At 32.8% G+C, this 72,089-nt stretch overlaps 5 protein-coding genes across 9 annotated transcripts; 2 read left to right on the forward strand and 3 right to left on the reverse strand.

The window, feature by feature from the left end:
- Nucleotides 1-13,342: 13,342 nt before the first annotated feature.
- On the reverse strand, nt 13,343-16,191 carry LOC125420065 (BTB/POZ domain-containing protein At3g56230). Its single transcript, XM_048466617.2, has 3 exons — nt 15,638-16,191; nt 14,447-14,623; nt 13,343-13,904 (listed from the first exon to the last, which is right to left on the reverse strand). Exons 2-3 carry the CDS (start codon nt 14,615-14,617, stop codon nt 13,443-13,445), a joined length of 633 nt encoding a protein of 210 aa, XP_048322574.1. The 5' UTR covers nt 14,618-14,623; nt 15,638-16,191; the 3' UTR covers nt 13,343-13,442.
- A 5,167-nt stretch (nt 16,192-21,358) lies between these two features.
- LOC107413953 (protein FAR1-RELATED SEQUENCE 5-like) lies at nt 21,359-23,830 on the forward strand. Its single transcript, XM_060819851.1, has 4 exons — nt 21,359-22,646; nt 23,314-23,557; nt 23,645-23,718; nt 23,805-23,830. The coding sequence occupies exons 1-4, from the start codon at nt 21,359-21,361 to the stop codon at nt 23,828-23,830; spliced, it is 1,632 nt and encodes a 543-aa protein (XP_060675834.1).
- Nucleotides 23,831-26,931: 3,101 nt separating this feature from the next.
- On the reverse strand, nt 26,932-28,364 carry LOC132805082 (serine/threonine-protein kinase BSK2-like). The gene is made up of 3 exons (XM_060819852.1): nt 28,102-28,364; nt 27,458-27,591; nt 26,932-27,030 (listed from the first exon to the last, which is right to left on the reverse strand). Exons 1-3 carry the CDS (start codon nt 28,136-28,138, stop codon nt 26,932-26,934), a joined length of 270 nt encoding a protein of 89 aa, XP_060675835.1. The 5' UTR covers nt 28,139-28,364.
- A 13,910-nt stretch (nt 28,365-42,274) lies between these two features.
- On the forward strand, nt 42,275-45,465 carry LOC107413970 (uncharacterized). 4 transcript variants are annotated; one of them, XR_007239455.2, is made up of 5 exons: nt 42,285-42,802; nt 43,329-43,464; nt 44,188-44,251; nt 44,652-44,825; nt 44,904-45,039. XR_007239455.2 is itself a non-coding variant. In XM_048469484.2 (4 exons), exons 1-4 carry the CDS (start codon nt 42,484-42,486, stop codon nt 45,043-45,045), a joined length of 669 nt encoding a protein of 222 aa, XP_048325441.2. In that variant the 5' UTR covers nt 42,275-42,483; the 3' UTR covers nt 45,046-45,465. The 4 variants fall into 4 exon arrangements, 3 of the variants coding, with proteins under 3 accessions (XP_048325441.2, XP_048325440.2, XP_015877529.3); XM_048469484.2 differs by lacking the exon at nt 44,652-44,825 and having other exon boundaries at nt 42,275-42,802; nt 43,335-43,464; nt 44,890-45,465; XM_048469483.2 differs by lacking the exon at nt 44,652-44,825 and having other exon boundaries at nt 42,284-42,802; nt 44,890-45,465.
- Nucleotides 45,466-46,986: 1,521 nt separating this feature from the next.
- LOC107413963 (peroxidase 4) lies at nt 46,987-48,913 on the reverse strand. 2 transcript variants are annotated; one of them, XM_025071330.3, is made up of 4 exons: nt 48,397-48,913; nt 48,135-48,272; nt 47,769-47,934; nt 46,987-47,572 (listed from the first exon to the last, which is right to left on the reverse strand). In XM_025071330.3, exons 1-4 carry the CDS (start codon nt 48,607-48,609, stop codon nt 47,181-47,183), a joined length of 909 nt encoding a protein of 302 aa, XP_024927098.3. In that variant the 5' UTR covers nt 48,610-48,913; the 3' UTR covers nt 46,987-47,180. The 2 variants fall into 2 exon arrangements, with proteins under 2 accessions (XP_024927098.3, XP_015877520.3); XM_016022034.4 differs by having other exon boundaries at nt 48,081-48,272; nt 48,397-48,909.
- Between the last annotated feature and the right edge of the window lie 23,176 nt (nt 48,914-72,089).

The following is a 72,089-nucleotide window of genomic DNA, read 5'->3' on the forward strand; positions in this document are numbered from 1 at the left end:
ATTTTTATATTTTTACCTCTCACTATAAATTTTGGATTGTTAATTTATTGCCTTTTATTTAAATATGTTATGGATTTTGGGACTTAAAATATCGGGTTTTGTGAAACGTTTTAAAAAGGAAACATTTCAAACTGAGTGAATCGTAAGGGTTTTAAGAGAAAATGTTATTTTCAAATACTTAATAATTAATTACTTACTTATTTATTATTGATTAATCAAGTTTATAATATTATTATATTATTATTAGTTATTTTCCTGATTAGTAGATTGGATCACTCACTGAGATGATTAGCATCTTATGTTTTTAAATTCCATTCCTTTAGGCCCAGATTAGTCGACGTTGATCGTCTGGGGGCAAGCTCGACGTCTTGGTTCGTTGCCGAAAGTCTAAGAGGCTTTTCCTTTTCTTTCTATCTTGTATTATTTCTTTTTATCTTGAATTGTATTAAATTTCATATTCAATTGTATTGATAACGCTCTGTATACTATTTGGATGATTATTTATTTGATTCTGCATTGGTTCCCTGTCATTTATTTGAAGTGTTGAAATTTGTGGTAATACTTTGTATTAAGGTGGGAGTAATAAGGTGGTGTATATAGAAATGTATTTTCAGTGTAGGAAAATTATGGTAAGTCCAACTCTTAGGGGAGGTTCTGCCGGATTTTCCATTGGAGAGTCTGGTTGTCAGGACCCGTCTAGAATTCCTTCCCGGAACCCTAGACAGCCCTGATCCCAGGGAAACCCTACCGGACCCTCCAACGGAAAATCCGGCAAAGCCTCCCCTAAGGGATTTACTTACCACAAATTACCTGCACTGAAAACACACATCTATAATCATCCCCTTATTCCTCCCGCAACTACAAATTGTTCCACAAATTTCAGCACTTCTCAAAAGCAACAACAGTCCAGTGCATAAATAAAACAGAAGTATCCCAATAGTATACAGAGCTTTAAGGAGTGCTAAACAACAGAAATACAACAAGGCTGAAAAGAAATAATACACTGAAATGAAAGAGTACAGAAGTACTTCTCGAAACACAACAGCAGCGGAAAACTTGGTTCGCTCCGGAAGAACGTCTACCACCACTTGCATCTAAGGGAACGGAATTTAAGAGTGTGAGATGCTAATCATCTCCGTGAGTAACCCGAACTACTAAACACCTTTTGATAATAAAAATAATAGTAATAGCAATTAAGGAATAGAACAAATACCAACAATTAATAAATAAATAATAATAACTGTTGGAAAATAATAATTTCCCTCAAAACTCTCACCAAACGCTCCGTTTGAAATGTTCCTTTTTTAAAACCTTTTCGCAAAACCCAATGTACATACCTCCCAAAAACCAAGGGATTAAACCATTAATAAGCAATAGTTAAATAAATACATACCCCAAATATATAATTAAAATGTAATAAATTATAGTAAATAATTTTGAACACCTTTGGGGTTTAAAACATTATTTGCAATTTACACCGACGCACCACACCATATACCGGTGATGCCTTCCGATACCCAGCGTCCCAAGCACCGACTGGCGGGGGGGGGGTTAAAGAGAGAAACCTGCAACGGTCACTTCGGCGTCCCGACAGTACCGCTGCTAAAACCATCAACCCGGCCAAGGAGGGGGGCGGATATGCGCAACAATAACCTTGCCTGCCCACGGTCCAATGGCAACTCACGGGTGAAGTAATAACCGCACGCTAAACCACATAATAACCGCGTGCTACCACGTGTCCATACACCATACACCTGAACACCAATACTGTATGAGTGCGTCTAAAAATAACATAAATAACCAACCGTACCGTTTTTCCAAAAACCACCGTGGGAAGTATACCAAATTTTCACAAAACACCATCCCACATATTTTTATTTAATAACCCGGTACAAAACATTGATAACCAATAAACCACAAATTTTCTCGAAGTACGAGATGCAACCATAAAAATACCGCGGGCATAATTTATAAAATATAACCAAATATTTTCGTAAAATATTTAACCCAATTATGCCCCGAAAAATTAATACTGAAAACCACGTAAAATTAATACCGAAACATATCTTGCTCATGCATAACAAATTAAACCACAGATAAAACCATAAATAAACCACACCACATGAGCATAATTTAAATACCAATTTAAATACAAATTAAATATAATTAATTGCCCGAAATAATTTTTGAAGGTGGGTCACTCACCTTGAGCACGCAAATCAACTAAGATCCTCCTCGGGATCAACTCCACTACTCGCGCGTGCACCTAAACAACCACAGTGCACAAACCAAAAATATTAATACTTTATTCGGGTAATTCCCAAATGGATACCCGGGGAGCGAACAGCAAACGACATCTAAGGGTTACGAGTTATATACCGAATCGAAGCTCGCGTGATGCTAATCACAGATCCGGTCTTACTTTCCGGTGATCGGACCCGACGGAGTCGGAATCTCGCCGGAAAGCTTTTCGAATTTTGGCTCCGAAATTCTCCCAAACCGTCGTGAATTGGCGGAAACGGAAGCCGGATTCGGGTTCAGGAGGTCGAACATAGTTGACTGGAGCTGGCCGGAAATTCGGGTACTCGCTGGAACAGTACTTTCCAGCGAGCCGCCGCGGTCACCGGCAACCGTCGCCGGCGGCGGCGCGTGCGGTGGCCGTTGGTCGTGAAATTTTGCAGACTTGTAGATCATGAGGAGAGCAACCCAACGGGACCGGCGGTGAGCAAAACAGAGGTCGGACGGCGGAGAAATCACCGATTGAAGATTTTCGGCCCCTCGCCGGAAAACGCTCCGATCCTGGCGCGTCGATGGTCCGATGGCCGTGACTTTTGGTGGGTCGGCCGGACTTGAGGAGAGGATCAAGGGTGTATGGCGCGTGTGGCCGGAAAATGGCCGGAAGTGGGTCGATTTGCGGTGGCCGGCGGTGGAGGGGAAAAACTCGCCGCCGAACTTCGAAGGTCTGATCCGGGCGCGTCCGGCGGCCGTTCACCGTGAAACTTGGAGGTTTTGCCGGAAATGGGGAGGGCAAGCTTGCTGGCCGGCGCCTGCACAGTAACTCGGCTGGAACAGTGGAAAAACTCCGGTGGTCGACGGTCTCTCTCTCTCTCTTTCTCTCTCTTCCCCGGGAATTTTATCAAATAAAAACCCCTGTGTGACACTGTTCATGCCATGTGGACCAATCAGAAGCTGACACGTGGCATTTCACTGTTCATCGACCCAAAAATATTAAAATAATACGGTATCCGATAAACTTCAAACGTCCATAACTTTTCAACCGGATGTCCGTTTCGAGCGTGCCGCTAGTCTGTGAACTCGTATCGACGAGCACTTCACAACCATGCACGAGTCAAAGGTCATTTCCCCATAAATAAAAAGTCAACTCCGGCACCCTTGGACAATTTGGACCGCAATTTGTTTCGTCCATAACTTTCAAACCGTAGCTCCGTTTTCGACGTGCTACCAGTCTACGAACTCATGGCATCGTGCACTTCGCCATGGTACCCTGGTCAACTCGAAATTCCAACTGGATCAAAAAGTCAACTTTTGACCCCTTGGTCAACGGTCAACCTCGGTCAACGTGCACGGATTCCGGTGCGATTTGGGACGGGGTGTTACATTGGTAGGGTTTCCCTGGGATCAAGATTTATCTGGGGTTCTGGTGAGAGATCTTGGACGGATCCTGATATAAATTTTTTAGAAATTGTAGAAATACCTTTATAATTTTATTATTTGCAGGTTTTTCCTGAACTTTTGGTATTTGTAATTTGACACTAAGCTTTTGGAAATTGTTCTTTGGCCTTAAATTTTTTGACATTTAAATTTTGACCCGAGAGGAGTCAAATCCAATATTTTTTACCATTCCATACACATTGATGGACTGTGTTTTGCCAAATTCAGCTCCATTTTTTTTATTTTATTTAATAAATCTATTGCAAAGCAAGATGTCAATGGACAAATCATATTCGGAAGCTATGATCAAGCTTACTGCTACCAACTATCCATCATGTTGGGCAGGAGACTAACGCATATGCTTGCTGGAAGAAGTTGAAGAACATGTACCAAGCCAACACTACTTAGAATAAAGCCTTGTTGATGAGACATTTGGTGAATTTGAAGTTGAAGAATGGAACTTCTGTAGCCGAGCACACTAGTATGTTTTAGAACTTGGTAAATCAGTTATCTTCCGTGGAGATACAACTAGGGGATGAGGAACAAGCACTTCTACTTCTTAGCTCTCTTCCAGACAATTGAGAGACATTGGTAGTCTCTCTCAGCAATTCGGCTCTTAACGGCAAAATTACCATAGCTATGATAATGGATGCCTTATTTGATGAGGAGGCTACGAGGAAGGATATTGGCAATTATCAATCACATGCCTTTTTCATAGAGAAACGGGGGAGACAGCAAGAAAGTAGTCAAGATAGGGGAAAAGGAAGGAGTCAGAGCAAAAGTAGATCCACAAACGGAAGGAGATCAGCATATAAGTATCATTATTGTAGCTGAGAAGGTCACTTAAAGAAGTATTGTAGGAAGATGTTGGGAAAGTAGGGATAGAAAAACAATCAACCGAAGAAGGATGGTGAAACTTTAGTGACTGTTAGAGGAGAAGTGGCATATTGTTCCACACATGAAGAAATATGCCTTCACATTACAAGCCAAAAAGTCGAATGCGTAGTTGATACTGTAGCATCCTACCACGTTACTCCGCACATAAAGTTTTTCAAACCATACAAAGTAAGAGACCTTGGCACAGTGAAGATGGGAAATAATAGTTTCGCTAAGATTATTGAAACTGATGATGTTCAAATAAAAACTAAAATTGGATATGTGATTACTTTAAAGGATGTCCAACATGTTTCAAAGCTTCAGCTTAATCTGCTTTCAGGAATAGCCTTTGATAAGGAAGGCTTTGGCAACCACTTTTACAACAGTACATGAAAAATGAGAAAAAGTACTATGATTATTGCTCAAGGACATATTTGTGGAATACTCTACAAGATTCATGTAAAGATTTGTGCAGATAGCCTCAATATTATAGAATGAGAGGCATCTCATAATTTGTGGTATTAGAGACTCGATCACATAAATGAGAAAAGATTGTCTATATTAATGAAAAGAAGCTTGTCACTATTTTTAAAGATATTGTGCTAGATCCTTATAATCATTGTTTACATAGTAAGTAACACAGAGTCTCATTTAAATCCTCTTTAATGAGAATATCAGAGCTATTTAGTCTTGTGCACTCTGATGTTTATGGTCCTTCGGAGGTGGAATCTCTTGGTGGCAATATATATTTTCTAACCTTTATAGATGATGCTTTTCAGAAAGTGTGAGTTTATTTACTGAAGATGAAAGATCAAGTTTTAGATCACTTCAAAAAGTTTCATGCCATGGTAGAGTGTGAGATAAGAAAGAAGTTGAAATGTTTTCGCTTAGACAATGGAGGTGAGTATACTTCCAGAGAGTTTGATGCCTATTGTAGAGGACATGGTATTTGACATGAGAAGACGGTCCCTGGCACTCCACAACATAATAGTGTAACTAAGAGAATGAATTGATAATTATGAAGAAGGTCAGAAGCATGATCATTATGCTTAAGCTGCTAAAGCCATTCTAAGGAGAAGCCGTTTGTGCTACCTACTATTTGATTAATAGATCACCATCAGTACCATTGAATTTTGAAATTTTGAAAAAAATATGGTTTGGTAAGAACCCCTTCTACTTTCATTTAAGAGTATTTGGAAATTTAGACTTTGCACATGTATCCAAGGAGTTTAAATAGAAGCTCAATGCAAGGACTACTCCATGCATTTTTATTAGATTTGGAGATGAAGAATTCAGATATAGATTATGGGATTTAAAGGCAAATAAAGTTATTAGAAGCAGGGATTCCTTGAAAACCTGATGATAAAAAACATCGAAAAGCCCATGAAGTCTACTAGTACTAGTGCCCATGATTTTTTCCTGATCCAATACCAACACAACCCATCATAGATGATAACAAAGTGCATAAAGAATTACCAGAAGTAGAATGGAAGAGAGAAAAAGATGTTAAGTAGGGAGAGACTTAAACGCCATAAGCTGTAGGACTATCACAGCGATTAAATGATGGTACATCTCTCCAAAGATCTAAACAATACTGTATTTCATCAAAGAGATATCCAAAATCTCAATATATTCTGCTTTTTGAAAAGGGAGAGGCAGAAAGTTTCCAGAAAGCTAATTCCTATTATGACAAGAAAAATAGTTCCATGCAATGCAAGATGAGATGAAATCTTTGCAAAATAATCATACTTATAAGTTAGTTAAGCTTCCAAAAGGGAAGAAATCACTGAAGAATAAATGGATGATCAAGTTCAAGAAAGATGGCAGTGAACGGGTGGTGAAGCATAAAATCCGATTGGTCATCAAAGGTTTCCTTCAGAAGAAAGGAATTAACTTTGATGAGATTTTATCACCAACGGCGAAGATGACTTCAATACGAGTTATTCTCAGTCTAGTAGCCTAATTAGATCTAGAGTTTGAGCATATGGGTTTGAAAACAATTTTCCTTATGGTGTTCTACATGAGGAGATTTATATGAAGTAGCCAAAATGTTTTGAGGTTTCATAGAAAGAGAATCTTGTTTACAAGCTGAAGAAGAGCTTGTATGGTGTCAAGCAATCACATAGGCAGTGGTACAAGAAATTTGACCCTTTTATGGTAAGTTAAGGATACAAGAAGACTATGCAGACCAGTGTGTTTTTATTTAGAGATTTACAAATGGAAACTTCATTGCACTTTATTATATGTCAATGATATGTTGATTGTGGGACAAGATGCAATGAAAATTAGTTAGCTGAAGAATGAACTTTCTAAGTCATTTGATATGAAAGATTTGGGACCAGCTCAACAAATTTTAAGAATGCAAATAGCTTGAGATAGGAAGAATCACAGGTTATTTCTATCTTAGGAGAAGTATGTCAAACGAGTGATAAAGAGATTCAGCATAGATAAAGCCAAATCAATCAGCATTCTACTAGCAAACCATTTCAAATTGAGTAAGAGATCATGCCCCTCATCCAAAGTAGAGATAAAGGAGATGCATTCAGAGCCTTATTCTTCAGCGGTGGAAAGTATGATGTATGCAATAATATGTACTAGACCAGACATTGTTCATGTAGTTGGTACAGTGAGTAGATTTCTTTTAAATCCTGAAAAGAAATATTGAGGATTCTCAGGTATCTTAAAGGTATATCGAAAGCATGCTTGTGTTACAGGGGAGGTGATATAGTTCTAGAAAGCTATATAGATATAGATATGGTCGAATACCTTGATAGGAAGAAATCTACTTCATATTATCTGTACACTTTTACTGGAAGACCTGTATCATAGCAGTCAAGATTGTAAAGTGTAACTTTATCTACGATAGAAGTAAAGTACACTGCCGCAGTGGAAGCCAATAAGGAAATGTATCGTTTACTTCATGAACTGGGCATCAAGTAAAAGGACTATAAAGTACATTGTGATAACCATAGTGCTAGGGGTTTAAGCAATTACTCAATGTATCATTCCCGAACAAAGCACATTAATATATGCTATCATTGGATATGCGATGTAATAGAGCATAAATTGCTTAGATTGGTGAAAGTTCACATAAAGGTGAATCCAATAGATATGTTTATAAAGGTTGTCACATTAGAGAAGTTGAAGCTGTGTAGAGACATTACTAGAATAAATGGTAGGTAACCATCAAGTTTTTGAAATGCAGCTGAATGAGTAGAACTATGGGGTCCAACCTCCTTCTAAAACCCAACCTATTAAGGTTTCTTTTAAAGTTACTATCACAAAAGATTGTAGTAGCTCTCACTTGCTCGAAATGCAGCTCTTCTAGAATTTTCTTTAGCTAGATAACTTGACAACATGGTTTATTGTAATAACAAACTCAGCATTGTGCTTGATAAAGTGACAATTGGTTGGTTGGTAGATGACCATGAAACAACCCTTATGCCAAGCACAAAAACATAACCTATTATGCTCCTTCTATCATCTTAATTTGTTATATATTCGTTGTTAGTAAACCCATTCAAATATGAATTTTTACTCTTTTGGTAGAACAACCTAATAACAACCCTTATGCCAAGCACAAAAACATAACCTATTATGCTCCTTTTATCATCTTAATTTGTTATATATTCGTTGTTAGTAAACCCATTCAAATATGACTTTTTACTCTTTTGGTAGAACAACCTAATATCTTTAGTTCCTTGCAAATAATGAAGGATTCTCTTGGTAGCTAAAAGATTCAACATTTTTTGTTTCTCCATGATAACAATAAGGCTAAGTTTGTATAGTTGAGTTTCGATAGAATTCATGAACCTCTTGGGTTGCTCATATGAGGATAAGTGTATGTTATTATATCAATCAACATATATCAGATAAACATGTAAGCCATCAGATAAGGTTGATAATATTGTATAAATACTTGTGTCACAAATTCAATATAATAAGACTTCCTCTATTCCTCATTTTGTGTGTTTGTTCTTACATGGTATCAGAGCATTAAAACTCATATGAATATTACAGACCCGATGGCCAGTTTATCCTCCTCTATTATTCTTCATGTTTCTACAATTCCCAAACTTTTTGAAGTTACGTAGCCCACATATAATTTTTTGTTTAAATTGAAAAGAAACAATTATATTATTTTGTAGTCTCAAGTATTGCCAACCAAAATAGGAAGCAATATGGACTGTTTCATTGATGAAAGTCTTGCTCCTCCTCCACCAATACTGATAGCATAGTCGACAGTTAACGAACAAACTATGGATTCGTAAGTTTCAAATTCGGAGTACTAATTGTGAAGGCATCTTGATCAAGCACTTATTGCTTAGATTCGCTTATCAATCTCCTCTAATATATTAACCAATATCACCAAAGCTTCAATAGCAAAAACTTCTCATCAATTTTGGCATTCTCTTGAATGTTTATTTGGAAGCCAATCACGAGCTAAGATTATGAAACTTAAGATCCATTTTCAAACTATCAAGAATGACTCTCTCTCAATGACTTGTTATATCACTAAAATGAAGAGTATTGCTGACTCTTTATGTAACAACCAGTATCAAAATACCCCTGTTGTACAAGTTTGATCGGGTTTGACCAAGTGGACCATGTGTGGGTCCTAGGTTGACTTTTTCTTGACTGATACCTCATTGTGTAGAGCTCGTCAATATGAGTTCATAGACTAGTAGCATGCCAAGTTCTGAGTTATGAATAAAAAGTTATGGTTCTGAGAATTTTTAAATATCAGTTTTATATCAATATCCAAACCAATCATAGATTTTTATCTGTTAGTGATCCAAGGCCCTATATAAATGCCTAACAGTAAACAAATCCCAAAATATCCATTTATCCCTTAAAACCTGAGAAAATTATCTCTAGATCCATGGGTCTGAACTAGGTCATTTCTAACATGTTTAATGCCCAATCGGATGATCATTGTTTTCTCAAATTTCTACCACTATCTACCTATACCTGCTAGTCACCCACCTCTGAATGACCATGCCAGCCAAATTTTCGGCCAAACGGCTGATGCACCAAGATCGGCTTTGAAACCGATGGTTGCAGTTTGGCATTTTTCAACTGTTTGGCCATTTTTCATCTGTTCCAAACCAAGCCACATGCCTTTTCCCCCAATTTTTGGACCCTCTGAACCAATTTTCGTGCTCCATTGTTGAGATTCCTCATCGTTTGGGAGATACATCAAGGGGAATTTTGACCGAGTTTTGTGATAAGTTTTTTGACCACCGAAGTCACTGTTGGATCGAGATGAGCACACCATTTTATTTCTTATCTCTTGGGCTTTCCATTGATATAAATTTTGTGAATTTTTGATATCGCTTGATAATTTTTCTATTTTTGGGTCAATTAGTTAAATACCAAGTAAATTTGGACTGTGTTTGGACGAAATTGGTCAAATTTGTTAAAATTGAGGTTAGATTAGTATACAAATTGGCCTTCAAATGAAACGCTCCAATTTTGGGTACCGTCCTAAGGATACACAATATAATTTGAGCGTTCAGTGTCCAATTTAGGTAATTTTATAGTGGTATAAATTATTTTAAGACATTTGGTACACATCAATGTCTTGGTTTAGTTGTTGGAGCCTGATAAATATTTTATTATATTACAGGCACTTGTGTTGAGTTTGGAGGCAACCCTATGGAGGAACAGGATTGAGCATCGACAGTACAATGAATGGTTATATTTTTAAAATGCTTTGGCCATGTAGTATAATATATATATATATATATATATATATATATGTGGTTTGAGTATTTTAAATATATGTATCGTTTGATTTAAATATTTATTTTATGCATATATGAATATCTGCTTATACATATATGTGTTATCATTTTATGTGATTTTTGATAATATTTTAAATGGTTTCCAGTTCTAATGAGTTCATAATGGACTTGTAGTATTTAAATATATTGGTATTTGAATTGAGGTTTTAAATTATTTTGGAAAATAATTGATTTTTGAAAAAATGGATTGAAAATTATATGCTTTTAAGCATGTTCAAGTATTTTATAATTTTATGTGCTTAAAATTTATTTATGACGATTTATATTTCACTATAATATTTATAGTTTTGACATGAAATGATGATTTAAATGTTTGGGATATTTAAACAAATAGTTGGATTTGAATATGAAATTACGTTTTATGATACAATATTCTTTGAAAAGGTATGATCGTACAAAGATTTTTTTATAGATACTGTACTATTTATTTTTAATTGGTGTACCATGTAATACTAGAGTTTCGGATCGGTATTATATTATAAAGTGCAAGTATGCCATGATGCCTGTAGTATGCTAAGAGTCATTAGGTTGGGTACATCCTAATGATTTATTGTTGCCAAGATACCTTTGATACATTAAGGGTTGTGAGATTGGGTTCATCTCAACAGCTTATTATTGCCACGATTCCTTTTGTACATTAAAGGTCATGAAATGGGTTTATCCCACAGTTTACGGTTTTCATTTCCTTTACTGTCTATTGGATATGGTACATTGTTTATGTTTATGAGTATATTATTGGTTTCTAATATATATGGTTTTATTGCACCTTCATAATTAGTTTGTGATATTATGTTTATATTATTCTATACTCAATATCTATATTATGATTGATTCAATTTATAACATTTTAATGATCATTAATTCATATTATTTGAGCATCAATTTTATGATTTTGATTTGGGGCACAACTTTGGATTTTGGTAAAATGATTTTTAAATAAAGAACTTTTTAAAAGAGTGGAACGAGAGGTGTTGAGAGAAAGTTTTACAGAAATAAAGTATTATTTTCCTGTTATGCTATGCTACTCACTGAGATTTCTCTGTCTTATATTTTATTTATTTTAAATTCGTTCACCTAAGTTTAAGCAGTTAGTTGGCAGTCTACCTCGCGCACCACTTGTTATTTCTTGCTTCCCACTACAGTAGCAGTATTTGTCTTTTTTTATTTATCTTATCGTTCTAGACTTTTTTGTATCAATTGCTCTTCTAAATTTTACTAACACTCTTAGAATGTTCTAATATATATTTTGAGCACAGTATTGACCATATTATTTATAAGTGTAGTTATGGCTTATAGCATAACGAACTGTAGTTATAGACTAGTTGTGGATCTATATGTTGTTGTGGTTTTATCGTTATATTGAGGTATTATTGATATTATTTGTATTAGTTTGTCCACGTTTTAAGTGGTGTTCCATTGGATATCCCCTAGAGATTGTCCAGTGGGACTTCATCAGGTGGGACCACCCGGAAGATTCTGAGAGGGTTCCCGGGGTGGATATTGTCACTTTAATTATGGTAGGCTTTAATTTCTCCGATAAAGACTTTGTTATGCAATTACTTGCAGAATTGCCTTTAGAGTATGCTGCTATAATTGCAAATATATATTCTAATCGCATGCCATATGATATAGAAGAAATATAATCTTTACTCTTAAATCAAGAGGTTCGAATTTTACAAGCTAATCCATTGGATATTTTAACAACCAATGTTGCTGATAAGCAGTCTAAACAGTTCAATGTTGGCCAAACCAGCACTACTGGGCCTAGTAATGATTCCAACAATGCATATGAGTCTAGGAACAATTCCAATAATCAACTAAACAATAGAGGAAATCAATCCACATGTGGATGTGGCAGGAGCCATGGCCGTAGTGCTCAATATACTAGTAATATAATTGTTTGTCAAATTTGCAAAATACTAGGTTATGGAGCAGATAAATATTGCCATCGCTTTCATGATCCTTTTACTGGTTAGACAAAAAAATAATGCCTTTTATGCTTCGCATGATATTGTTATAGCGTCAAAATGGTTCATGGATAGTAGAGCTACAGACCTCATCACTTCTAAACTGCCCAATATCACCAAGAGAAGCGACTACTATTGTGATGACAAATTAATTATCGGTAATGGCCAAGGTTTGGAGATTAAACATGCTTGTTGCTCTTCTTTTTATACTCCCCATGGAGAAGTTAATTTAAATAATATGTTGCATATTCTAAAAATTAAGAGAAATCTCTTGGGTATATCTAAATTAACCTATGATAATAATGCTATTGTGGAGTTTAATTCCTATTTTGTTTTTGTGAAGGACAAGGATACGAAGAAGGTACTACTTCAAGGAAGGGCTAAGGATGGTCCCTATCAAGTGTTGTTACTCAATGTGTCAAGTGTTCCTCATAGGAATGTCAATTTATCTTTTGCCTTGTTGAATAATGGTTATGGACAGCTATATAATTTTAATTTTGTTTTCTTTATTCATTAATTTGGCACTTTAAATTAGGTCATCCCCTTAATGTTATTTAGATTAAAGTGGCTTCAAAATGCCAAAATTCATTCTCTATCAATCCTTTATGTGATAATTTTTGTTGTTGTTTTCAATTAGGAGGAAAAAAAAAAAAAAAAAAGACTTTTGCCCCTCCATCTTTAACGATGAGTTGTGCTACTGTAGAATTAGTTTTTTTTAATATGTGGGGTTCAACTCCAATTGAGTCCTGGAAGGATATAAATACTTTGTTCTATTTGTTGATAATTTTACTAGATTTTCATGGATACATGCCATGAAATCAAAATTTGACATCAAAAGAATTTTTCTCCAATTTAAAACAGTGATCGAAAATTTAATGAATAAAAAAATCAAAGTTTTTCAAATAGATATTGGGGAGGTGAATATCGGCCATTAAAACAAATTTTAAATAATTTTGGCATCATTTTTCAACATCCTTGCCCTCATACCCCTATTTATATGTATGTATGCATGCATCTATGTATATAGATATATATATATATATATATATATATAAAATAAAGAATTATATTTTCAAAAAATTTGTATGAAAATTCGGTGTTGTGGAATTACTTCATTATCCTATTTTTGTGGAACGGAATTTCTCTTGGCATCCATCAATGACGCCCTTGTTATCTGTACACTCAAATGTGGATTCTTAAGCGCAAAAACATCAAAAGCTGTGGAGAAAACAATTTCTTCCAAGTTGTTGACAATAAATTTTAAGGTAGTCTCTTTGAGTGCTTGATTGGAACAAGTCTCTGCAATCTCTAGAACATCAAGAGCGTTGGAGGAACTCAAGGACTTTAGCATATGACGCTCACAGAGCTTCTGCAAGTATGGAATTTGGTACTTATCGGCTGCAAGTGACAAAGGGTAGGCATGTTTATTCATTTTTTCTTCAGCCAAACTTCCATTGTAGAGGAACTCCAGAAGAGACTCCAGCTCTTCGTGGGTCAATTCAGTCAGTGTTATAGAGTCAGCAGCTGGAGCTTTGCATTCATCAGAGTCTAACATATTTCTAAACACTTCTGATCTTATTGCCTGCAATATTGTATAACAAGAGATTTTTTTTTTTTTTTTTTTGGTAAATGTATAACCAGAGATTAGCCATATATAAACACATATATACATACATACATATATATATATATATATATATATATATATATATATATATTATTTATATTTGATCTTCAAAATACTAACTTCCAATATAACATGAGAAACATGACAACATAATAAATATTTTAAATTATCAAATTTTAAATTAAATTTTAAATTTTAAATTATCAATTGAAGTATTACATTTATAATTTGCCATTTTAGTTTATCGCCAATTATAAATCAAGAGATAATTTCTAATAATTCTATGATGTTGTTAAAAATAGTATAGTTGCTCATACTAAAAAAGGTTTTAATGCTCAATCAAATATAATGCAGGATTATATATATATATATATATATATATTTATCTCGTGAATTAAATGTAATTAGGCACCGACATCTATCATTAGTACGAGCGACTACGCCTAACATAGCAAAACTAAACAGTTATATATACACAGAGAGAGAGAGAGAGTGACCATTAAGGCTTTGTGTGCAGGAATGGGAGGTCCATTGTTACCGGGCTTGAGGAGTATATCGGTGTGAATTTGATCCTTAAAAGCAGTAACAAACTCACTCAAGAATATGATCTTCTCATTTAGTTCATCTTCCCTATCTTTCATATCAGACACCCGGCTCGCTACATTCATAAGTGTCTGGAGGAGATCGAACACAAGAAGAATCAATTTTTATCCTTATGATAAATAAGATCATTTTATACAATTTAAAAAAAAAAAAAAATCATCACAAGAAACGGGTCTAAATTAGATTTTCTTTTAGTTCCCAGAAACTAGTAATATTTTATGGGGGTACTTAGTTAATCCCTTTATGAAAACAAGAAACTACTCTGAAAAGATTGCTGTGTTTGTTTACTTTCTTTGGAAAGTCGAAAGTACTATTTGCTGAAAATTTTGAAAAAATAAATTATTATATGCAAAATACCGCTTATTTATTATTAATAAAAACTAAAGGAGCAACAGAAAGCCCATACGTCGAAGATTTGGACCAACTGGCCCAGAAAGAACTTCAAAGCTTGGAGCAATAAATCCATCACGGACTAAGACTTAAATGGGTCGGAGAATATATCCATCGTGTACTTTAGAATGCTGACCTTCCAAAGCAACTCCCATTTATTATTATTATTTCAGAAAAATAAAATTTCTTCATAAACTTTTTTAGTACAATGTTTTTGCATTCCATTAAAAAAAAAAAAAAAAAAAAAACCCCAAAATGTCATTTCTTTGAAATATGATTATTGAAAATTTTGAATTCCGATGACTGTTTAAAAAATTAATAACTTTTACTATTAAATTATCCCCAAAAAACAACTAAAATATTGTTTATCAATAAAAATATATTTTTCTACCAAAATGATCCATTGTAAACATCATAGATATTATATATAGGAGTCCTAATTTTCTAGTGTTAAACATAATCTTCTTTATAAAATTTCAAGATGAAAAACCCATCTATATTAAAAAAAAAAAGAAGAAGGGAAATTTATCAACCAATCTAATTCAATTCATTGAACAAACGTGTATTTGTATGTAATCAAAATTGACCCCGCCGCATATTACTTTTGGGGTATCTATACGACCATGCTATAGCAATAAATGAAGCAAAATTAAAATATTTATAAATAGAAACATAGAAATCAGGGCTTGCCTTACAGGGATTTGAGAGGCAAAGCATAGAATTGGTTGGTTTATCAGAATTAGCCTCGAGCTTGTCTATGGAAGAGATCATGTTTCTGGCACCCTCAAAGCATGTCCCGCAGATTGTATTCCTTGGAGACCTCAGTATATACGGCATCGATGTACATATACAGCAGTCCATCTTTGCCTTTAGCCTTCTCTTTCTCTTCTGAGAGGAACGCCAAACATATATATGTGTATATATATATATATATATATATAAGAAAGAAGACAGAAAGATGGAGGAGAAACCGTTTGTTCTTTTGAGCTCCATTTAAAGGCTTGGTCATTTCTACTTAACTTGTATTAGCTCGATTATTACACCCTATCTATCATTTCCTTAATTAAATATTTTGATAAAGAAACTAGGACCATAATTGCCTTATGTTGGGATGAACAATTATTTAAATAATTTTGAAGCAAAATGTGGACCAAAACCAACCTCTATTTTCTAATAAATTATGGAGTTGCTGCGATGTCTTTCAAGAAAAGACGTAGCTTACCCTTTGCCTAAAGTTGAACAAACCGATTGATAACGAGGAGAATTGGAGGTTGGGATGGTCAATCGAAGACAATTTAGGGGAAGTAGCAAGGTTGGGTTTGGGTGGGTAATAAAGGTGGTTGTATATATAAACAAACAATCGCTTTGGCTTTGGCTTTGGTATAACAGAAGAGAAAGGGAATCAAAGCGTTAGGAGGAAAAGAAAATGACTTTCCAACCTCACAACAGCCAATTTGTGCAAGGCAAAACCCATCACTTTCTTTAATACTAAAAAGCTTTCAACAATATTATACTACAATGAACAATCCATCCAGTCTGGCCGGTTTAAATCTTCATAACGTGTTTCCTTTGAGACGATGATTGGGCTGGCTAATAATATTTTTGGTATCATAACTGGATTAATAGCTTAATTTCTTTAATATACAGTACATATATATATATATGTCTACATAATTTTTCTGTAATAGATATTATTGTCCAGTTTATGATAGCTACCTAATTCCAAATTATATGTCATTCAAGCAATATATCTTATAAAGTGTATGTAATCAGGCATTGAATGCCCATCATAACATGGTGATTTCGCCTGTCATAGTAGAACTCGGATGTCTACGTGATTTTGATTTGCGGATACAAGCTTTAGATAACAGTTTTATCATAATATTGATGATAATTTTTTAAAATTAATTGTTTTTACATATATTCACATGTTAAAATTGTGCAAACGTTCGCATAATAAAAATATTTTATGTATAAAGTATGATGCTTATATCAGAATGATTTGATAGTTTTAATATTAAATTTTTTTATTAATTTTTTAATTACATCAAAAATAACGATTTAAATTTAAAAAATTATTAAATATAAATTTATCGACATATTAAAATTCTATTTAAAAAATAGTAAACTTTCATAATAATTAATAAATATATTTTTAAATTCTAATTTTTTATACAATCTAAAAGTTGAAAAAATAAATATCAATGTTAATCCTGATTTTAACCTAACCACATATATATATATATATATATATATATATATATATATTTATATCCAACAAACTTTGGCGGGCTGTACTTGCCCTGTAAATTTTTCATTTTATGTTCTATCAAAATTGGTAGGAACACTCAGATTCATGAAATTCATCATAGGAAAATTATATATGTATATATGTGTGTGTGTATATATATATATGTCTTCCAATTTACATAAGGTTTGTTCCTACCTTAGTTAGTAATTTCGCTACAAATGCGCAAATAATATGCGTAAGAACGAATTTTTGAAACAAAAAAAAAAAAAAATGCTCGCAATACATATAAAATTCAATTATCGGTAAAAAATAAAAATAAAAAATAACACTTTTTTTTTAACTTAAAAGTATTAAACATGAATAATACGCAAATTCCAAATAAAACATGCAAAAAACAAAAAAAAGAGCCAAAATAAAAATTCTAGAACATAAAAAGTAATTAGTAAAATATTGTTATTATTATTATGTTATTAAAGTACTATATTACATAATTGTTTCGCTGTTTACCTTGTTAATTTCTTTTTTAATAGATTAAATTATTATTATTTTATTAATAATTAAAGTTTTTTATTATGTATATGAAAATAGTTTTTAGATACCATATTTTTAGTCTTGTATTTTTCATTATATTAATAATACATGTATGTAGGGACATAACCAGAATTCAATGTTTGAGTGGACTAGTTTTTTTATTTTTTTAACAAATTTTGACACATTTAAGGTTGTAGGTTTGAATCATCCTCTCTCCTATAGTTTAGAAAATATAATAATTATTACTAAAAATAAACAAACAATCATCATCGATCATAAATAAATTTTTATTACTTGAAAGATGGAATATACTTAGAGAGGGACATAATGAGTCATATCTCTCAACATGCATATAATTACCACAATTTATTAACTTAAAAATGTGCAAAGCCAATATTATAATTACAAAATAACAATGCGATCTAGAAAAATAATAATAAAATTATAAAACTAATCTAAAAATTTAATATATAGTACACCGTAATTATTTCATATAAAACTATATATGAAATAAAATATGATTCTATTATAAATATTTAGTAGTACAAAATCGGCAGCCGAATTAAATTGTTTTCTCAAAAGAAGCCACATTTCATCCCAAATTTTTATTCTTAAAAGAAGGCAAAAAAAAAAAAGTTTTATCAGAGACTAAAATTAGGAAAAAAAAAAAATTGCTCATATCCAAAATTGTATATGTTTTTAAATCATTGTCTTTTTTATTTTTTCTAGTTCTCTTTCTATCTCCTCTTCTTCTTTTTTTCTTCCTTTTTTTTTTTTTCTCATTCTATTGTTTAATTATATACATATATACATAATATAAATAGTAATGCTTTTAAAATAATAATAAAAAAACTAAAAAAAGAAATAAATAAAAAAAAGAGGGATTGGGTGGGCTCCAGCATAGTTTCGTCTCTGCATGTATGTACCGAATTTTATGAACATACCATGTCCATTTATTTTTTTACAAAATTCTACCATTTTTTTTAATTAAAACAAATGGTTTATACATGTATGTACTGTATATGTATTTTTATACTGGTATTTAACTTCTAATTACTTATAATTATTATTATCAATGACATGATAGGCAATCACATGGACGACATTTGGAAATCAATAATGTAGTTTATTTTTAAGCTCTTCCTAATGATGTGGCGTAAACATTAAGCATTGGTTCTTTTGTATATAATTATGAATGATTTGTATTGAGGGTTAACCGTATATAGACAAGAGCTAAGGAAGGTGTAAAATCAAAAGATGGTTGAGAAAAGATCTTGATTTTAATATTTTTGTTCTTATTCAATATGTAATAGAATCTTACATTATTTTAAAAAATAAATTTTTTTTTCACTTGATTTGTACTTATTTTTAAACGAAGTAATATAACATCAATAGTAGATAAAAATGAAGACATAAAAAAACAAAAAAATAAAAAATAAAACAAAGGACAGAAGATCCAAACCCATTTAAAGAATAGTGCTTCCAAACATATTACGGTAAAAAATTGGAACCCAATACCATTTCCTATTGAGCTTCATCAATAAAGAAAATATAGATTTATAGGTTCAACGCTTTAAAAATGTACAAATTAAGGAAGCAATATTCTTATGAGAGGAAAACGTGCTCATATTGAATAGAAACCTACAGAAATTTGCCCCTTCATATGCGTTGAAACACCATAATGTACAATTAATGCAAATTCTTGACAATGTAGAGACATAACAACCTAATACAATTTCATATATATGTAAATATATGTATTCATATATCATGGAACTATATATATACAATAAGAATATTTTAGATCACCAAATTCAATCAATGCCGCTATTGACTTCAAAGACTTGTAAACTCTTAAAACTCCATTTTTATCTTTAAAATACTATTTTTATTTTGTTAGTCTTTGTGTGATAAAAATTGTCCATATATATATATATATATATAGGTAGTATAGACAATCTCAAACCAAAAGTCCTATGTAAAAGCTCCAGAGAAAAAGGTGAAAAAAATATATGAAATCAAAAACAATAAATATATATATATATATATATATACATTTTGATATAGTAAAGGAGTTATATGGAGAGGGATTATAAGGGACAATATCTACCGTCGTTAATTTTACATATTCTATATAATTTAGCGACTATGAATGGCTATCCCTTACAGTTATTTTTTCGTAAATTTCTCACTATATTAAATTAGTATAAATATACATACATACATATACATAGAGGCTAGCATGAGGACCGACCGCATGGGTTATATGCGGACCAAACATGTGATGAAATTTTCTGCCCTTCGAATTGCACTGCTGGCATCTGGCCAAATTTCCTTTGAGCCCTTCCCGCTCACATTCCCGCTCTCACCAGCTCGAAAGGACTTTGCCAAAATTCCCAATCGCACCAGCAGCAACCAGCCAAAATTCTCAATCGCACTAGCAGCAACCAGCATTGCCATCCTTGCAAACCCACCAGATCGCACCACCATTGCCACAACATTGCCATCTTGCAAACGCACCTGCTCGCACCACGATTTCCACCCTTCTTTGTACCCACCAGCTCATAATCTTCTACTCTACATGTCTGTATTCTGGCTCTTCGTATCTGTGAGTGAGTGAGTTTATGTTTTGTAATTTTTTTTTCATTCTGTTTTTTATGTTGGTGATTTTATGTAGTCTTGCATAGTTGAAATTGTTAAATGTGGGATTGTGATTTGGGTTGAGAAATAACTTGAACGAAGGCCAATCTTCATGATGATTTTCAAAAATTTAGAAAATGATACTTTTTGCAGAAAAAGCATGAATGTATGCATGTTGTTTTTCTTTCCTGGTGTATAAATACCACTGTTCACGCATACTGTTCACGCATACTGTTCATTGTGTAATAATCAATTCACTTAGTCTATCATAATACTAACACGAAAGAGATATTTACACCACTTGTTTTTGGAGTATACGAATGGCCAATCCATGCATGCTATACAAGAGAAAATAAGTTTGTTATAATTGGAACACAAAGTAATTCTATTTTGTAATTCCTATATCTACACACACACACACACACACAAAGACATATGTATATATATCCTTGAATAAGAACTTTGAATAATTATAATCCCCTTAATATGCATGAAACATAGAGTTAATAGATTAAATTGATATCATTGCTTTTTATTTTTATTCTTTTAATAGCCTTTGTGTAGATTTGTTAACCTCTCATTGATTAAAGAGTTATGTATCAATATTTTTGTTTCTCTTTATCTAGCAAAGATGTAATTATTTCATTGTTTTGCAACTTATATTTTTCATTTTTATATGTACTATTAACCTTTTTGAACCCCATGATTCAGATTTATTTATTTATTTATTTTTTCTGTTGATGCACGCACATTTGTTTCTTTCATTATAGAGTGTGCTGGATTAGCAACCATAATGCAAACTCGGCAGATTTTGGCTAAAGTGCCTTTATTTTTGCAATATTTTTCTCTTCTATTTAGAAACTAAACTTTCTTAAAATAAAAGATATTACCACCTCTCATGATGGTTTTGCTTTGCCATCTACCAGGTTACAAATTGATCAATAGGAAGCTGGTTTGAGTGTAGAATAGTTGGAAGCAAATTCAGATTGGAAACATGAGTGTAGAACAGTTGGAAGCAAATTCAGATTGTAGACGAGTTGAAGACATATCCTTGCTGTCACATTCAAAATCCGTGGATGACGTTTACATTCCCCAAGTGGCCGAAAACTGCAAACCAAAGGTTGGACAAGAGTTTGAATCGATAGATGGGGCACATGAGTTCTACATTAAATATGCAAAAGAGGCGGGGTTTAATGTTCATAGCAGTTCGACTAAGAGATGTAAAGGTGCGAAAAAAGTTGTCAGGAAAGAATTTGTATGTTTTAAGGAAGGAGTATCTTCTATAAAGGACGATGAGAGAAAAAGGTGTCAAGGGATGACAAGAGAAAATTGTAAAGCTAAACTTGCCGTGGTTAGGTCAAAAACGGGGAAATTTGTCATCACTGTATTTGTTGAAGAACATAGTCATCCATTATCAACCCCTCGAAGAGTGCATTTATTGAGATCACATCGTAGTGTGTCTGAAGCCAAAAAGTCACTAACTTTGCAGTTTTCAGCAGCAAATGTGCCAACTCATCAACAAATAAGCATTCTTGAATTTGAAGCTGGAGGTATAGAGAATATTGGGTGTACAAAGAATGATATATATAACCATGAAGCTAAGGTGCGGAATGAATTAAAAGGACAAGATGCAGAACTTTTAAAGGAATATTTCCTAATCGAGCAAGAAAAGGATCCATGCTTCTTTTTTAAAATAGATGTAGATGATGATGGTAAATTGAAGCGTTGTTTTTGGGCTGATTCGGTGTCTAGAAGAGCTTATGGATGTTTTGGTGATGTAGTTGTAATTGATTCAACTTACAACACTAATCAATATGGTATGATATTTGCACCCATGGTGGGGGTGAACAATCATGGTCAAACGGTGCTTTTTGCATGTGCCTTTTTAAGTGATGAAAAAACGGAATCATTTGTTTGGTTGTTTGAGCTATTAAAGGATAGCATGCCGACGAACAAGCTAAAAATGATCATTACCGATCAAGATCCTACAATGACGAAGGCTATAGTTCAGAGCTTACCGAATACATTTCATAGGTATTGTAGTTGGCACATACTTGAGAAGTTCTCTACGTATTTAAATGCGATCACTTATAGAGATTTTTATAAGGACTTCCAACAATGCATTTGGGAATCAGAATGCCCTGAAGAGTTTGAAAGAAAATGGGTGACTACCATCGAGAAGGCAAGCCTAGATAACAATGATTGGTTAAAATCAATATTTGAGCTACGTACAAGATGGATGCCTGCATATGTTAACCATATATTCTCAGCTGGAATGTCAAGTAGCCAACGTGCGGAAAGCTCCCATGCATTTTTCAAGAAATATGTTTCGAAGAGAAACTTATTGATGGATTTCATACTTCAATTTAATAGGGCGCTTGCACATCAACGTCACGAAGAGTTAGGGGCTAATCACATTGATATTAATGAGAAGCTTGTTTTGAAATTGCCATTGGAAATGGAAAAGCAAATGGTTGAGATTTACACACACAAGATTTTTCTTAAGTTTCAAGATGAGTTGTGGAATAGCTTAGTAATAATGCCATAATTTGTTCGTGAAAATGCTACACACAAAATGTATGTGGTCGAGAGTAGTCCAAAAGCACGTGTTTGTAGAGTGCAGGAAATTGCTTATGATAAAGAATTGGACTTTGCATCTTGTACATGTAAGAAGTTTAAGAGTGAAGGACTTCCCTGTAGACATATCTTGGCATTCTTGAGACTGTTTGGTAACATTCCTTTGCCAAATCAATATATAATGAAAAGGTGGACTAGAGGTGCAAAATGTCAAATAATAACCGATAAGCAAGGTGTTGATAGGTGGACAGCGTAGTTCAATGTTGACTTGGCGAGCTAAACTATTCCAACTTGCTTCGGAAGTCATTGATAAAGCCATAATATATGAAGAGGCAAGTGTAATTGTGAATGATGGTCTTCAAAGTTTGCTAGGCAAGATTGAATCCATAGTTAGCAACACGAAAAGTGGAGGCATTTCTGAAAAAGGTAGCACTGCTCATGACTATGAGGCTTTGAAAGACCCATCTGCTGTGAGGGCAAAGGGATGCGCACAAAGATTAAAAAGGGGAAAGGAGAAGGCAACAAATGCCGCAAAGTATAGAGGTCGACGTTGCAATAGATGTGGAAAAATTGGGCAATCGCACGACAAAAGAAACTGTCCACTCCTCAACAATCCGTAAGAAAATAATACATTTACTATTTATTATTCTTATGCAATTTGTATGATCATACTTTGTACAAACCATGCTGCTCATCTATATAGGTCCTCACAAAATGAGGAAAGTCCTCAGCACGCCTCGGAATATGATTCTAAAGCTGATAGTTTGTCTTCCACAGGTATGAAACTAAGTGGTATCGTATGGTCTTCGATATTTTATTGAACTAACATGCTGCTAATCTAAGGACTTGCTGGACTTTGGCAGGTCTGCATGAGAAAATGAAAGGATGACCTATCTTGCAACAGATTTGGGAGAAGAAGTTGTTTTTTTATTTTGGTGTGCTTGTCTAGGATTTTCTATCTTATAGCAAGCACTATCAGCTGACTATATAAAATAGAGATGTGTTTTGATTATTGGATTGAATGTATACTGGTTTTGCTGTATATTCACGTGCTACTCTTTATGTTTGGAACGTTTAATTTCTGTACATCATGATAAATGAAGAGAAGAGCAGCCATTTTTGCAACAGATTATCTTCTTCCACATATTACTGCCATTTTGCTCTACTTCAATATTCTAATCTGTCATGTTATTGATTTACTTCTAAAATGCCACATTGTACTTCACCACCTTAGTTTATTTGTTAGAAGACTTATTGGCCTATTTATTTCATCTTTCTCATGTTTTTTCTATGCCTATTTATTGGACTTATGCTTATTAGGAATTTTCTGGCCTCTACTTAGGTGTGTTTGTCAATGGATAGATTGGCATCTCAAAAAAAGATCTAAAAAGTCCTAAGCTAGATGAAGCACACAGAAATATCCTATGGGACATTAATAATCGAAACGAAAAAGGAAAGTGCTCTAAGGAATAGGATGCTCAATGCTGTGATAAATTCTGCAGAGAACAAAAAGCTGATATTTTGTTCGTTGGTTTTGTAGAAAACTAGATTATTTTCATGGGATTCTGTCATTGGTTGGTATATTTATTAACTAGGATAAAAAAGCCATAGTACAAACTAGTACACAAAACTTAAGAAAGCAAGCTTCGTGATTACTGTTCACGTGTACTGTTCACGTAAAATGTTTACCTGCGTTTAAACATTCCTCTTTTTCTTACATTTTTTTTTCTTTTTTTGTCATATTGCAATAACTATCGGCTTAGTTACTAAAAGAGAGTTGAGTTATGATTATAGACTTCTTAAATTGCCATGTATTGGAAACATGAAGTCTTGTTTGATTATTTGACTAAATGTATGCTAGTTTGCTTTTAGTCTAGTTTGTCGTTAATTTACCAATGTGGTTTACTTCAGTTAGCAGGAAAGAGAAGCTGGAGATTGATGTTTATACATAGGTATTTTAGCAAAAAAATAAAATAAAAATCTAAAAAAAAAAAGGATGTTTAAACACAGATGAACAGTGCACATGAACAGTCACGTAAACAGTATCTCGGCAGCAACATAGCTCGGTAGCAACACAAGCTGGAGATTGATGTTTATACACAGGTATTTTAGCCCCAAAAAAAATTAAAAAAAAAAAAGCTAAAAAAAAAAAAGATGTTTAAACACAGATGAACAGTGTATGTGAACAGTGCACATGAACAGTCACGTAAACAATATCTCAGCAGTAACATAGCTCGGCAGCAACACAAGCTGGAGATTGATGTTTATACACAGATATTTTAGCCCCAAAAAAAATAAAAATAAATCTAAAAAAAAAAAAAAGATGTTTAAACATAGGTGAACAGTGCACGTAAACAGTAGCTCGGCAGCAACACAAGCTGGAGATTGATGTTTATACACAGGTATTTTAGCCAAAAAAAAAAATCTAACAAAAAAAAAGATGTTTAAACACAGATGAACAGTGCACATAAACAGTACACGTAAACAGTAGCTCGGCAGCAACATAACTCGGCAGCAACACAAGCTGGAGATTGATGTTTATACGCAGATATTTTAGCAAAAATAAAATAAAATAAAAAAAAGATATTTAAACACAGGTGAATAGTGCACGTGAACAGTGCACGTAAACAGTAGCTCGGCAATAGCACTAGCAACAACACAACAAGCTCGGTGACAGCAAAAACAAGCTCAGCAGCAACACAGTAGCTCGGCAACAGCACTAGCAGCAACACAGCAAGCTCGGCAGCAGCAACAACAAGCTCGGCAGCACCAGCAACAGCACCAACAGCAATACAGGAGCACCAGCAACAGCACCAGCAGCAACACAGCAAGCTCAGCAGCACCAGCAACAGCACCAGCAGCAATACAGGAGCACCAGCAACAGCACCAGCAGCAACACAGCAAGCTCGGCAGCAGCAACAACCACTAAATATAAGGCAAAAGCAGAAACATGTAGTTCGACAGATGAATTTATATGGCGTGCCCAAGTTGCTCTCTTGTGTGTGCAAGAAGTCGCAGCAGATAGACCAAACATGGCAGATGTTGTGTCAATGCTTGGAGGATATGCAGTAACTCCCCCACATCCAAAACAACTAGCTTTCTCTATCCTCAAAAGAGCAGATAAAAAAAACATGTCTCAATAAGACATTTCTCAGTTGGTGGAATCATCCCGACAATAAGAATGGATTTAGTACATGATGCTCCTTAAACATTTTGAATTAATTTAGCTCACTATAAATTATCAGCAAACTAAATTAAATGAATATAAACTTCAGTTTGGCCACTGATTCTGCAATTTAAGTTTACATAGAAGGAGCAATTGCTTCTATTTAGATAACTATAATAATGGAATATATATCACTATCCACATTGCAATTAGAAGCAACCATTAAGGCACTGTAAAGACTGATGCTCAAAGTCAACATAGCTTAGACCAAGAGATTTCTCTTTATCTCAATTCTAAGGATGATAGCTGCTTCACGACTGGGGTTTACTTTGGCAGTCAACCCTCAACATTTTGGGTCAGCCATTAGTTTCATAAACTGGCACACCATTTATCCAGAGGTAAGGACCAATCTTACAACCACAGGGGCTCAAACAAGTGATAAAGGTCTATTGCAATTTGCATCTTGATCCAAATCTAGTTTTTATAGTTTTGTACTATATTCATTGCAATTTACATCTTGATCCAAATCCAGTTTTTATAGTTTTGTATTATATTCATTGACCGGTTTCTAAATTTTTCAAGTTGGATTACAGGAGGATCTTGACTATTTCTTTCTTGTATTTGTCTTGACAACTCTCTTCACTTTTCACTGTATCAATAACAATTCTTCATTCTTCTCCATTTCTCCCAATAGTTCACTTTTACTCTAATTAATGTCTATATCCAATATTAGAAATGAATATCTATTTACATTTAAATCCCTTTATCAAATAAAAATCAAAGAGAAGGCATTAACAATGTAAGAAAAACTGGCATACCTGTCCTCAGAAACTCAGGTGAGTACAAGCCAGGTTAGTGCTATAGTTTTTTCCATCTCCACTATTCTTCATAAGGCCAAAACTAGATAACCGTGGGTCACCATCCTATCATTTAAAAAAAAAAAAATTAAGTTGAACAAAAGTCCAGTTGGTTCATAGATAACGCCACAATTTATGCTCCTTCTAGAGATGAATGAGGCAAATAATGAACAGGATGAGAAAAGTTTATAAAGAAAAATAAAAAGAAGCAAAAGGATATCAATTCAACATCTTAAATGCTATACAAATTTTCAGTAAACAAGGACAAACATCTCTCTACTATAACAATTTCTAGCCTTTATTTCCACCAATCATTTTTAAAAACATCTCTAGCTTTGCATAAAGAAGGTGCATTTAGAATATGGACAATTTAAATTTCTCCACTATAGCTTGCCCATCTGCACTTTCTTGTTAAATCAAATGTAAAAATGAAGTGCACACAAGTTGATTGTCTTGTAAAGATGCAGATTGTGTTTAAATGTGTATACATTACCTCGTCAAAGAGGACTCTGTATGCATTCAAGTCATGATATATTTTTCGGTTTTCCGTGTTGCAATGATCAAGTGCTTGTGCAATGTAGTATGCAACTCTCACATGCATCTCCCATGGCAGTGGCTGTTTCTCCCCTAAAACAAAGAACTTATATTGAGAAAAAGCACGGCAAAAGGGAGACCAGGAATACATGGCCAGCAACAATTTAATAAAATAAGAACAGTCACACTTGCAATAAAACATCAATTGCTAAAAATATTGTAAAAAGAATAGGAAATAATACATTAAAAAAAAAAAACAGTCCATAGAGCTAATATATTTAAAGGATAAAACATCTCAAAGGAACAATATCATAGAAACTTGAATGAGTAAAATCCAGTACTACTGGTTTCACTATTGAGTAACTTGTAGTTTAAGATTAATTTCTCTTTGCGTCTTTTATTATATATGAATTTTTAATTTTGAATCTCTTTATTAGTAGATTCTTTGTCACTAACTATCCTTGATTAAGACCAACTTATGGTTTAACCGCTAGAATAAATAAAAATAAATACATAAATAAAATAATTCATTGAAATGGTATGAAATTAGAGGGTCCACAAAAATCAACAGTGGTTATATCCATAAAGACCAAAGAAACATACAGTGAAAGAGATGCTTGGAGAGAGTATCATTAGGCATATACTCCGCTACTAACAACCGCTCGTCTCCCTCAGCACATCATCCACAGAAATCTAACAAGCTTCTCAACTCTAGATATTGGAGCCACAATCTTAAAAAAGAAAGCAATTTCTTGAATATTTTCTCCCAGTAAACAATGAGATCCATAGAATAAACAAAATAATTCAAAAGAGTTTATTACATTATGATTTCTAGAAGCCTAAGTAAATAAGAATAACTATATACATTAAGTGATTACCCAAAAAAAATAAAAAATAAAAACACTTTAAAAGCAATGAAACAAAAAGAGAAACATTATTGTTATTTTTTTTTAAAAGAACAGAACTGAACCAGAATGAAAAAAAAAAAAATATATATATATATATATATATATAAAATATAAAAACACAAACAGAGGTATAGAAAAATCAAAATGAAGGAGAGGAAGGAAGGAATGGCAAAGAACCCACACTCCAACGGTAAGGCACTAACGGCGGCGACTCTTTCTGGTTCCTAAGGGTGGCTGGTTGGGCCGGGTTTGAGATTTTTGAAATAATCAGGTTAATGGCTGGTTGGGCTGGTTCCAAACGGGGAGATGCGAGCGGGAAGGGGGTGGAAGCAGAGGAGAAGAGGAATTTTGGCAAAGGTGGTTCCAGCTGATGCGAGCGGGAATGCGAGCTGCTGTGAGCAGGAAGGGGAGATTTTGCCAAAATTCTCACGTGAGAGTTGCAATTCCATCTAGACCGTTGACGCCAGGTATGAAAATCCAATGGTCTTTATTCTCTCACGTTTTTTGTCCGTAAAGAATGCATGCGTTCGGTCCTTACTCTAGACTTTCCCCATACATATGTATATATATATATATATATATATATCTATATGGCTACTATTATGGGCAAAGTTAGGCTAGCTCCACATAAATTTTTCATCGTTTAGTATGTTGTCTAATAGTTCAGACACATGCCCCACTGAATGTAAACCAAAAGTTAAATGAGAATACAATTCCAGGCTCTAAGAGTTGGGTTTTCGAATACCCAACGTACACCTTTATGGTGCCATAATCGTATTCTACTGACAATTCAAAAGAATGGAAGTCCCCAGGAATCCATTGGTCATGGAGATCCCATAACTTGAGCTAGTTGCAGATGAAGCGAGCGCCCTTCAGGTATCCCAATTAAGGCTAGTGGGCAAGGTACTGACGGAGAAAACCATAAAGAAATTTGTGGTTCAATCAACCATTCGCCGTGTATGGTTCACAAATGAGATGGTAAAAGTTGAGCAGTTACACACAAATATATTCCTGTTCTGTTTCAAGTCGATCGAAGACAGGAACTAAGTTTGGAGAAAGAGGCCTTGGTCAATTGATGGAGCCCATTTAGCTCTGTGAGGATGGCGACTGGAACTATCATTTGAAAATATAAATTTTAATTTCTCAACTTTTTGGGTTCAAATTCATGGACCCCCCCTTCAATATATAACCAAGGAAAATACCATAAGGATTGTAGGTCTTTTCCTTGAGGTGCTGCAAAGTGAATTAACCTCCAGGACCAATGTAATAGGGTTAAAATATATGCGCATCCAAGTTGAGGTGGATTTGCCACAACCGTTATTAACAGGTTTCTTTCACAAATTAGAAAAGGGTGGTATGGATTCAGTTTGCATATGAGCGACTGGCAGAGTTTTGCTACACCTATGGGAAAGTAGGATACGGGAAGAAATCATGCTCTATAAACGGATCAGAAACTGAGGGCAGTGAAGGAGACAACTTCGGGCCTTGGCTGAAAGCTGAAGCAGGAGCTTATACGATAGTCGGGCCTAGAGATGAAATCTTTGACACCTTGTGAAATCTTTGACACCTTTACAGAGGATGTGAACATTGATCCCAAATCTGACGAGAATCTAGAACAAGAAAACAATAAGAACTCAGATATTTTGAGAACAGTTGTTCCCATCATAAAGAAATCCGACTTGTTCGAGGAACACGAATTCGAAGCTAAGGATAATGGTGAGTCGACTGGGCTTGGATCAAAATCGGACGGCTTATCCGAGGATATACAGAAGCTACAGGAAATAGGGCAAAGTTGCAGTTAGGACCCACTGACAATTGGATACGTTCGCCACAATTCTGACTTAGGAGGGGTCCATTGTTAGAAAATGATACCTAAGTTTTTGAATTTCAAAACACTGGGGAAGATTTACCGCCCATTTTTAAGATGGCACAAAAAATAAGTGGGCCAGTAGGTGTAGGTGGATTTGTTAGCCTAAAGCCCAACATCATAGCAACTTCGGATCTTAACTTTCTTGGGCCTACTCATGTAGATGCTTCTTCAAAGGTAAAATGATTGATTGAAAAAAAGAAGAGAGAAGCAAAACATTCATTTAAAAAAGTCCACTCAACATCAAAAGGATGGGGTATCTTATTGAAGGAAAAATGTGAATCTTTTGGGCTAGAAAATGATAAGTCACTAATTCCTTGTCCTGTTATTTTAGCCAACAGTTTAAGAGATCCCCCTCCACCATTTATTTCAAAAGCCGAACCAGAGTATTCTATGTGTTCCCAGAAGTCAAAATTGAAAGTTCTTGCTAGGGGTCTTAAAAATACTGGTAACCTCTTAGGGAGTTTAGTAACCGAAGAAGGGCAATCGGAGACAGACAATACCATGGCTAAGGTGGGGGGCATGTTCCTTAACATGCCCCCCACCTCACCATGAGCATTATTTTCTAGAATTGCCGAGGTCTTGGAAGAGCCTTGACAGTGTGAGGTCTAAAAAGCCTCGTTCGAAAATCTTTCTCGCTTGGTATTTTTGTCATAAAAACCAAAGCGGATGGAAACAAGATGTCATGAATTGCAAAGGGACTTTCGTTTGACAATTTTAGGGTGAAAAATCATTTTTAAATCTAAATGGATTATTGGAGTGACCATGAAACTAAGTAACGGTATCAATTGTAGTTGCTGGTTTTATTATTGTCATGCTGAAAAGACTAAGAGAAAAAGTTTCTGGCTTGAATTAACTGAAGTGGTAAGCACTAGAAGTGGCGTATGGATGATTTTAATGATGTTATTTGTCAAGAAAAAAAGTCAGGAGGGAGAAAATTTACCAGTAAATCAAATTTCTTTCTCAAAAATTTTATGACTAAATTGAGAGCCTTTGACCTAGGATTTAGTGGGGACATGCATACGTGATGTAATAGAAGATGGGGCGCTATGAATATAAGGGAACGTATTGATAGGATAATAGTAAGCACTAAATGGAGGATCTTGTGCAATCAAGCAGGAGTAATTCACTTACCACCGGAAAATTCAGACCACATTCCCATCCAACTTTCCCTTAAAGAGGATCACCCTTTCATCCCTAGACCTTTTCAATTTTTGGAGGCATGGATCAGGGATCCAACTTGCGAGAAAATCATAAGAGAAGCATGGCATCACAGATCCTGGAGTAATAGAAGAACTTCTTTAAGTGCTAGACTTAGTAACACAACAAAAGCCCTGAAGTCTTGGAATAGGGAAAGTCTCGAGTTTTGTCAATCCAAAATCAAAAGTCTAGAAGCCCAGCTCACACAGCTCTTTAACAGCCTTCCCACAGAGGAAAACATAATAACTCAACAAAAAGTTTATTCTGATATTGACGAATGAAAACTAAGACTAAAGTTGGTGTGAAGACAAAAGTCAAGAGAACTTTGGCTTCAATCAGGGATCATAACTTTAAATTTTTTTATGCGTCAACAGTGGCTCACAGAAGAAGGAACATCATTGTTGCCATTAAAGATGACTCAAGGAATTGGTTGGAGTCTAGAATAAACATCGGAGAGTATCTGAAAACAAAGTTTGAGGACTTGTTCAAAGCTAAACCAGTCGAGTTTTGTGAGTGTCTTGATCATTATATTCAAGGAGATGTAACTGATCCAGATAACATGAGATTGGAGGCCATTCTACTGCTGATGAAATTTTTTGAATAGTAAAGAATATGCATTCCATCAAGGCCCCCGGACCTGATGGGATGCGTACTCTTTTCTTCCAAAAATACTGGAATTCGATGAGAGATGAAGTAGTAAAGCTTGTTCAAAATGGTTTCAGATCAACTACATTTCCAAGAGCTATCAACAAGACTTTTTTCGTGCTCCTATTGAAAGCCAAGCATGTTTCTACATTCAATCACCTTAGGCCGATCAGTCCTTGTAACACAACCTATAAGATCATTTCGAAGATCATAGCAGAGAGAATCAGGCCTTTGCTGGACAACATTATCTCACCTTCACAAGCTGCCTTTGTTCCTGGCAGATGGATAGGTGAGAATTCTTTACTAGTTAATGAAATTGTGCACACAATGAAGAAAAAGACGAGAGGTCTTGGTCTGGTTGGTTTCAAAATAGATATGATGAAAGCCTATGATCGCTTAGATTGGGGACTTCTAATTCGAATTCTTTCGAAGTTTGGTTTCTTTTACAAGTTGAATACACTTATCCTGGGATGTATATCTACTGATTTAGTGGAGATTCTTCTAAATGGGAGTGTCTTTGGCAAAGTAGAGATGCAAAAGGGCCTTAGGCAAGAAGACCCCATTTCCCTATTTCTCTTCATAACTTATGCCGAATTGCTTTCCCAGATGCTTCTGAAGCTGGAGCGAGGCAAGAAGATACACGGAATTAAAACAGGAAGAACTAGCCCATCAATATCATATATGTTTTTTGCAGATGATATCCTTCTTTTTTGTAAGGCCAATCTGGAAGAGATCTAAGAGTTAAAGAAATACCTCAATTCATATTGCAGATGGACGGGACAAAAAATAAATCTCTTGAAGTTAGGTTGCTTCTTTTCGAAGAATATTCCAGTTAGTTTAAAGACGAGAATCAAAAATTTGTTTGGTCTGAACGAATTACCAAAAGATGTCAAGTATCTCAAAAACCCCATGTTCGTAGGAAGAAACCATTCCAAGGCATACGAGGATTTGAAGGGGAAAATAGAGGCAAAACTACAAGGCTAGAAGGCTAAATTGCTTTCTCGAGCAAGAAAAGCCACCTTGATAAAATCAGTTATTACAGCAATTCCTCTATACGCTATGTCGGCCTATAAACTCCCAATAAGTTGGTGTCAGGACCTAGAGAGGATGGCAACCATTTCCAGTGGCACCAAGAAACCAATGGAAAAAATTCCAATCTCCTGGTCAATAGTTTGCAGACCAAAGTTTTCTGATGGTCTAGGTATTGGAAGATTAAAAGATGTGAACATGGCTCTTCTTAGTAAGCTGGCCTAGTTCCTAGCTATGGATGCGGACAAATTATGGATGAAAGCTTTAAAAGCTAAATACTTTGCTAGAAGTTCATTTTTGTAGTATAAAAAGAAGAAAAATCATTCATGGAATTGGAGTGGCATTTTTTAGTCCAGGAAGCTTATTTTAAATGGCCTATGCTTCCGAGTGGGTAATGGAAAAGATATAAACTTTTGACAAGATCCTTGGGTGCCAAATAATCCAAGTTTCAAACCTATTTCCAACTCAACCGACGCTCTCAACAATTGTGGCATGGTCAACTCCCTTGTGCAGTTAGATGGTAGTTGGAATATGGAAATGATCCGATTTTTGTTCAACAGGGACACAGTTAACAACATCTATGAGATACCATGTACCAACAAAAACCTTGGTGACAAACTTATTTGGACTGGAAATTCCAATGGTTTCTTTTCAGTAAAATCAGCTTACAAGATAGAATACTACACAGGTACTGTTTCTCAATGGTGGAAGCAAATTTGGACTTCCAAAATACATGAGAGATTGAAATTTTTTCTCTGGAAGTTAGCCAGCAATGGCCTCACCATTGCATCCAATCTTCTATCTAGAAACATGGTTATAGATCGAAGAGATTATGTTCATGGTTGTGGACAACTTGAATCTAGTTGCCATCTGTTTTTCCACTGCTAGGTAGCCATAGCTCTATGGTTTGTTATGCCTTGGAGCATCAAGTGAGATAGATTTCAAGACAAATCCCTCCAAGAGAAGCTAAATGTGCTAATAAATCCTTCTGGAACTCTCCCAGTCCACTCTAGTGACAAAGAGGATTTTTTTCCTCTATGGCACTCTCATTCTAGACTAGCTATGGAAAATAAGGAATCAATCTCTTTTTAACAGGAAAATGTTCTCTCTAGCTTCCACCATGAACAGGTTGACGCTCAAGTTTGAAGAGGTTAAAGCCATTTTATCTCAATCACGGAATGAAGGCATGGATAATTATTTCAACAATTCGCAATGGGAAAAACCTCTCTGCCAATTCATAAAAATTAACACAGATGCTACAGTTAAAGAAGGCAAATCTATGATAGGAATTGTGGCTCGAAATCACTTGGGTGAAGTCTAGAAAATCAGGGTTGTGAGGCTCCAATCAGACATATCAGAACTCGCAGAAGCGTTTGGAGTTTTACAAGGTTTGAAGTTAGCTAGTGAAGAAGGATGGTCCAAAGTTTGGTGTCAGTCAGATGCCACAAACGTGATCACCAAATTCAACAACCCAACTGGTCAAAATACTCATTGGGCGGCTAAAGGAATTTTCACAGATATTGTTTGTTTGAAGCAGCAGTTCCAGCACATTTGGTTCACTTGTTCTTCTAGAAAAGATAATTTCTTAGCACATTTTTTTGCAATTTGTGTTTCCAAAATGATATCTTTGGTTTTGTTGATGCTAATTCTCTTCCTAGCATTTTCTCCTCTTTTGTAACCTAGGAGAGTGGCAGAGAAGCCAACTCCTTTTAAGGATGTATTCCTTGGGTTTTTTAGGTTTATAAAACCATATTTTCAGAGCAAAAAAAAAAAAAAAAAAAAGTTAGGCTGCACATAGTAGGCAATAGTCATTTACAATCATTAGATTTGCATGACCTATGCAATCTAACGGCTATGCATGGCTATCTCCCCATAAGTGGTGGATAATTCTTCTTACAATAACATTTATATTACATTAAATCTATTATATCAAATATATATAATCTAACGATTGTAAATAATTGAACCCACTTATCCATAGCTTCAAAGATGAATACATATTCACCTTAGCGCCATTATATATATATATATATATTATATTATTTCAAACATAGTTGGTTTCATATATATATATATATATATATATATATATATGTAACAGCCTAGTCCATTCGTATGTGATATTATCCACTTTAGGCCCCATCCCCACGGGTTTAAAACGCGTCATAAGTGAAAGGTATCCACAGCCTTATAAGACATGCTTCGTTCTTTTTTCCAACCGATGTGGGATCTCACAATCCTCTCCCTTTGGGGCCCAGCATCATTGCTGGCTCATCGATCCGGGTACTGGCTCTGATACCAACAATAACAGCCCAGTCCATTCGCATGTGATATTATCCGCTTTGAACTCCATCCGCAAGGGTTTAAAACGCATCACAAAAAAAAGGTATCCATAGCCTTATAACGCATTCTTCGTTTCCCTTTCTAACCGATATGGGATCTCACATATATATATATATATATATATACAGGGAGAGAGAGATATAGAAAGAGATATTAATATTTTATTAAAAATATATTTAGGATATAATATGAAAACGTGTTAACATATCAAATAATAAAAATATCATTTTAAATTAATTAATTAATACTAAAACTGTAGTTATAAAAATAGTAACCTTTAATACTTATTACATCATTAGATGCTCAATATAAAATGAGAATTATTTTCTATCAAAATTATATATATGTAAAGCTTTGATTTTACAAATATAGTATACATTGGAGTATATGTGTATATAAACATACATACCAAAAAAAAAAAAATTTTACATACATACAAATGCAGCTTCTAAAAGCATAAAGTGGGGAATCTTTCCTCTATTTGGAAAATGTGCATCTATTTTTAAAAGAAAACTACCCCCACAAAGTAATTATTCTTCCACTTTGATGTATTCTCTCCAACCAAAGGGAGAACCCTCTTTCTCATCTGCCCAAAGCATACACTTTCAGAGTTCAAAAAGGAAGAATGGGGAAAAGAAAGACTATTCAATCTGGATCAACTCCCTATACTAGATTTGGATAATGCTCTCAGGCCTGTTCGGCACTTCTTGAATTGCTAGATGATGACCATTTCCATGCTAAATATAAAAATTAAACACTTTTTTTTTTTTTTCCCTTTTCCCTCCTTTTAACCATCATAGTTATGAAATATTACTTTTGTTTCCTTGGCAAAAGCCTTTTATTGGAAAAAAGGGGAGATTAGAAAGGATTTGACATCCCTAGACTTCCTTGTTTACTTCATCTTCTTCTTCCCCAACAACACCTACAGTAGAACATCCGAATAGACTCCTCAAGCCTTAGATTCTGAATTGTCGTATAGTCTTCAAGCACATTTAGGCAAAACACTAAACACCGTTGCATAAGTCGAGTTTTGGGTACCAAAACTCCAGATAGATCTTTTAAGCACTAGGTTCTAAACCGTTTGTGCCTACTAAATGTAAGTTCCACTTGTTAAGAAGCTGATTTAGCAGCTTTCTCTCAAACCTCCATTTCACCCTTGAGAAATCATTTCATTTATATTCAGATCTATAGCCCACTACCTTTAGTTTGGCCATTCCAAGAATCACTTGCTCCTAATCTTAGAAAAATATTTATGTCTAAAAAGAGATATGAATGAGTTTATATATGATTTTTTTTTATTAATTTTATAACATTATTATGAAAGCTTACACAGAAGATTATATCTATTTATACTTCCAAAGAGATCTATTCATACCGAATATAGCAATCCACGAGACACCTCCTTTAGCACATGCTGTTTTTGCCAAGTTTATGAATAGTTTCAATAAAAATTACCTCCCGTATAAAAGTAGTAGTTTAAGGAGTATCCTAAGAGCCAATGCCGAGGTACATCTGTGCTGCTCACTCTTATAATATATGATATCCTTTATAAAAAGGCAAGAAGCATATCAAATTACAATTCAATTTAATATTTTATTATTTAACAGAGAAATAAAATATCTATAAACTTTTTTTTAATAGGATTCAATTTCAAAATAGACATCTTTTTAGATAAGTTGGAAACAATTTTTAACTCACAAATTTTCAATTGCCCACATTCCCTTTACAAATATTTATCAAATATTTATGCATTAGTCATATGTATATAAAAACAGAGAGATTGAGAGTGGAAAACTCAAATGACGATCGATCCATTTGTTTCTTATTTGATCGTTACTTTTTTCTGTAGTAAAAAGCAAAAATAACGAAGGCAGCTCACATAGAATAGTTTATTAAACGGCACGTCGTTTACAACCTACAGTACTACCGTACATTATCACATAGCCTAGATGAAATACGCACCGCTTTTCTTGCTGAATACAAATAAATTGCATTAAACTAACACGTCATAAAAATATTTATTTTTTCTATTTTAATAAATTTCCTTTTTTTGTCGAAGAGGGCTTGTCGGTGGCAATGATTTTTATTACAGTTAAACACGTGTACAGCGGCTGCGACGTTACTTGTCCAGGACATTGTAAATCAATACAACCCAGTACATGGAGTAACACAAAAAAAAAGAAAAAAAAAAAAAGAACTATTTGGTTTTCCTTTAGAAAATATAAAAATAAACAAACTCAAGGAAATAAATTAATTACCATGAAATGCCAAAAAATATATTGACAACATTAACCTTTCAAATTAAAGTAATATTATTTCTAATATTGGATTTTAATAAAGGATATGTACATGAATACATAACGAGTTAGAGCCGCTCAAAACAGAGAACAAAGCTGAGAAAAAACTCGCATATACTAAATAAAAAACCAAGAGAAACATTTAAGTCTTACATAAATAGTCCAGTTTAATTAGATAAGGAAAACAAAATGAAATTAAGACGACCCATATTATAATCAACTTAATAGATGATAATGGAGCTTAATTTCATTTAGCAGAAGCAGTATTATCTCCATGATCGGTGGTATTACTCTTCTCGTAGTAGTGGTAGATTGCAACCCCTGATAGCACTGCTAAGGTTAAGGCTTGTGCGTGCATCCTACCAACAACCAATATAATATATATCATTGTTTAGTATTATATAATATATAAAATCAAAACCATCGGTCAGATTATACTGGACATTTAACATCTTGTTACTCTTATAATAACCTTATTAGCGAAATTAATCAAAGGTTGGAGTTAAAAAAAGTAAAGCTAATCAAATGAAGGAGATGGATGGTGGTTAGTACACCATACCTGGCATGTATGAGCTTAAGGCTTGGTTTGAGGGGGGATCTGGTGCGGGAATAAGCAAGAGAAGCTCCAATTCCTGATGCCCATAAAGCTCCTGCATGTAAATTAATTAAACACCCATTTTTATTTTGTTTATTATTACATTTATCCAAAGGAAATTAAAAAAGCTAGCTACTTGGTATAGATAAAGTTGTAGGCTGATCAGCCTACTTACCAATGCTGGTGAGCTTGTGCTCTGAAACCCATGACTGAATTGCCTCCATTTTCTTTTCTTTCTTCTTATTCTGATGATTTGTAAGATTAACGAGTAGGGGTGGAAGTGGAAGGCATAAGAGGGGTTGGTATTTATAGACAAATGGTGGATTTGAAAAGCTTGCTCTATCCTTTATTTTTTATTTATTTTTGGGTTTTGTTTGTTGGTGGCCCCTAGGTTTGTGAGTGTATCTACCTCTCCGTTTTTTGGGAACACTGGAAGGGTGTAAACTAGAGGCTTATTTACCCCGGTTTTGTTTCCTACTTTCTGTTTCAGGACCCATTTTGTTTGCGAAACATGTGCTCGATTACTGTGAGCCGTTGGATTTTGTCCAGGAAACGAATCTAGTGGACTCACTTATCATTTTCACAATATCTGACTAATGGATATTGAATAAAGCGTTCGGATAAGTTAATGCAATTTTTTAACCTTTCAAAATCTAAAACTACCATAGCTAGGTGGACTTACAGCACTCTTTGTTTCAAAAAAAAAAAAAAAAAAAAAAGGTGGACTTCAGCACCATTATTTATGCTTTTTTATTTTTTCTTCCAACTTTTATGTGTGTGTATGTGTTTTTGTTCCTTTGGTTCTAATGTTGATTAAATTGGACTAAGGAAAAAACAGTCAATAATCATCAATCTTTGATTCAATTAACCAGAAATTCAATATCTTTCTTTTTTTTTAAATATATATATATCTTTGAAAAAAAATTGTTATCAAAAAAAGAAAATTATAAAATTCTGCTGTAATTTACTATTAACCACATAAAACTGTGTTCTATATTGAACGGGTAAATGAATTTTGCATCCCCTCGATAAGTGATTAATTTCAACATTGATAACCTCAATGAGCTAGAACTAGCAAAAAGGGGTTATTGCCTGTGTTATTAGACAAAAGTAAAGGGATCTGCATACTGCACGTGCTTAATTTATAAATCCTAACCCCCCAAACAATACTTCACCCAAAAAAATAAATAAATAAAAAATAAAAAAATCCAAAGAATAATTAATAATAATAATAATAATAATAATAATAAGTTCCCTATCTTTTACTGAAGATTGAAACTCTACATTGGGATAAGAACTTGATTGGCCGACAAAACCATCAAAACCGTTGGATTAGATAGAGAGCTGTGAAGCTTTGCAGAGTTGCAGGAAATAGTAATATATTATCCACAATCCAAATTCTAAGTGAGTTCACGAAATTGGTGAAGTACCACTGCCAATTAATCCCTTCAAAACTTTTACAAAGTTATGGTTTATTTTTACAAAATAAATTGAGCAGAAATGAGTAAAATATGTCAACATGTGTGGTATTGTGTGAAACTAGGGGTGCCAAATCCCAATACTAAGAAAAGAAAATTGGGATAGCAAGCTTTATGCAACACATGTCACCTTATTCTTAGAGAGGTAATGCCATCCATACCTCATCATGGCCTAAAGGGTAGTATTTTATTTTATTTTTTATTTTTTTTCCTGGCCTAAAGGTGGTTTTAATCGCTAATTTGAGGCATATAAATTCGCTCGATTATAATAACACATTATTGTTGAACATTTTACACCCCTTACGTATTTTTTATTGAAAGGTCATAAAATAAAACATCGGAGAAAAATTATTATAATGGTAAACAGATATATATAAATATATATTTAGCTGTTTGTTAGATTTCATTTTTTTATTTTATTTCGAGGTATAATAAATTTAGCACTATTGCAACACAATGTCTATTTTTTTTAAAAAAATAATTTTTAATGCCTTTATGGATTGTTAAACCTAATTAGTTATATCAAAAATATAAACGTTCATTCAAAAGTCATATTTGTACTGACTCTTTTTACCCTCTTAAGCTAGAAAAAAAAATAAAAAATAGACACGCTTAAAGAGATGATATGTTAGACAGTACGTACGATCTAATAAAACAATATTTATGAGGAATATAATTTTTTTTAAAAAGAAAAAAATAAATCACTACATATTATCAACTATTATTATTTCATTCAGGAAAAAAAAAATATACCCATCATTAATTATTTGATATTTAAACCAAACTATTGGAAATTAATTTTAAAATTAAATGCTTATTAAGTAAACAATCATGTCACATGGATGGGAGCTCTTTCAATCCCTATAGCAGATAAATTGTACTCCACATAGCGAAAGAAGATGTTCTTAGAGCATTTAGAGTATATTCAATAGTAAATGTAAATTATTATCTATGTAGTATAGAAATTAAAGTGTTTAAATCTAAATGATATAAAAATATAATCAATTTGAAAATTATTATTTAATGGTAATATATAGAATACTATTTATGATAATTAATTACATATATTTTGTTTTTTTTTTTAAATTATTTTATTAAAAAAAATTTACTTTTAAAATTTTTTTTCAAGGTTTGAAAGAGCATCTAAAAGAAAAAGCATCCCAAATAGTTTTATGAATTGTAAATTTTTGTTTACTACGTTAGAATTATAGACATTCATCAAAAAAAAAAAAAAAAAAGGAAAAAATCTTTCCAACAGCTCAGTTATATAATTTGTTAAATTGATGTGATAAAAAAATAAATAGATATTGTCATGAAGATTGATTGGTGTGACTCGCAAAACTATATTTATTAAAAATATAATTTTTTTTTAAATTAAGTAAATAGATATTATCAATTATTATTATTTTATTTAAAAAAATAAATATACATATTATTAATTAATTAGAATTTAAACATAATTATTATCAATTTTAAAATTGCAAGTCTATTACTTAGATATTCATTCCACATAAACTAGAAACCCTTTCAATATACATGCCATATAAATGCAATGCAAAGAGCTATTGTAGATGGTCTAAATGGTCAAATTGACTGTGTCTTTTTTTTGGGGGGGGGGAAATCAGTTTGACATGCAATGCGCTAAAGTAATACATGATGTGGTAAAAAAGAATAAATCTAACAATTGATTGAGCTACTAAAGCATCTTCCATGGTAAAGAATTAAAGATTATTGTCTGTCACATATAAATTAATATTATTTAAATTTAAATTATATAAATATACAAGTAATATTAAAATTATATAATAATGTGTATTAAATTAGTTATGATCATTAATTAATTATTTATATTTTATCAAAGTTTTCTTCTTCTTCTTCTTTTTTTTTTTTTTTTTTTTTGTTGTGGGGGGGGGCTCGCGGAGGGGAAGTGAACTTTTTAAATAAATTCACTATATTTAAGAGAAACTTTAAAAATAAACATTCACATTTATAATATTTAAACCATTAACATTTATTCTGAATTTCAAAACCGAGATTCTTAAAATATTATTCATAGCGGAGCACAATCCACATCTGAAAAGCTCCTAAAAGAGACACGCAGAAATCATGTACGTTTGGGAATTCATTCCCAGAGCTTTAAAAGCACTACAACAAAGTAAAAAATAAAATAAAAAATCGTTTCCTATAATATTTGGTTTTTAAAAAAAAAAAAAAGTTTTAAAAATTTTTGTTCTTAATAATTTTATTTTAGAGAAATCACGTGATTTACAGCTAATTACTTTCCAGATTGGACACGGGCTCAAACCACGGGACAAGTTAGATATTTTGGGTCTATCATCGACTAGCCCATTTTCACCTTAGATTTGGGTCTGGGCCCATAAATGGAAAATACCGTCTGGTGACATGGTTGAAGAAGAAGCTGGAACGTGAACCATCCAGACTTATATCCTCCAACCCATATTTGGCTCTGAGATCAAACCAGAATTTTCCCGCCACTCCCAGTGAGTTTCTTCCTCTAGACACATTCTCTCAACACTTGCCTTTGATATTTTGTCTCTCTGTATAGAAAAAAAGGGAAAGCTATTAGCTATGGTGGTCTGAAATGGGAAGCGAGTGACTAGGAATGGAAACCACCAAGCAAAGAAGACTTAGAGTTCGGAAACCACTCTCCGACTGTACCAACACTCTCAATTCCACTTCTCAGTCTTCTTCTTCTTCTTCATCTTCCTCCTTCGCTCTTGTCAAACGCCAAAACCCCAATCTCTCCTCTGCTCTCAAAAGGCTTCTCTCCCACACCAACCCCAACTCCCAGTCCACCACCACCGCAACCGCTAAATCCGCCGACCGAAACGACGTTGTTCCTAAACCTAGCTCCACTCTCTTGCCTCCGGTTGCTGCTCCCACTACTCCGCGGCCTCTCAGATCGTCCTCCTCTGCTTCTGGTCTGCCATGATTTTTTCTTTTTTCTTTTTCTTTTCTTAAGTTACCAATTTTATTTTATTTAATTTGAAATCTAGGGTTTTGTGATTCCGGAATTCAGGTGTCTGCAAATTGTATGAGAATTTTTGGGTTTGCAATTGCTCCGTTTTTTATTTTGGGAAAGATTGGGTTTATCCCAGTTCTGATTCTTAAGAACTTACTGAGCAATAGTTTCGTATGGAATCAATTTTTGTTTCTTTGGAGCAACTGATATATCGATTATTCTTTTTTTTTTTTTCTTTTTTTTTTTTCTTTTTTTTTCCCTTGGAATGTGTCTGGCTGATTTTGGGTAGTTGGGACTGTTGGGGTTAGTAAAAATATATTGCTCTTTGTTGTTTCTAAATTGCTTACTTAAGAGTTAATGCTTTCTTTAAGTTGAATTATTAGCTCCTGTATGTTTTTAGCTTTTGGGTGGTGGAACACGTTTTGTTCTTTGAATATTTTATGTGGTTTGAGAACTAATAGGTAAATTCCTTGTTCTGGGCTAAGGTGTAGATGATCGTAAGGTTTCTGAGCCTTGTTCAGTTTACACTCGAAGACACACTGCAGAAAAAAGGAAAAGTAAAGGGAAGACGATTGCTGAGCCTTCTACTTGTATACCTACACTAAAGACTCGGAAAATTGGGTAAATCTCTTGTTTCATATGTGCAACTTTGTTGGACTCATTAATTGATTCATAGAATTCCTATTCATCATCATCCAACAACTCTAGAAGGAAAAGGAGAACATTGGATTTTGAATAATTAGATAAGCAATTATTTACTGTTATATTGATAACACAAAATGGGGATTCTTTTATAAAATTAGCTGGCACATTTTGTTTAAAATGATCAGACTCCATCAAGGTTTGGCCTTCGAAACTGAGAGTGTGGCTGGGTTGGGGGAATTCGGTGTGAGTTGAAGGCTTAAGAAATGTTTATAATTCCATTGGCTATAAATCCTGTGTTTTAGGACATCTGAGTTTTTTTTGAAACTTTAGTTATTTCTTTTTATATGTTTGTGTCCTATTCTTTTGAGCATAATATCTTTGTGAGCCGTAGAATTCGCCCTGCATTTTGTTGATTGCAGATGCGCAGATTGTTGTCTTGAAATTTTATGTTACCTCCCCATAATTAAAAACACACTGGTTTTAATTGATATGTTGCTTAAGTGAAGAATAATTTAAAATAAGTTCAACTTGCGTGGCTTCTTCTATGTTTATATTCTCTATGTGTCTTGCCTAAATATAGCAGACAGTGGAAAAGATATTCATTGTTTTATGTGAGGCAAAATTTGACTTATTTTATGTTTTTCCTGTAAATTTTCTAATATTTTCTATGGGTTTTATAATCCTTTCCTTGAAAAATAGGGAAGAAATAAAGGAAGATGGAGGTGACGGTCTGTCCAAGGCACGCACAGTTCCTCGTAAAAAGGTTAGTTTAAAGATCAACATTCTGTCAAATTCCTCTTACGTGCAGGAAATCTAATTCTATTGTTATCTTCTCCTTGGGAACAAGTTTTCACAATAAAATAGTCAACGCCTATTCACTTTGAGTTGTCAACTTATGAGTAGGAAAACACACTTCGAGTTGTCAAGTTATGAGAAGGAAAACACATTAGCCCGATGTAGTGATATTCTGTCTATGACTATTGACCTTAAAAGAGTTCCTGTTGTATGATTGTTTTATTCTTTACTTTCAGGGAGTTGTTTCGCCTGATTAACCATATTCTAGACTCAATACAGATTAGTGTCCTTCAGTTTTGCAAATTTTATTTAACTCGTTTAATTTTCATAAAATATGGAGGAATATTTATGTTTAACAGTGGGCGTAGGTAGTGCTGCTTGCTTATTGAAACAGTCATCAACAGTTTCAAAGAATCGAACTCTTTTTGCTGTAGGATGTGCGTCGCTAAATATAGGGAATTCATGTTGCGGGCTGTAAATTGCTCATTTTCTTATGAAATTTTGGCATATAAAATTTCTTCTGAAGCTGTTTGCTTGTTCTGGTATAAGTAAATTCAATCATGTACACTCGGTTATTAATATTCAGTCAAACATTAAATCTGCCAGTGGTTTTACTGCAGAAGCAGCGGCAGATACCGTCCGAGAAAGATGTTGCCATGCATGCCTTGCCACGAGATTTTATCGAGCAGCAGAGAGCTTACTTTGCCGAGATCGATGCATTTGAATTGCCAGAGGAGGAGGTTGAGTCAGTTGAGGAGTTAGATTAACTGGAGAAAGATGTAATATAAAGCATTTACGGTGAGCAATTAACTCAATCTAACTGATCAATGTTCGATAGTGTAAACTCGACTAACTCAAGTAATTGGCACCCTTCTACAATTACTTCAATACAAGTCCTTGATAATCCTCTGGTAACAACCTTTTGCTCACCAAGTTATTGTTCTTGTATAGTCATACTCATGGCAATAACGTTTTGTAGCCTGCAGTTTATTCCATAGAATTGATGTCCTTGCAAATCTGAATGGCTGAATCCAATTATGTTTTTCATTTGATCCGGAATCAAGAGAGCTGTAAGCATAGGATATGCACTAGAGCTTAAGAATTTGGATTCGTTTCAAGCCTCATGTATTCAATTGAAATATGAGTAAAAACCTCAATTCATTATTTACTATTTTAAAATGACGTACATGTTGGTTTTAATTGGTTATACTGGCACTTGGTGCAAATCCATGCCGCATCATCAGGTACAAAGGTTAATTAGTTTTAATTAGTCCAGTACGGCTAGCGTAGCTGGTGGCAGCTGTCGGCGTCCGGAGATATATTGAAAATCAGCTCCTATCAGACTTTTCTTTTTTCTTTTTCTTTTTTTTCCTTTGTTGAAAAAAGCTTGATTGAACCCGTACTTGTAGCTTTGATGGTGAACGATTACTGTTACCATGTGCTTTTGGACATATCTGACCGAAATATGGAATTTGAAAAAGTGCGTTTATAAATTTTTAATGGTTTGTTTGTTTTCCTCCTATTACTTGCTAAGCACTGCTAGCACATGGAATTTTTTCTTTTCCTGTTGGCATCACATCAAGGCCCTACATATTCCCTCAACGTATGTGCCTTCTTGTTTTTAACGATCAAGCTTTTCTTTTTATTCATTCAATCAGCTAATAGGAGGCAAGTTTGTCTTTTGATAACATGTTATAATGTCCCCTGTAAAATCCTAATTTAATTTGAGTTGATATGGAGGAGTGAAGCTGGCATTATAAAAGTGGGGGATTCCAACACAACTTTTGAAAAACAGTGGATTTTGCCTTTCAACTATAAAGACACGGGTGAAACTGTAACATGGTTAGCGATTATGTGGATTAAAATATGGTAACGCTTGTCTAAATAAGAAAATAGTCCACAAAAGCCAAAGTGTGTGACTTGTAGTGAAACAAAAATTTTATATTTTATCTTTAAGTCAAAATACAACGGCAGCAGAGATTTTGTTGGGACATATTTATAGTATTACATTCTAGAACATGATACATTATACACTGTTATTCACATATGTGCTAGAAAATTTATCAGCAACATTCGTTTAAGTAGTTTTAAGCCAACAAAATTTGGGTGCTCAATTAGGAAATCCATGTACAGATGTACTGGACTATGGCTTTAATAGAGACTTTGCGTTACTTTTGGGTGATAAGATAAAAGAAAAAGGAAAAGTATTTACCCAAAAATAAAATAAAAATAAAAATAAAGAAAGAAAACAAGATAAAGAAAAAGTGAAGCTTATCTTTAAAGGACCCTACTTGTGGTATTACATCAACGAAAATGTTAAGAGGTTATCCACTCTTTTGTCTAGCAAGTGTTATCTAGTTTTTGCCAAAACCACACATATTCCACATTTATCTGCATTGGCTGTTCCCACCTTTACTTAGAGCCACACAAAAATTATAAGATGAAACTGTTTGGAATAGCAGTTAACAATTGTTAGACAACTGATTGGACATGAAGGTTGCATATCCACAAAAACATAACATGCATACAAAGCGACGTTAAATTACACTATTATTTCTCTATTTGTCATTGCCGAGGCCTCAGAGCATTTTATTAACTAGCTCTTACATTCAGCTTATTCACATCTGTAAATATAAAACATAAATTTTCTGTTGTCGGTGCCCCAATTATATAATAATTATTTGTGGGACATATTACCATTAATTACATTTAATCACAAAACTTTATATATAACAAAGTTGTTTATTGACTTTCACCAAAAAAGAAAAAAAGTTGTCTATTGACCGACATTCATGGTGACAAATAACCTTATACTGATACATGCATATTTATGGTCCACAAACTTGGTGTTTAAATAATGACTAACAAATACATCAAACTCTCCTTAATTTTAATCATCAACTATTAACTTTTCTGCAATTGATTCTGATCTGACCTTTGCTTCCTGTGAGAGGTTTGATATTTCCCATCTTGATCATGCCTTTGGCAAAGTCTTTAAAGAATGCATCAGTGTCCGTTGCATATTTTCTGACCAGAGAATCAGCAGAACTTCTATTGTATAGAGCCTGGTCTGAATGAAGAAGACCTTTATTTTTCACCAAGTTCTTGTAGTAAAAGTTGTCAAAATGGAAAGGGGTTCGGAGATCAAGATCTGCAAGTTTGTTATTATTGCCACTTTTTGGGCATTTTCTCTGCAATGATTTGGCAAATGAAGCATCAATGGTGGCAGTGTCATTATAGATACGTGACCGAAAAGTTGTACATCTAGCCAGGCCAATGGTGTGTGAACCTGCCATTAATCAACAAACACAATAATACTATTACAGCCCCTGATTAAGTTCCTTTTTAATTTGAATTTCCCATCTTTTGCATCCACATTTTTAGCCATGCTTTCGGTGAAATTAAGCTTAACATATATAAATGGATTACATGGGTTTTCCTTGACATTTTCATAGAGAGCTAAAAATTGGCAAAATTAAATATACCTGAAAGAGCAACTAAATTCTTTAAAGAAAGTCCCTCAGCAGAGAAGCTTGATATCAGAGCACTTAAGCTAAAAGTAGGACCAGGGATGGAGTTGTTTGCAGCACTCCTGCTAGCAGTTGTAGAATCTCTTCTTCCCAAACCAACTTTCCATGAAGGACCTCCTAACTACGAATGCCATAAAATATATACTCCCTGATCAGTCTATTTCAAGTATACCAAATATATTTTGTATGTTTTTTCAACATGGAAAATGAATTGTTTGTGAAGAAAAGGAAATTGCAAAAAATGGAAACTTTTTTTTTTTTTTTTACATAAACAACAGAGTCGTGTGCAGCCAAAGTAAGGATATCAGCACAGGACACCACTTTGGGGCATGCTTTTTCGAGCTTGGCTTTAATGGCGTCAACCACTTCAAATCCTCTGACCGAGTTGTTGTTTGCAGCTGCAGTTTTCTCACCAATGAAGTTGGCTGTATCATCCAAAAGTATTGAACCATCACAGCCCTGAGGTTCATCAAAAAAGTATAGACAAGCTGATCATTAATTTTCAATTTTACAAATGCCAAAAACTCAATCTAATGTACATGCGTGTGTGTATATATATATATATATATATTTATGTACTCACATTCACAAAGCAATCATGGAAATGTAGGCGGAGTAAGGAAGCACCAATTCGTGTTTCCTTTTTGATGGCTGCTATAACACCTGCCTTTACAATAGAAAGTGCATTTGGACATGTTTTTGAGTAGTGTTTTGGAGAGAGTTTAGCATTAGTTTTAAGAAATATTGGAGTGGAAGCAATGAAGATGATGAACAAGAGGAAACTGTAAGAAGCCATAGCAAGTTATATCTATCAAAATATATAAGAACATGAAAGGATATTGAGATCACTTTGTGCAATTGGCTCCAAGAAGTTTGCTGATATATATAATGATAAATAATTTATCTTATAATAAAGTCATGGTTACTACACTTAATCATTCCAACAATAATGGTAACCGAAAGAGTTAAAGTTATGTTAAAGCACAGAACATCTCTATTGATTTTTCACTTTGATTGGAAATTTGCAATAATTGGATCTTCTGCAATACTACTTCATATTTTGACGTTTCTAACACTTTCCCTTTTCTTGTTGTTTAACTGTTATTGCATGAGAGAATGACGAAGGCTTTTTCTTTCTTTTTTACAAAAAGATTCTTTTCACGTTGGACTGAATTTATTTATCTTTGTCATTTAGTTTCTATGGTCCCCCACGTGGAAATTACATACCTCTAACCTCTAGTTCTTGATCCCATCCCATATACATAACGATTCCTTCTGTTGCACTCATATAGGTACTCCAACTTTCATTATGATGAAACAGTCAGCTTTGATCTGTCCGTATCAATAATTTATCCAAATGTATAGGCACTTTCTATTATACCCAATATGGTCGGCCATTTCAGCATTCCTAGTTTAAATAGAGAAAAGTTTGACACAAACTGAGAGGAAACAAAAAGGGTATAGAAGAACCAATTGAAGCTCATATAACTATTAAAGCAAGAAAAGTAAACAAAATCTATGGTAAATTGAGTTTGGATCAAAATCAAGAAAGATTTGGTACTCTTAACAGCTTATATATTGTTTTGTTGATGATGAATTTTGATGTAGCTTTCTGTCTGTAGGACATAAGTTGGACAAGTGAAAAACTTCTTTTTGTAGGAATTATAGCCAAAACAATGCATGTGTTGTTGTACTGGACTTGTTTAAAGATATCAAAACGAATCCAATTTCAAAAGTAGTCCAATATAATTGAATATGGAACTTTTTACATTCTATTTCCATGGCTTGGGACTTAAATTTTTAAGGCTAAGATTGATATTGTTTCTTTTTCCAGACACTCTCCTTATTAAGCAACAATGGAAAAAATTCTACTATGCAGCCAAATTTCTAAAAACTGAAAACTTAAATTTTTAAGGCTAAGATTTATATTGTTTCTTTTTCCAGACACTCTCCTTATTAAGCAACAATGGAAAAAATTCTACTATGCAGCCAAATTTCTAAAAACTGAAAAATTTTAGTTGCAATCTACACATCACACAGGAGAATAGCAAAAGCTAACTACTAAGTCATTAATCAAGTTGTTGATAATTATTGCCATTGCTGTAAAGGCATACACCGGATTTTGAACACTCCAGGTAATTAAGCAAATTTGTTAGCTATAACTCTGATGGTGACAGGTAGACTGCTCAATATATATTATATATATATATATATATATGTTTTATTTGCTATATTTATTTCAATGTTTTAGTTTTTAAAATAAAGCATATAGAAGGACCATCGAAGATCAATATTTATTATTGTCAAATCAAAATCCAGCGCAGCGTAATGAAAATTTTATCCCTCTGTCCTTTTTTTTTTTTTTTTCGTTAATATCTCTTCCTCTCTCCTTGATATAAGATAGAGATGATCAAGAGCAGCCTTTCATGAAAATTCTTGGACTAAAGTCCAAGTACTGCAAGTGGATTGAAAATGTAAATTGTGGACTATCCCCATTGAGACTGAGTCCATTATAGCGTTGGAGTAGTTACAATCTTTGTTCTTTTCATGACCCAGTTAAAGAGAAAAAAAAATTTTATATGGTCTTTTCAAAAATACCCTTGTAAGAGAGAAAAAAATATTTTTATTTTCAACTTTTGTAACAGAGAGAAAAAGAAAATGAGAGACCGGACCTTACAATTATTAACAATACCTTTCAAAACACTTTCTTTTTCATTTAAATAACTGATGAACCAAACACTCATTGTCTTTTTCTTTTTTGTATCTTTCTTTTTCTTACATAAAATTCTTTTTCTCTATCAAACAAAATCCAAGAACCCAACTTTATGAAAATAATAATAACAATAATAATAACAAAATAAATCAAATAACCCAACTCAATCTCTTTGGATTTTCATTTTTTTTTTTTTTTATTTCCACTAAGATTGATCAAATTTGGGCCACTAGAAACCCATCCATTCATCTACTCAATTGGAAGCATTACTTACTTTGCATTCATCTACTCAGTTGGAAACCTTTACTTAATTTTTTAATGGTAAGAAAAAAAATTCAAGGGAAAAAAAAATTAAAAAAAATAAAATAAAAAACCAAAGATCAGACGCAACGGCTAATATCATCCTTAAGGCTTAAACCAATTGGTTTTCGCTGGAATGATGAAGCTCGATTGTAAATAACAAAATTTTTTTTTAACAAATATAAGAAAAAAATTTGAAAAAAAAAAAGTAAGTTGAATTCAAAAGCGAAAAAAGCATAAAAAAGCTTCAAAAGAAAAATGTAAAAATTTTAATAAGGATTTTGAAAGAAAATTTGAAATGCAAAATCAACTTTTCACCTTCTCCTTCAAAGCTGCCATTCTGATTTGAGTTTTTATTTTTTATTTTTTTTATTTTATTTTTTTGGTGAATAATCCCAATCCCTTAAAGTATGTATTTCCTACTTAAAATCGGATTTTTTGATAAAGAATAGGCAATTTATTTTTGAAATCTCGACTAACTTAAGGATTCCCTCTTAAATCGAGATTTTTTTTTTTTTGGGTTATCTTTCTTTTCTCTCTCTTTTTTTTTTGTTTTTTTATCCTTCTTTTTTGGGATTCTATATACAATATATCTATAAATGATAACTATATGATTAAATATTTCTTTCTCATAAAATATGGGATTCTTTTTTATATAAAATCATAATTTATTGCTTACATTAAGAGATAACTGCAAAAATACTTATTATCATTTATTGTTGAGAAAATTAATCAATGTCCATCTACATATAATATATCCATATATGATATTTAATTGATTAATATATTCTTTTCTCTTCAAATATAAGCATAATTTATTGCTTATATTAAATGATAACAATAAAAACTTTATCTCTTTTAATGTGTTTTTTATATACTGCCCTTTTTTTGGTTTAGAAAATTAATTGCCTCTATCAATTTATAAAAATATAATATCTAATTAATTTTAGGGTTTTTTTTTATTTCAAATCTCGATCTCTTAAATTAGGGATTCTCTACAAAGAGAAATCAACTCATTTTTAAAATCCCAACTCCTAAAATAGGGATTCCTTATATATATATATATATATATATATATATATGTATGTATATTTATGGGATATTAACAAAGATGCATCCCAAACTTTATCGAAGTTAATACATTGCATCATAAATTATTTTTACTAGCATTATGTATCTCAAACTTCCATTTTACTTGCAATGTTGGTGCGTCTATTAAAAATGCATAACGGAATGATCACAAGTCATACACGTGCTTGTCAAGTAAAGTTAAATTAGATAATTTTACAACTTTTAGGCATTGTTTGAAACTCAAAAAATGTATAGGAAAAAAAGTGAGAGGATAAGAAAGGGAAAAAAAAAATGATATGGGGAAAAATAATTGATTTCTCTCAAAAAATTATAATAGATTCCTCTAAAAAAAATTTCTATTGTTTGATAACACAAGGGAAAAAAAATCGATAAATCTAAAATTTTTTGGAAAAACTCTATAGAAAGAAGCTCCTCCATTGTTAAAATGGAGTTTTACTTTTTTGAAATATCAGTTAGAGAGAAAAAGAGAGTACACAAAAGAAAAAAAAAAAAGGACAGAAAAAGAGGAGAGAGAGATAAAGACAGAGATGTGATAATTTCAAGTCAAATATACATACATATACCGCCATGATTAGTGGATATTGCAAAGAGAGCAAGATGAAGAGATGTTGTTGAACAAGATAAAAAAACACGCATTGGTTCCCAACACCAATACATACACTACCCTCATTAATAGGCATTCTAAAGTTGGAAACTTTGAAAAAGCATATATGCTGAGGGATATAATGAGCACTAAAGGATTTGCCTCAAATATCTGTGCATAGAAAGCTGTGACTAATGGCCTTTGTAAGAAAAGGAGACTTCTAGAGGCTTATAAACTGATTAAGAAGGAATTTCACCATGGATTACAAGCTGATAGAATAACTTATACTATTTTAATATCTGAGCACTACAAGAAGGGTGATACTAAGGGAGCTCTAGTGTTTTTAATAAGATGGTCAAAGTTGGTTTCCAACTTGATACTTATTCTTATACCATATTGATTGCCTTTTACTGGTATGGCTATCATGGAAAGCCTAGAAAGAAAGCAATGGATCCAAACTATTAATAACCTAGTCAGAAAGCTTTACAATGAGAAGAAAGTAAGCATTGCGGCATTGTTTCATAATTGCATGTCCCGAGAGGAACAAGTATGCTCTTGTTTCAAGACTTGTCTTGATGAATCTCTTAAGGTATTGGTTAGCATCTTATTGTAACAGAAATTGAAATTTTTTGGAAAACAATTATTGGGTCCTCTCCCTTCTCTCTCGTATAACTCTCTCTATGACTCTCTCCTCTCTCTCTTTTTCTGTCTTTGTCCTTCTTTTTTTTTTGGTTGTTGAACTCTCTCTCTCTCTCTCTCTCTCTCTCTCTCTCTCTCTCTCTCTCTCGCTCTCTCTCTCTTTTTCTATCTAAATAGAGCCTAAAAGTTGTAAAATTATCTTATTTAACCTTACTTGACAAGCACGTGCATGACATGTGATAATTCCGTTATGAGTTTTTAATAAAAGAACTAACAATGCAAGTAAAATGGAAATTTATGGTACAAAATACCAGAAAAATAGTTTACATCTTGACAAGTTTAGGAGTGCTTACCTGCCAGTATCCCTATATTTATTTATTTGTGGTTCTTATTTTTAGTTTCTTTTTTTTTTTTTTTTTTCCTTTGTTTTTAAAGTCTATATGGTTTTGATTTATCTCCTAAATTGTCTCATTCATTTGTCATTAATTTGTTTGCTCATTTGTCTCCTAAATTATTTCGTCCATCGTTTATCACACTATTAATAATAAGACATTTATCACTATTAATTTAATTAAAATAAATTAAAAACACTAATAAGTAAATATTATATGCTAGCCAATACACATGGCTTGAGTACAATATCCACCTTAATTTATTTTAATTAAAATATTGATTAGCTTATTTAAATTTTTTACAAAAAACCTGATTTAAAATTGGAATTCTTGACTATCATGAATCAGGATATATAGCACTGAGATCTCGATTTTATATTACATGAAGCAACCTTTTTTAAAGAAAAAAATCCCAACCTATAATGTAGGAATTCTCTACTTAATCTCGGAATTTCTAGTTTGTCTTTATATGATTTGTTCTTTTTCTATATTGGGTCAAGTAAATCTTTTCTTCCTCTACACCTTATCGAGATAAAACCTAGCTGCATAAAAGTTTTTATGTCCGATACAAAATAGAAAAATTAAAATTTTAAATTTTATGTCTTTGATGATCTTTTTTTATGGAAAAATACAAAAAACCAGCGATTTAATGATTTTTACCCCCCAAAAAAAAAAAAAGGAGGTATCAACGATTAGATGATATGAAAAAAAGAAAATAATCAGTGATTGAATGGTTTTTTTATGGAAAGAAAAGAAAAATAATCAAGATAAATTTTTTTATTTGTAGTCTGTAATAGGAGAGAGAGATAAGAAAGATGCTTTTTTTGTATGGTAACTTTATTGAAAGAAAGAGATAAAAAAAAAAAAAAAACAGAGATCTGAAAGATCTAGTATACATAGGTTCAAGATAAGGATATTTTTCATATCTCATCAAGATCAGGTTAGAAAGTTAATAATTTAGATGTAAACAAGTTTATACGTCCAATATTAAAATAAATAAAAAACCACTAAAATTTTAAGTTTTTATGTTTTAATGAATTTTTTTGGGGAAAAAAATCGTTGATTTGATAATTTTTTATAAAAAATAAAAAGATTAACTATAGATCTGACAAAATCTCACATGATACGATAATAGGATATAAACCAGCATGATAATTTACGATTTGAATTGATGATATCATGTTGGTTTGATATCAGTATTATCCAATAAGATTCAATAAATTAATGGATTTTAACGTATAAAATACGATAATATATGATAACCCATTAGACCTATTAAAAAATAATATTTTTGCAAATATATAAGTTTTATTATATTAAAATTACTTATTTTATTATTAAACATATATTAATCTGTTTGGTTTTTAATTTAATATTTTAAAAAATCTAAAAATAAATAAGTTTTTTTGTAAGATTTTTTAAAAAAACCATTATTTTATTATTCAAAAGTTAAATCAAATTTAAATTTTTAAATTTATATGTATTTATAATGGAATAATGGGTCGGATAACGGATTATACTCTAATTTAACAAATAGAGTTGAATTTATCTATTTCCATACGAAAACTTAATAGATTATGTTTAGGTTAATTAAATTTCATACTAACATGGTTCAACACAATACGGTCTAATCAATATAGGAATAAAAGAAAGAGAATTAGTAATTTAATGATTTTTCTAAAAAAAATATTTTACAGAAAGAAAAGAATAATTAAATGATTTTTTTGTTATTTGTAGTTTGAAATGGAAGAGAGAGAGAGAAATGAAAGATTTTTGTTTTTGTTTTTTTTTTAATTCATGGATTAGTTACGGGAAGAAAGAGTGAGAAATAAAAGAGGAAAGATCTGGTAGATTGAAGATAGGGATATTTTAGAAAAATTAATGCTAAAAAACTGATATAAGGATCTCAAGGCTTTTCTCTTTATTTGGAGGGGCAAATAAAATATTGTGATTCCTGTTAGTGTTGAAATGGATCACAACTGAGGCCCAAATTGTACCTCACTCGTTCACAACCCTCCAAAATCTAAATCCAAGCAAATTGAATTTTTTGTAATTACTAATAATTTTATTTTATTTTTAAAAATTGCTATTAATTCTAAATATGTTGTTAGAGAAGTTTATTTTGCAATTTCATAATAATTTTGTACACTTCCATTAATTATGAATTTTCCAAAACATCCTTATCTCCTTTTTTTATTTTTTTTTTATATCCTTTTGAATTAGGATTTTACCTAGCCTAGCGTAGTGTCATGGGCCTAACTTTTTCAACACTCCCGTGCAGCACTTAGCACCTCCCTTGCTAAGTAAGCCTTGCTCACAAGCTATCACAATGCAGAAGCTAAGAGTAAGAGAGTAGGAAGTAGGAGAGTTTGAGAGAATGTGGAAAGTACTTGTATTGCTAGAATTCTTGGATATGTTACAAATGAGAGTCCAATCCTTTATATAGAGGGTTTGGCACGTATCACAAAAATACAAGGTTCTAGATATATACACATGTCACCTATCTAGTTAGGGTTCTAGATTATTCTAGGGTTATATACACATGTCACCTATCTAGTTAGGGTTCTAGATTATTCTAAGGTTATGTACAAGATATTTACATGGAGTATTCTAGAGAAATTCCATTCTATATTAGTCTAGATTTCTCTTGAATCTTCTAGAATCTTCCGGGCTTTCTTGAATCTTCATGGAGAGTGTAGAACCTTTCGGTTAAACCTCAAGGATTCCACTCCTTTTGCACAGAACATGACACTCTCCCCCACCTAAACTCTCGATGCCCTCGTCGCGCCTTCTTCCTTGCCCGCTGAATGTGATCTTTGAGTTGCCATTGTGTATCTTCATGCTCCCTACTTACTTCACCATCCGGCAAGTTCTTCCCCTTCACCAAGTATTTGGTGTAGTTAGGCACGCCTCTATGTTGAATGACTCGATCCGCAGGTGTGGTTTCCACATTCTTGTCGGGTGAAGTCACTATCACCATGAGTGCCCTTCTTGACTTACCTTTCTTTGGGGCTTCCTTGCCCTCTTTCCCTACAATGGGAAGTGACCTCTCATAGGGTCCTATCACCCCTTTATGCTCTTTGTGTAGTGTTTTGGATTGTTGGGGTGGCGGCCTGACTAGGTTCCCTCCCTTAACCTCTACATACTTCGTCTCGTTGTCTCCACAACTTGAGGCCAATGCATGCAAGCTCACTTGCTCCAACTCCTTTGGTACATCTTGCACTTTAGGAAATGTCTTAGCATGGCTTGGAGCATCCTTGCTAGGTTCTTGGGCAACAACTAGGTTGATTTGCTCCTCCTTCTCAACCTGCAGTGCCGACAAAACTTTAGCCCCTCGCTTGCTAGCTTGTTCCATAGGCATCATGCATGTCACTCCCCCATCCATGATGCATAACATGTTTGCAAATGGGAGTGGGAAAGCCTTTACTTGGTTGAAGAATTCCATGCCAAGGATAACCTTGTAGTCATCCATGGACACAACAGATAGGTTCAATTGGCCATCCCAATCTCCGATGGTGGTTTTCATGCCTCTAGCAACTCCTTGGAGTGGCTTTGCGTCTGAATTTACCGCCTTTACGGAGCCCCTTTCTTTTGTTGCTATAATCCCAAGCCTTTGTGCCTCCTCCACCGATAGGAAATTATGTGAGGCATCCATGTCCACCAACGCCTTGGTGAGCACCCCATTGAGTTTTGCCTCTACGAACATTAGGCCACCCTTCGTTGTCTCCTTAGGAGTTGCCTTGATAGCATTCAACAATTGTAAAGAATCTATACTAGTTCCTTCCTCTTGCTTCTCCTCGTCTTGGGTAGTCATGGCATTCAAAGCCTTCCTCTTCGGACAATCCCTAACCCAATGCGGTCTATCACATAAGAAACAAGAGTTTTTAGGTTTAGAAGCATCCTTACCTTCTTTAGATGCCTTCCACCTTGAGCTTTTTGGCTTATGTGCACTTTCTTCCCTTTCATCCTCTTTGGATCTACTAGATTCTCCCCCCCCCCTTTTCCATGGTTGTCTTTCCATTCCTTTGGCTTTGGAAAGTCTCTTTGGTTGGAGTAGTCAATGAAACCTTCGGCATACGCAATGGCACTAGCCAAATCTTGTACTCCATGCCTTTTTAACTCCGTCTTTGCCCAAGGTTGTAGACCATCCATGAGGTAAAAAAGGGAGTCTTTATCCGATAGATCTGGGATCTCCAAAACCAAGTTGGTGAACTCTTTGATGTATTCCCAGATATGGCCCACTTACTTGAGTCGTCGAAGGCGACTCCTTGCCTCATTTTCGGTATTCTATGGATAAAATTGCCTTTTTAGATCCTTCTTAAAGTCATCAAAGGTATGGAAAGTGCATGTACCTCGCTCTATGTCGTTATGCCTCCTCCTCCACCATAACATGGCCGTGTCGTTAAGGTAGAGAGTGGCAGTCCTAATCTTTGAAGCATCGTCCACAATGCCCATTGCTTCAAAGTATTGCTCTAAGCCCTAAAGGAAATTCTCGAGCTCCCTCGCATTCCTTGCCCCGGAGTAGGACTTGGGCTTTGGAACATCAATTCGTGGCCCCTCATGTATGTTGGTTGTCCCCGATGCCACCGCCCTCTTGCAAAGAGCCCAATCACCCCGCATTTCTTCCATTTTTGTGCGGATAGCATCCAATTCTCTCTCCAACATGGTACGAAGGTCTGCTACCTCCCCCATGCATTGGTCACGTGTTGAGCGGAGCTCCCTCCTTAAGGCATCGTCTAGCCCATTGAGTAACCCTCTGACGGCTTGATTGATGGCAACGTCCTCTGACTCTAGCCCATCTAGGCGACTCTCCAGCGCCTCAAACCGTTCATGTACTCGAGTAGCATGCTCTTCCAAGCGTAACTCTACGCCAGTCATCACATCCTTGGACTTGAACTTATGCCTCTGCCTCCCCGCATTGGGGTTGCGTTGCTCTTCATGACCTCGCACATCGGTAGCTCCCTCCACATTGATCGTAACCTCCGAGCTAGCCATCTGGCCTACTTCCACGTTACGCCACCGGTATGCTTGAGTAGCAATTGGCTATGATACCAACTGTCACAGGCCTAACTTTTCCAATACTCCCGTGCGGCACTTAGCACCTCCCTTGCTAAGTAAGCTTTGCTCACAAGCTATCACAATGCGGAAGCTAAGAGTAAAAGAGTAGGAAGTAGGAGAGTTTGAGAGAATGTGGAAAGTACTTGTATTGCTAGAATTCTTGGATATGTTACAAATGAGAGTCCAACTCTTTATATAGAGGGCTTGGCACGTATCACAAAAATACAAAATTCTAGATATGTACACATGTCACCTATCTAGTTAGGGTTCTAGATTATTCTAGGGTTATGTACAAGATATTTACATGGAGTATTCTAGAGAGATTTCAATCTACATTAGTCTAGGTTTCTCTTGAATCTTCTAAAATCTTCCGGGCTTTCTTGAATCTTCATGGAGAGTGTAGAACCTTCCGGTTAAACCTCAAGGATTCCACTCCTTTTGCACGGAACATGACACTAGCCTAGCCTTTTCCATTGCACCCATAGGCCATAGCCACTAGCAGTAAAAGGAATCACCAGCGGCATGCGGCCAGGTCACGTCGCCGATCTGCGGTATGCCTCTAATGGTCCTCCCGCCATATGAGTACTCTTTTATTTCTTCCTAATTTTTTTTTTTTAAAATAACCATAAACTCTAAATCTATAGAAATGTCGTATCATCTAAATCATTGGTCCTTCATTAAAATAGTCCCACTTTGAAAATTTGATTAATCGCCCACTCCATGATTTTTCAAGCAGTCTTTTCCATTACCATATTTTTAAATTAAACCATGTTTATTAGAAAACTCAGTTTCTTGTTTCATATTCCTGACTTTAGTCTTCAAATTCATTGCTTGCTAAGTTATGTTTGAAATATTTATTTAAGAATATAATAAACTACCACTCATTTCGGTAAGAGACATGAAAGACATTTTAGTTAAAAAGAGAAGTAAAGAAGGAGAAGGTGAGGATATTTTAATCAATTAATAACAAAGAAACCGCATAGAATTAAATTGGTAGTGCAATTAAAATTTCTATATCTTTATTATCTTTTGTTATTATTATTATAATGTGGTTATTGTCATTACGGTCTATCTATCAACTAATATAATTTTTTTACGACCAAGCCGTCTGGTATGTTGTTTTATTGGTTATTTTTTTGGAAATTGTTTTATTGGTATATGTTTGGTGAGAGAGATGTATAGGTTATAAAGAAAGAAATAGATGGAGGGAAAGGGCAAAATAGATGGAGAATAAATTAATTCATAGGACAAATTAGATTCTTACCATAAGATGCTCACCTTAGCAAATTAAGCTCCTCCATTGAATATCTAAACTCAAAATTTAACCTTTCTTTTCTTAAATTCCTTCCCCCTCCCCCCTCTCTGTCCCCCCCCCCCCTTCTACGCAAATTCTTGAGGTTATTGGAAGCGTATATATAGGAGGAAAGGTTATACCCAAAAAAAAATAAAAAAGCTTCATGCATGGATCTCACTAAAAAATGAACCATTTTTTAGAATAATTTCCACAAAACTATTATTAGCAGTTGTTGTAAATTCAAAGGAGGATAACAAAGCTAAATTCATTAATCAAGTTTATTGATAATTATTGCCATTATTGTAAAAAGGCATACAGGATTTTAAACACGGGTAACTAAACAAATTTGTTAGTTGTAATTCTGATGGTGATAGGTAGACTATACAAAATTTTGAAATATATATTTATTTATTATTTTTAAAATTTGCTATATTTATTTTAATTTTTCTTTTAAAAAAATAAAACACATAGAAGAACTATAGAGGATTAATGCTTTATTATTATTATTATTATCATTGTCTAGTTAATAGAAGGATTAGATCAATAGTCTTAGTTAGCCCCTTTCCATATCAAAGTATCTCAATCTTCATATGAAAAATAATAATAAATTAATTAATTAATTAAAATTCAAAATATTATAACGTATTTTCTCTCTCTTACTACGTTCTTGATTTAAGATACACATGCTCAAGCCAGCCTTCATTAAAATCCGTGGCCCAAAGTAAAGTACTGACCCATTTTGAAGAAGCCCATTTGGTGTTGAAATGGATCATAACCCGCCTCAGCCTGCCTCTCTTAGTTCACCACCCTTGAACAGCATTTGCTACTAATTCCGAATGTCGTCACTCTCATAATGCTCGATCACCTAAATCAACTAGTATCAATTCTTTAGTGCCTAGCCGTCTAGCATATTGTTTTATTGGTATATATATGTGGTAGGAGAGATGCATAGAAGTGAAAACAAATTAAAAAAAAAAAGAAAAACAATCACCAAAAATAAAAAATAAAAAATAAATAGATGGAGGTAGGGGAGAAAAGAGATAGAGAATCATAGTTGAGGGATGTGAATTGATGAGAGAATGATAAATCCAATTTTTACTTTCAGTTTTTATTTCAACTACTTAATACAACTAAATAGTTATAAGAATGGTGATTTATAAACATTTGTGTAATATAAAAGTTTTTTTTAATGCTGATTTAGTCTCTGTTTTATGGTATATGATACTTATGTAACATATTATGGATCCTAATGCTATAGACACCAAAATATTAACAAATAAATTTATTTATCAAATAAAATGTGTCAAGATATTAGTAACTTAAATATAGATAAAATTATATTTAAGTAGATGACTAAAGAAAAAAAAATTAAACATCGTTATATCAATTATCAAATAATTTGGTAAATATTTTGATAACTTTAGTATTATTATAATACTAAATTAAGACAAAAAAAATGCAAAAAATTTTCGTTTTATTTTTAGAAAAAATCTAACGGCCGGGATCCACACACCATCTTTCAATTTAAGGAGCTCTATTAACGGATTCACTTTTTCATATTAAAATTTTAATATTACAAAATAAAAATAAATTTTATAAATTAATATTACCATTTATAATTTGTCAATTCCTATATAATATATTAATTCATATTTATATACTCATGAGCTCTCATGGAGAGATTTGTTACTGTGAGCATCTTATGATAGACATCAAACGTTTATGATGAGCATCATTTGTCATTTAACGTTAAAAAAAAATTGATTTCTTTAATATTTTTTTTGTTTTTTTGGTATTTCCTTACCTTTACTCTAATATTCTTGCTGAAACATGGAAACTAATTTTGATATTGTGACTTTATAGGTTGATTGTATACCTCTCATGTTGAATGTTATTTTACATACGCTGAAGATAAACGAGAAAATTAAGGCAAAACAAAGAAATTTCGGAAAATAAATTTTGTTTCTTTAGTTTAATAACAAGTGGGGCTTACCATAAACGTTTGATCCTTGCCATAACATACTTACCGTAGCAAGCTCTAATGAACATCCAAACTCAAAGTTTTAACCTTTCTTTACTTTAACATTCTTTTTCTTCTACAAATTCTTAGGGTTATTAATTAGAATGCTTATAGGAGGAAATTAAGGATAAAGTTTAAAAAATCAAAATTTTGGTGGAAATTTTGTCAAAATTTCACTTTTTTAAAAGAAATTTTCATTCTTAAATGAAAATAGATATAATTTTTATAATATTTTTTGAAATTATTAATATTTCTACATAATTTTTATGAAAATTACCATAAAAATAATCACATCAAATCTTTAATAATTTGGTTAAAAAATCATAATTTCCATGGAAATAGAAATTTTAGAAATATTTATAAATTTTATTTTTTAATAATTTTTTATCAAAAAATTTCATAAATATTATTGATATTTAGTAAATTTTTTGGCCAAATTAACTTCATTAAAGTTTTTTTTTTTTATAATTGTCTCAAAATATTTAGTAATATAAATAAAACAGAGTGAATTAAATTGAATAATCTTGATATGTTCTATTCATTGATAAAATATATATACGTATAGAGTCTTTCTATTATCAGGTCCGAACTGATTAAAGTGGTGTGGTCCAAAAACGTGAGAAAATGATCAACCATTGGATTTCAAACTCATCACATGGATGGCTAGGATGACAGACTGACTCACGTGAGAAATACTTGACCAAATGGGGGAAGCCTTCCCATTCGCACCACCATTCCTTTGATGGACCTTACCTCTTCAAAATTCCCAAATCCAGCTTTAAGGCCAACCTTCCTTTTCTCCTCTGCTTTGTGTTTTTCTATATATTATCTTTTTTTTCACTTCACTCTGGTTCATTTCTGTTCTTAAAAAAAGTAAAAATAAATAAATGCATGGGAAGACTAGTGGTGGGCTTTGTTGTAAAATGAAGACCTTCTTTTCCGGAAGTGTGGAGAGCCCCCATATGGATTTAGTGCATGCGCGTTTGAAAGGATCCCACTTTCACCTTCTTTTCCCTTTTTTTGATTTTATGCTTGTCCTCTCTCTTTTACCTTCTCATGTCTATCATGTTAGTATAAATCCATAAAAGTGTTATGCAAAAAGCTTCCTGGTATGGGGGAGAGAAGTGGGCTTGGACGGTGGGCTAGTATTTGATGATGAAAGTTGGTGGGGTCCCTTTTTTTTTTTTTTTTTTTACCTTGAGTAAATTAGTGTTTTTTCTGCAGTCTTTTTCCAAGGACATATGGAGAGCTCTTTGAGGGCTTCAATGAATGAAATTTAGAGCATAAAAATTAAAAAAAAAAATTAAAAAAGAGGAAAAAGGAAACAGCTTTCTGAATAACCGTCGCCAAAAGGGAGAATAGCTGACGTTTTTATAGAAAAGTGTTAGCTATCATAAACGTTTTTAGCAACACTTTTTTTAAAAACACATCGTTAAAAACCTATGCACTAGTCGATGCTTTTCTGTTAAAGCGTCGGCTTTTCTCATTTTTAGAAATAGTTTTTTAGAAAATCGTCCCATTTTTCTTCTTTTTTAATTTGTTATTATTATTATTATTAATTTTTTTTTTTGTGGCAATTGAGATCATAAATTTGCCAAACTATCTTCCAAACAGATTTCATTGCCAATCTATTGGTTTTGTAAAGTGTGGAATTTGCCTGTAAATTTCATTAACATTTTTTTTTCCTTATGCAAAAATCTCATCTGATTGTTCCCAAAACACAGCATTCACCAAAATAATAGCTTCTTTTACCCACTAACCGAAGCAAAACCATTCCAAAGCAAAACAAACCAAAGCAAATCAGAACAAACCAAAACCCATACAAAAACAAAAATAAAAGTGAAAAAAAAAATTAATATACAGAAAAACACGAAGCAAATGAGAAGAGGAGAATAAGAAGGTTGGCCCTGAAGCTGGATTTGGGAATTTTGAAGGGGTAAGATCCATCGGTGGAACAGTGGTGTGAGCGGGAAGGCTTCTCTCATTTTGTTAGGTATTTCTCACGTGAGTTAGTTTGTCATCCGAGTCATCCATGTGCTAAGTTTGAATTCCAATTGCTGGCCATTTTTCCATTTTTTTTACTGTACCATTTTGATCAGGTTGGACATGATAGTAGAAAGATTATATATATATATATATATACACTTTCCTATACATTTTGTATGGAAATGATTCAATATAATTCCATATTACAAGTTAATAATTAGCTATACAATAATGAAAAATACTAATATAGAAATATAATATTATGAAAAATCGATGTTGATAGTATTTTAAATAATAATATTAGGCAAATAAAAATAAAAAGATAATGAAATAGATTTTTCATCTTGCCAAATATCATTACACATAATATATTCTCTGCAAATGTAAGTGAATAAATAATGAAATATATACATATGAAACAATTATAGAACCAACTTAATTATTAAAGAGTAGTTATGCACACAGTCAATCAATATCATATAATAATTAGAATCAACGACAATCATATTTAATATAAAATCTATATGATTGGCATATTAATAATCACATGCAAAATTATCAAAAATATATATATATATATTTTAATAATTATTTTTCATATTTCACATATCAAAATGAAATTGTAAAAAAGACCAATAATATTCAACCAAATTCTTAGGTATTAGAATGACATTGATTAAATATAATGTAATTATAATAATTGTCATCTTAATTAATAAATAATTTTATTAATAATAATGATTTATTTATGATCATTAATAATTATTATAAATCAATTGATTAAAAAAATATAATATCAATTTAATATTCCAACAATGTTTATAATTAAATTAGTATTGATTAATTGAATAAACTAAGCTTAAAGTTTTAATAAAAATTTCTATTTTTTAAAATAAATTTTTATCAATTTTCATTATTTTTACAAATTTTTATTGATATTTAATATTTTATAATATTTTTATAAAAAAATTTATATTTTAAACATTTAATATTTTCATTTGAGAGTTGCCAAAAAAGACCTTCACATCTCGATCCCACTTAAAAAGGTACCATTTTTTAAAATCATATAAATTCCACAAAATGACAATTAAAAATTGTTATAAATTCGAAGTTCAACGTAAGAATCTCTCTTTTTTATCTTATGCCGCTCACTTCCCACTGTGACAGTATCTAGGCAAATAAGAAAGTTCATCATCTAGTTGGCTTTGGGAATCGGTTTGCTCAATTTCAAGGGTTTTAATTGGTTGCCACTTTTTTGTCTCCGTTCTTGCAAGTTGCGATGTATCCAACTAGGTGACCCACTCGCCGACATCGATACTTCAATAACTCAACAGTAACCCCACAGCAACTAGAATACATGTATATATTTATATATGACATTATATATAACTTGCTCCAAAATATCCGGTCTTAATATCTATATTCTATGTATGTGCAAGGCTTTTGGTCCCTATTTTCCGATAAAAAAGAACAATAACAACAATAAAATCAGTGTCGTTGAGCCAGCTAGCCAAGTCACTCGCAACCCATTTTATAGACTATCGATATGAGCATGAAAGTTAATATTGATAATAGCTTTAGTTTACTTTGAATTTATTTCTCTGTCTAATGCATCCGAATATACTATTTCAGTCCTATATCATGATGACCTAAGCAATTTGTCAAATATAATTGTACAAAATGACTTAACAGTTTGCTTCATCTCTTTTCCTGTTATTTTCTGGTGTGACTTTGTTTTCTTTTTCGGAAAAATTTCTAATTTGCAAGAAAGAGAAAGGCTTCATCTACTTATCTTCCCCATTATAGAACCATCGTTTTCAATTTTCCAAAGCAAAATAAAATAAAACAAAAGAAAAATTTACATGATTAGAGGCCCATAATTTGTGTAGAAATGATAGTCTCTACACGATCTCAAATGGTGGGGCTTATTAAGGCTTTAGTTAGCTTAATTTTTGTCTCACATATTTTGTGAAAAAATGGGACCTCAGAGAGAGACTCTTAGCTATATATTTATATATAGTTGCTTTCATGTCCTTTTCATTACTGGCCACAAATGAGAAGGCAACACAACATAACTAGGCTTTGGACCTACATTTTAGAGTGTGGGCAGGTTTTGTATTTTGGGTGCCTTTAGGTTTCTGTTGTTAATGCTTTTGTTTGCCCTCATTGCCATGCAACAACCAATTAGCTTCTCCAACTTCCCTATTTTCACATTTGAAAATGCTCTTCTTGTCAAAAGGCCCGTTCCTTTCCTTGACAGAGAGAAGACGACGTATCAATGGCGTTAGTGAGAATTAACAATAATAATAATAATAATAATATCCATTTCTTGCAATATATATGGGAAAGAAAAGCAAAGTATTTCGTTAAAAAAAATATAAATTGTATACAATAATGATCCACTTTCTATTAGGTTTATTGAAAATTATAAATTTAATATACATTATTGGATTTTCTTTTTATAAATTATATCTTCTAAAATAGATGGTGATTTAACATGTATATTGTAATAGTCTCTTCTTTTTATATTGGCTTAGTTTTTTTATATAGATAGTGTAGCTTACTTTTGCGCACCCAAACAGTGCTAATTATTCTGTCGCTTTGTAATCTCCATACTAAATTTCCTGCAACCCTTTTGCATAATTTTATATTATTGTCTCCATGATCATGGACAATTTCAACGGTTACTAAATTAATCTAGGATAATAAAAAATAAGATTGACCTTATTATATATTATTGTGGATCCAAACAAATTCATTCTGATTCTGATAGTAGTATATATGATGATGATGATGGTGGTCGTGGTCGTGGTGATGATATGATGATGAGGATGAGGATGAGGGATGAAGAAGCTATACCGTAAGAGTAAGGTTATTTGGTTTCTCAAATAACCTTAGAGTGTTGGCATTGCATTGACCTCTCAAAGATTCTGTTATCTGCCAGTACTTGAAGCTTCAAGATTCGAAAAAGATCAGCATCTTGCGTGTGTACAAATGGAAGACGATTCGTTTATGTCAAGGCCAAGCTTCTAGGAACACCAAGTGAAAGCATATCATTATGTGTGGTCCAGTAACATTTCTTTCTTTAACAAATATATCTATATATATATATATATATGTATATAATGCGTGTATATATATATATATTCAAGTAATTTATTGGTCATGGTCTAATACAAATTATCATCATTCCAACTCAAATGAAAGGCAGAAACTCTAATATACATATATATATATATATATAAATAGAGGCTTTATCAAATTAATTTATTTCCTTCATTTGAACTTTGTTTTGATGTAGAAACAAAAGAGTAAAAGATTCCTAGCTAGTTATATACACATAATATATCATATGAAGATTCAATGAATTAAAGATCATAGGTATGCTACTAACTGTAGGGCATGCACTATGTGCAATATCCTATGAAAAAATTAACAATGTTCATTTCAGTCCAATGTACCAAATAACTTTAAATATCCAGTCCTACTTTTCCTATCATCTGGGGCGTCAATATAGATATATATATATATTTATATATTCATATATTTATATATACATATATATATATATATATATATATATTAAAATATTTATATATACATATATATATATATATACACACCTATAAATTCCACTCTACACCAAGTCCCTAGCTAGCACCAATCCCAACAGCATCAATATTATTGTCTTCTTGTCCATACAATGTTGCTGAAAGTTGCACGGCTTTAATATTGATCATGCATTTTGATACATATTCTCAAAACCACTGAAAGCAAACTGTTTTATAACAATAGCTAGGCATGCAAACTGAATACTTAAATTTACAAATATAGAAGATAAAAATTCACAAATAACAATAATATTCGACCTTCTCTACATATGCCTACACTATTTTTATTTATTATTTATTTATTTTTCATCCTTGGTTTTTTATTTGGGAAGTAGTATTGGACACGCATAAAGGTCTTCATTTCGTGGAAAGACTTCTAACGAAGTTGAATGATCATTAGGTTTCCATGGGTAGATAGCCAATCATAATGTAAATAATGGTACCTTCTAACCGGCCATGGAATTGGTCCACTTGCCCACCATTCATCTCCCACCTTATCTTATCTCTGCTGGCTTACACAATTAAACGACAAAATTCCAATTTAAAAGTCAAAGTTTACTACTTAATTCATGCTACGACCCATGACCATCACCACCAAAGAATTGTATCCTTGCCCCTGTAATGAAATATTTAACAAGTTAAGGGGCCAACTAATAATTAATAACACTATCTTCAAGTTCTATATATATATATATATATATATCATTTACAGGAGTTATCAACTTGGCGACATCATGGCTAATACCAGTAACAAGACTCCTTTTACAGACGATAGAGATTGGCTACATTAAAACAAATTTACACTTTGCCATTCATGTGTGTATATATATTATACAGAAATAATATATTAAGAAACTTATAAAAGAAATTTGTAAAGAGCAACATCCACATGTGTATGATTTTTATGATCTGATGGTTGTGAACGATTATTTTTTATAATTTTTTTTATAAATGTTTTAGTATGTCAAAACTGTATATATATATATATATATATTATGTCTTACAAAACCAATAAAAATAAAAATAAAAATAAATAGACTGATTAGCAATGACCATCATGAATAATTCTAAAAAGACCTAATGTCAAAATTTCCGGCTTTAATTTATGTATATATATTTAAAGACAAATTTAACCCTAGAATACTCTAATCCAAAAGTTAAAGGGCTGCACACTCAATCTAATCACCTAATCACCACTAGAGCAAGATCATTGAAATGGTTAGTTTAGTCCCCTAAGGCACCCATTCTGAGCGCCAAGATTAAATTTCAAAACTTGATATCATCCCACTTTGGCAATGAATTTTAAGCGAGAAATTATATCCAATTCTTAAGTGGCCATTCAAGTTTCAAGCCAAATAAGGAGTTAGCATGTATCACATGCCACAATGATTCAAAGAAGGTAATGGTAGGCATAATACATACCCAATAATATTCCTAGACTAATAAAGTGAGTGTTTGAGGTGGACATAATACAAGGTCTCAAAAATTCTTCCCTGGTCTTGTGAATAGCAAAATGTGTTTCCCATGTTTGCAAATAGTACGAAGAAATTTCCATGTTTCATACATGCCATACATAGCTTTCTCATCAACAAAATTAATTTTAATCATTTTTTGCACAATCAAAACAATTAGTATATTAATTAGCTACCAAACTGCATGTGTTGGAGCTACTTCATCTACTCGTCTTAATTGCAACAAAATCATTAACTAAAAGTCTACACTTTATATACATATATAACAACAGCGTGAGATCCAACATCGGTTGGAAAGGAGAACAGAGCATATCTTATAAAAAGATATGGATACCTTTCCCTTAAGAGACCTTTTAAAACCTTGAGGGCTAGGTTGTCAGAGAATTCACAGGCCCAAAGAGGACAGTATCGCATGCGGATGGTCTGGGCTGTTACAATTGGTATCAGAGCCAGTACCCGAATCGGTTTGCCAGCGAGGACGCTGGGCCTCAAGGGAGGTGGATTGTGAGATCCCATATCCCTTGGGGTGGATTGTGAGATCCCACATCCCTTGGAAAGGGGAACGAAGCATGCTTTGTAAGAGGGTGTGGATACCTTTTCCTTGAGAGGCCTTTTAAAATCTTGAGGGATAGGTTGTAAGAGGATTCCCCAAACCCAAAAAAGACAGTATCACATGCGGATGGTCTGGGCTGTTACAATAGTGTTTTAGATGAGGATATCATCAACTAAAAAAATTAAGGTTAAGTAAATTTAATTACTTAAAACCGCTAGATTATATGTATTTAATGTAATAGGATTAATTTGACATATAATCCAACAATTTTAGATAATTATTAATCTTACTCATCTTCAAGTTAAAATGTTAAACTCCTCATTAAAGCCGGATATACATATACACATATCATGTATGGAGCTTTCTTGGCCATAAAATGCATCCACTTTTTGTAGCATTTCATGATGTGAATCAATATATATTCTACCAACACCACAACCATTGTTGATTATGTTGGCCACGGAAGAGACTCGGCTGAATCTCTTCAAATATGAGCTCTTTAATAAACTCCTCCAGATCAACTATTTATTTTCAACTTAAAAAATTTTAAAACATCTCTATTTTAATTTAAAAATTTGAGGATATCTCCATTTAGGGTGGACTGACAGGGGCGTAGGTAGCTTAGCTTGAGGCGCCATGGTTCCCCTAAGGTTTTGGAAAATTTTTAATTGCGTATATATATATATGTATGTATGTATTAGTTTTTCAGAGAAAAATTTAGTTAGTTTGATAGAAAATAATATTTTGGCGCCTAAATATGGTTAAGATAATCTAATAATAAGTTAATCATTTTTTATTTAAATAATTTAGGATTTTTAATGTAAATTTTGATAGTAATCTACATTTATATCATATATATAACTATTTATTAAATTGGAAGTACTTATATTTTTATCTTTTATGTTTTTTATATTCAATATATGATTTTTTGAGTCACTTGACATTATCTAGAAGAAATTTATATTATTTAATACCATGATATTTATTTTTCAATTTTGTCCAACAAAACAAAATAATATTGATATTTTTTAAAAAAATATATCATGATATTAATCAATTAGGAAATAATACTTTTAGAAATAATACATAAATCAGAAACAAAATATATCAAAATGTAAGGGGAATGTATTCAATTTAGAGTTTGATGGATTTAAAATGAGTTATAGACATAAAGGATTTGATGGATTGTTATGGAATTCTACATACTTCATAAAAATTTTATAAAAATCCAACAAAATTTTGGATTTAAAGCAGGATTTTATATTGACAATTTTTTTTACAATTTTATTATTAAAATCCTTTCAAATCCATTAAAATCTATTATTTTTTAAAGTCTTTTAAAATTAATGATTTTTTCCATACCATCAGATTTTAAAAGAATTATACAAAGTCTTAATTGAATATATCTAAATTTTAATGGACTTTTATAAAATCCATCAAAATTTAAATTGAATGTCGTTAGATTTGTATGGATTTTTTTAAAATCTAAATCGAATACCTCTAAACTTTTAAAAAATTTTAAAATCCTTCAAATTCTAAATTGAATACATCCTCCTAAATTTTTTATTAAAAAAAAAAGAAAAAAAATAAAATAAAATAAAAAAGAGAAAAGACCCGCAATTTTTTTTAAAGTTCAATTAACTTTTTTTTTCTTTTTTTTTCTTTTGTGATAACACTTTTGTTTGCTCTTCATATATTATAGTATTTAATTTAACATATAAAAAATGATGAATATTTTATATTGGTTGATTCTATGAATTAAGATAATTTTATTCAATAAACTAAATTTTAAAAAATATATATATCTTGCCCCCATTCGTCATTTTCTGGCTCCGCAGGCATGGTGTCATACATGGAGCTTTCTTGGCCATAAAACGCATCTACTTTTTGTGGCATTTCACGATGTGAATCAGTATATATTCTACCAACACCACAACCATGGTTGATTATGTTGTCCTTGGAAAAACTCCGCTAAATTCAATCTTGCTAAATTCAATCTTGAAGTGTGAACCTTGTAATAAACTCCTCTGATAAGCTGAGGATTAAACTTATTTATTCTCGAGTTAAAAAATTAAAAACATCTCCATTTGAGGTGGACAGATATATATATATATATATATACATATATATATATATATATGTACACACACACACACGATATCATAAATGGAGCTTTCTTGGCCATAAAATGCATCCACTTTTTGAGCATTGCATGATATGAATCAACATATATTCTACCCACATCACAACAATGGTTGATTATGTTGGCCATGGGAGACTCGACTAAATCTAATCTTTAAGTGTGAATTCTTTGATAAACTGAGGATCAAACTTAATTATTTTCAATTTGAAAAATTGAAAGTATCTCTAATTAAAAGGGAATTACTATATATACACGATATATATGAAGCTCTCTTGGCCATAAATGCATCCACTTTTTGTAGCATTTCATTTCATGATGTGAATCGATATATATTCTGCCAATACCACAACCATGGTTGACTATGTTGGCCATGAGGAGACCCGATTAATTTTCTAGTGTGAACACTTTGATAAACTCCTC

Source organism: Ziziphus jujuba, chromosome 8 (genome assembly GCF_031755915.1).
Source record: "Ziziphus jujuba cultivar Dongzao chromosome 8, ASM3175591v1".
Lineage (NCBI taxonomy): Eukaryota > Viridiplantae > Streptophyta > Magnoliopsida > Rosales > Rhamnaceae > Ziziphus > Ziziphus jujuba.

Excerpts from the sequence above, each read along its gene's own strand:
- LOC107413970 (XM_048469483.2), top strand. The coding sequence starts at position 42,484 with ATGGAAACCACCAAGCAAAGAAGACTTAGAGTTCGGAAACCACTCTCC. Across the intron at positions 42,803-43,328 it reads ATCGTCCTCCTCTGCTTCTG|GTGTAGATGATCGTAAGGTT; the intron begins GTCTGCCATGAT and ends TTCTGGGCTAAG. Across the intron at positions 43,465-44,187 it reads CTAAAGACTCGGAAAATTGG|GGAAGAAATAAAGGAAGATG; the intron begins GTAAATCTCTTG and ends CTTGAAAAATAG.
- LOC107413963 (XM_016022034.4), bottom strand. The coding sequence starts at position 48,609 with ATGGCTTCTTACAGTTTCCTCTTGTTCATCATCTTCATTGCTTCCACT. Across the intron at positions 47,935-48,080 it reads CACACGACTCTGTTGTTTAT|TTAGGAGGTCCTTCATGGAA; the intron begins GTAAAAAAAAAA and ends TGGCATTCGTAG. Across the intron at positions 47,573-47,768 it reads GAATTTAGTTGCTCTTTCAG|GTTCACACACCATTGGCCTG; the intron begins GTATATTTAATT and ends GATTAATGGCAG.
- LOC107413953 (XM_060819851.1), top strand. The coding sequence starts at position 21,359 with ATGAGTGTAGAACAGTTGGAAGCAAATTCAGATTGTAGACGAGTTGAA. Across the intron at positions 23,558-23,644 it reads TGTCCACTCCTCAACAATCC|GTCCTCACAAAATGAGGAAA; the intron begins GTAAGAAAATAA and ends TCATCTATATAG. Across the intron at positions 23,719-23,804 it reads TGATAGTTTGTCTTCCACAG|GTCTGCATGAGAAAATGAAA; the intron begins GTATGAAACTAA and ends GGACTTTGGCAG.
- LOC132805082 (XM_060819852.1), bottom strand. The coding sequence starts at position 28,138 with ATGCCTAATGATACTCTCTCCAAGCATCTCTTTCACT. Across the intron at positions 27,592-28,101 it reads CTCCAAGCATCTCTTTCACT|GGGAGAAACAGCCACTGCCA; the intron begins GTATGTTTCTTT and ends TCTTTGTTTTAG. Across the intron at positions 27,031-27,457 it reads ACAGAGTCCTCTTTGACGAG|GATGGTGACCCACGGTTATC; the intron begins GTAATGTATACA and ends TTTAAATGATAG.
- LOC125420065 (XM_048466617.2), bottom strand. The coding sequence starts at position 14,617 with ATGAATGTAGCGAGCCGGGTGTCTGATATGAAAGATAGGGAAGATGAA. Across the intron at positions 13,905-14,446 it reads CTGCACACAAAGCCTTAATG|GCAATAAGATCAGAAGTGTT; the intron begins GTCACTCTCTCT and ends ACAATATTGCAG.